This window comes from Lepus europaeus, unplaced genomic scaffold, assembly GCF_033115175.1.
Source record: "Lepus europaeus isolate LE1 unplaced genomic scaffold, mLepTim1.pri SCAFFOLD_29, whole genome shotgun sequence".
Taxonomy (NCBI): Eukaryota; Metazoa; Chordata; class Mammalia; order Lagomorpha; family Leporidae; genus Lepus; species Lepus europaeus.
The window spans coordinates 7095038-7167126 of NW_026909167.1; the positions used below are offsets into that span (position 1 = coordinate 7095038).

Sequence of the window (72089 nt, forward strand, 5' to 3'; positions counted from 1 at the left end):
ACACTGCCTGTCCAAAACAAACAAACAAAAAACAACAGCATGGGTGCAGGTGCTGTGGTGTAGCAGGTTAATGCCCTGGCCTGAAGTGCCAGCATCCCATATGGGCAGTGGTTCCATTCCCAGCTGCTCCACTTCCGATCCGATCCAGCTCTCTGCTGTGGCCTGGGAAAGCAGTAAGAAGATGGCCCAAGTCCTTGGGCCCCTGCACCTGCGTGGGAGACCTGGATGAAGCTCCTGGCTCCTGGCTTTGCATAGGCTCAGCTCCAGCCATTGCAGCCAATTGGGGAGTGAACCATCAGATGGAAGACCTCTCTCTCTCCCTCTCTCTCTCTCTGCCTCTCTCTGTGTAGCTCTGACTTTCAAATAAATAAATAAATCTTTAAAAAAAAAACAGCATGGTACTGCCATAAAAACTGACACATAGATCACTGGAACAAAAGAGAATCCAGAAATTAATCCATCTACAGACAACTGATTTTTCACAAAAGTGCCCAGACTATACAGTGGAATAAGGATAATCTCTTCCATAAGTGGTGCTGACATAACTGGATGTATGCATGAGAAGCATGAAATTAGATACATACTTCTCACCATATACCAAAAAATCAACTCAGGATGTATTAGAGATCCAAGTTTAATGAAGTTGCTAGAAGAAAGAGAAGGGGAAACACTCCAAGATATTGGTATAGACCATGACTTCTTTTGTATAAGACCCCCAAAACAAGCAACAAAAAAATAAACTAAATAAATAGGATTATATTAAAAGCAGAAGTTTCCACAGAGCAAAGTAAATAATAGAGTGAAAAGACATACAACAGAGTGGGAAAATATTTGTGAACTACCTATTTGACAAAAGATATCCAGAATATACTAGCAACTCAATAAACCAAACAACAACAAAATCCAATCCAGCTAAGAAATGGACAACAGACCTCAAAAGTCCTCAAAAGCACAAATAAAAATGTCAACAAATACATGAAAAAATGCTCAGCATCACTAGCCTTCAAGGAAATGCAAATCAAAACCACAATGAAATATTCCCCCACCCCTGTCAGAATGGTTATTATCCAAAAGACAGAGTAACAAATGCTGCCCAGGATATGTTGTAAAGGGAGCACTTCTACACTGTTCATTGAATGCAAGCTATTGCAGCCACTATAAAAACAGTATTGAGATTTTTTTTTAAAAAACTAAAAATAGACTTGCAAAAATAATCTATCATTCCTATTACTGGATATATATAAAAAGACATGAAGATGTTGTATCAAAGAGTTACCTGAACCACCATGTTTATGACAGCACTGTCCATAATAACCAAAATATGGAATCAACAAGCATGTTCATTATCAGATGGATGAGATACTGCTGCTCTGGGGCACAACTATCTGGACAGGTTTTGTGTCTGCCTTAGCCCTCCAGTTACTGAGGCCAACTTGGTTCTGGGCAGAAATGGGAAAAATACTGCTCATGTCTTTGATGGGGATGTCACAGCAGGCCTAGAACCTGTCCTCACAGCTGCTGTGCACTTTGTGACTTGATTTGAATCAGACCATGACTGGCGAAAACTACCAACACAGGCACAACTCATGGCTTACCGTGGAAGCAACTTCTCTTCCAAAGCTGAGGCTGCCTTACTGGATAAGCATGGACAGATCCTCTTCCTCTAGAATGACTTCAATTCCAGGGCAGTCCTCATTTCATGCAAATAGACTCAGAACCAGGCTGTCCCCACAAGTCTCCAAACTCCCAGACTGCTTGAGGATGTCTCCAGGCTGAAATTAGGACCACATTTGGCACCGGAAAATTCCTTCCAAAACCTTAGATTAACATTACAAGCAGTAGCTCCACTTTGCAGAAGATTCCTAAGATTGCTCTAACAATGACCTCTGCTAGAGCATTTATGGTATGGGGCATCTCTGTATTCTGACCTTGTGCATAGAATTAGGACTCAACTGTTGGGGAAAGTGAGGCCATGCATTCTCTCACTGTTTCTCAAGCAGAAATTGAAGTCCTCTGGGGCACAGGGGGCTTTTAATTTGACATTGTAAATGGCAGTTGACTGATGGTTTTACTTTTATTGACCTTGGGTGTTGAGCAGCATAGATCCTCTAGGTGGAGCTCTCTGTCCTGAACTTAATGAACCCTCTCCCACACATCCCCGGGATAAGCCTCTGTAATGTGGGGTTGCTTTTGCTTTCTGGAAACTGGCTTCAAAAATTTTTAATACTTGAACTTGGTGACTCAATACATCATACAGCTTTATCTTTTCAGTGGAAAGTGTGTACCTGCTCCCCACTATTCTCAATGGCACCTTTGTTAGAGCCTAGGAGTTTTCTTGGCAACCCTGGTTCCCAGCTCTGTTGAGTGTATGTGCACAAACATTCACACACACACATCCACACACACTGTGGTTTGTGCCACCTCAGCAGTAGTCCACTGGAAGGCTTACAGGAGAACACAGGCTGTAATGGCTGGTGAACCTGCTACAAATGGGAGAGGCAGATGAATGGCAGTGTATGCAGAGGAGCAAGACAAACTGGCAGCTTTGCTTCTTGTCCTACCTGTGTAGGCCTGATTGTGTCCTCAGAGTAACTACTCTGCCCTGTCAGCATCCCCCAGAATTCATGCCTAGGCATGTCTTCCTACATGTCAGGGCAGTCAGTTTATTTTTTAAAAAAGGATTTATTTATTTGAAAGGCAGAGTTACAGAGTGGGAGAGGATTCTAGCATCACAAGTAGTGCCTTAACTTGCTGCAGCACCACACTGGTCCCCACCCAATTCTTTTTTTTTTTTTAAGATTTATTTATTTATTTGAAAGTCAGAGTTACACAGAGAGAGGATATATATATGTGTGTGTGTGTGTGTGTGTATGTGAGAGAGAGAGAGAGAGATTTTCCATCTGATGGTTCACTCCCCAGTTGGCTGCAATGGCTGGAGCTGTGTTGATCCAAAGCCAGGAGTCAGGAGCTTCTTCCAGGTCTCCCTCATGGATGCAGGGGGCCAAGGACTTGGGACATCTTCTTACAGCTTTCCCAGGCCATAGCAGAGAGCTGGATCAGAAGTAGAGCATCCAGGTCTCTAACCAGTGCCTATATGGGATGCTGGCACTTCAGGCCAGGGCATTAACCCGCTGAGCCACAGCATTAGTCCCCCCCGTCTCCAATTCTTATCCAGCTCTCTGCACCTGGGAGAGCAGCAGAAGATGACCCAACTACTTGGGACCCTGTTACATATGTGTGAGGCTCAAATGGAGTTCCTTTCTACTGGCTTTGGCTTCATGCAGCCCCAATCATTGTGGTCATTTGAAAAGTGAATCAGTGGATGAAAGATCTCTGTATCTCTCTTTCTCTCCCTCTCCCTGTCATTCTGCTCTTCAAATAAAAAAAAATTAAACTGTAGGTTGATAATCTGTTCTCTGTCCTTGTTTTTCTACATGCTGCATTACTTCCCCCAACTGCAGTGGGCAACCTCAGACATTTTAGGAGGGGCAACAATGCCTTGGACAACTCTGTATCACTTCCTCCTGATCTCTAGGCCTAGAAGAGCGTGTTCTGATTGCAAATGTTGGGAAGTCAGCTGTTCAGAATCTGGGTGGATGATGAAAAATGGCTTTATTTATCTTGAAGGGGCCTCACTTTCCTTGCTCCCCAGGCCCGGGGAGGTCATTCAAGCTGAGTGTCAATGCAGTCTCTTCTCCATCTGTGGGAAGGCCTTCTAAACTTGAGCTGTAGGATTCTCATCACAATTTGGAGACAGTTAATTTATTGTAATCAGTTATTTAAGTCATCTTTAATTCCTCCAAATATCTCGCTTCTGAGTTCAGTGTCATGGGCAGGAGCTAAGCACACAAAGCACTCTCTGGTCCCCTCTGCTCTTCCCTCAAAATTAAGGTTCTAAGAACCCACTGGAGAACATCACATGTGACGGCAAGATATACTTGCTTGGTGATGATGTTTTTCATCTCCATTCCTTGTTTCTTATCAGATTATTTCCTAGAAATAGAATGTCTTAGTCTCTCTAAGCTAAGTCTCATGTTTAGTTTTAGCAATATGAATATATTTAGCACATTTAGTCTTCATAGTGACATAATTTTTATGAAACTCTTTTTTTAGCTTTTTAAAATATAATTTAAAACTATTTTGTACCAGTACAATATATTAATTCTACAAATGTAAAATTTTATCAGCTGTTAAAACATTTGTAAAACTATACATTCTACTTCAGCTTTATTGCACAATATCTATAAGAAAATATTAATTTTAAATTAGAAAAGATAAAAATGTTTTCAGTATAGAAAAGAATCTCATTTTAAAGACAATACTCTATAAGAATGTCTACCAAGAAAATAACAAACTTTCACAGGATACCAAGCTGGACAGATGCATTGGCAGATCTGATACAAAGCACTATTAAAACCAGTCCAAAATAACTTAATCCAAACTGTATCATCATTTTTCATAGAAATCTAGACACAACTGAAGGTAGTTTTTTATATTAAAAAAGATGAGGGGCCGGGGCTGTGGCACAGTGGGATTAACACCCTGGCCTGAAGCACCGGCATCCCATATGGGTGCCAGTTCTAGTCCCGACTGCTCCTCTTCCAAACCAGTTCTCTGCTATGGCCTGGGAAAGCAGTAGAAGATGGCCCAAGCCCTTGGGCCCCTGCACCCACATGGGAAACCCAGAAGAATCTCCTGGCTCCTGACTCCTGGCTTCAGATGGACACAGCTCCGGCCATTGCAGCCTTCTGGGGAGTGAACTAACAGACAGAAGACCTCTCTCTCTCTCTGCTTCTCCTCTCTGTGTAACTCTGACTTTCAAATAAATAAATAAATCTTTAAAAAAATTGAGGCATTTTTCCATGTGAGCATTCTGAATATCTCATTTGTATCAAAAACAACACTTTTTTTTTTTTTACGTCTAGACTTCATTTTTCTCTACATGGTATTTGATAGTACACGTGACTTTTATAATCAGAATTTTTTTAAAGCAAATATTATTTCATTTTGAAGGCATTTAGATTCCCATTTTTCAGTTAGATCTGTTTCCTGAATGTGTTCCTATTTGCTCATTAGCTATGAAGCAGGAAGTCTTTCAGCCTCTGTTTAATTTTCATCAAAGATGGCTTGTGAAAAGACGCATTGGTGATCTGGAAGGCATTCTTACACCGAAGCCTACATCAACAAAGACTCCTGTTTAAAAAAACAACACTTTTAATTTAACTTAATAGCCATTTGTAGGGTTTTTTTTCTTCACAGACTATCACTGGCAATGGTTTTTAATGACTATTGCTGATCATTTAAATTTATTTATGCTGATAGAAAAATTAAGATAAATACACTTTTTAAGCTCCATCCTTTACATAAACCAGTTAATAAATTTGCATCATAACAATTAGTGTAGAGACTATCAGGATGGCCTTTATTTCTATGATTGTATATTAGTTGATTTTCCCAGATTTGGGATAGCAGAAGTCCCACTTTTCTTTGTAGCATAATTAGAAAATAAATTGATGATAGGTTAATAAGATTGGCTGTATAGTGTAGTTTAGTGAGATGTTACCTTAGACCTATATAGCAATATAGGTATTAAAATACTGACAGAAAATCTTGGTTGGAATTTAGTTCACCACTGACAACAAACAAAATTGAGAGATAAAAAATAAAAAATCCTCATGTATACTTTATAAATGGTGTTCTGTATACCAAAGAAATAAATCTTTATTTTAGAAAAGGATTCACCATATTGATATATGTGTAAACTATAAATCTTTTCCTATTAAAATGCGTGGATTAAATCTTAAGTGTTTTCAAGTTTATGCCTTTGTGGCCTGGGAAATTACCTTTTGGTACTTATGGCTTGCATAAGCAAAGTCAAATATATATCAAACTTTTATGTAGAGAAAAGAATTATTAAAATAATGGTTATGAACTCACAAGTTTGTTGTAGGTAGACAGAATTATCAAAACTCCAGACATAGAACATTTGACATAGAACATTTTTATTTTATGGAATAGATTTTAATCCATTTAGTGCTATTAATGTAAATTTTCTATGGGATGTCCATTAGACAACCATAACAAGATGAATGGCCAAGGGTTTTCTCAAAACCTGTGTATGAGGAAATTGAACATATGAGGAAATTGCTTATAAAATGTTACATTATTTAAATTTTTTCTTAGAAATCAAAGCAGTTGCTTTTGCAAAGCTGCATTTTTCAGAACTGTTCAAAATATCTCATTTAAATGAGTGTTTTAAAAAATATATATAAGGTCTACAATGAGACTTCAAATGTATTTCACCTTTTATGGGTTTTTAAAAATCAGGTATCCTTTCTTTAAAGTTCTTCAGAATAAAAAATAAAAATAAATTCTCACATTCCATTAGAAAAATGTGGAAACATTCATGGTCTGAAATTTTCTAGACTCCCCAAATCTCCAGAAGATGTGCAATTTCCTCATATACAGGAATTATTTATATATATATATATGTATATATATATGTTCTATGTCAATTTATATATATATATAAAGTTAAAATGAGGTTTTTTGTTTCTTTTTCAAAAGTGCTAATTATTACATGTCTCTTCAACACATTTTGTCCAATTCTTTGTCCAACTTAACCACCTTGCATTAGGCACACTGCTTGAATTTCTAAGAAGCAGAGGGGGAAACATCACTTGTCAATTAATCCAGCTTCCTTAATTTTACTGAAGAAGAATTTCTCTACAATATTGGCACATTTGCAGTGTTCACTCTCAGGGGGGTTGTACTCTTTAGAATTGGAAAAGACTCACTCTAAGTCTGCAATGAATAATTTCTTAGATATGTGGTACCAATTCTTGAGGCATTCACTCATGGTTTTCAGATCCATGGGAAACCTTATAACTTCATAATATCCCAGAGCTTCTGTTCTCTTCACCAGTTCCATGAAGGGCCAAGTGCTTTGATGGCTCTTCACCTGCTGAAGGATGTTCTTCAGCATGCTGTAAAGCTGGTCAGGGTTTTTGGGTTCCTTACTTTTATCCTTTCCACTTGGTTTCCAGCCTGTCTCTCTAATTCCAGGAATGCTTTCTATAGGAATTTGCCAAACTCTATCTTTAAAACATGAAAGTCCAGGGTAAACTTTCTGAACCTGGGCCTGCTTTCTATCAGCTTTTTTTAAAAAAATATTTTTATTTATTTATTTGAGAGGTAGAGTTACAGACAGTGAGAGGGAGAAACAGAGAGAAAGGTCTTCCGTCCATTGGTTCACTCTGCAATGGCTGCGACAGTCAGAGCTGTGCCAATCCAAAGCCAGGAGCCAGGTGTTTCTTCCCAGTGTCTCATGTGGGTGCAGGGGCCCAAGCACTTGGGCCATCTTTTACTGCTTTCCCAGGCCACAACAGAGAGCTGTATTGGAAGAGGACTAGAACCAGCACCCATATGGAATGCCGGTGCTGCAGGTAGAGAATTAACCTACTGCACCATAGTGCCAGCCCCATCTATCGGTTCTTAAATGATCTCTTTCTGCTTTTTAATTATGACAGAAAATTCTGCATATGGTATCTGAGAATTTAGCTCACATTCCATTAAAGTGGCTCCTTCCTAATCCTTAATATAGCCAACATGTTTGGCTTTAGGTATTTTAATTTCTTTGGAGAAACCGTATTTCTTAAAGTACCCAACTGCATATTCATTCGCATATGTGAAGAAGTTCAGGATGTAATGTTTTATATGATATTTTTTCAAATGATTCATCACATGTATTCCATAATCCTTGACTTGTTCATTTGAAGTTACAGCACAGAAAACAATCTCTGTGAATCCTTTGGGTTGGGAACATATGGAAACATATACCACCAATAACATGGCCATCTTTAATTCAAGTGAGGGTTTTGTGTTTCGGATCACAGACATGATATACTCTTTTGGCATTCGGGGCAGCTGATGGAAGAACACATTCTGCAGGCCTATCAGCCACATCAGGATCCTCTTGTTTGATTTTTGGTTCAGGGAATTGCCAACCAGGTGAAATTCAATCCTGTCCCTGTGCTCTTCCAGCCTTGCTGCCTCATCCCTGGCTGAATGGGCTGACAGAAAATTGGTCTCTGGTCCAAGCATTGCTACAGGGTCCATGATGGTGGACATCACCTCATGGATTAACTCCATCAGAATATCCCCCATTACTCAGGGTTTCTTGGCCTCCTCCAGAACATAAGAGTCATTCATTTTCCTCTTTTCTCCTGGGTTTGCCTCTAGCCCAGAAGAAGCTTTGCAGGCAGGACTGCTACTCCTGATCCCAGGGAAATGAGTGAGGATCAGAGTTTGTTTCGCAAGAAGCAGTTTGTCTTTTTCCTGTCTTGCTTGTTCCAGGAGTTGTTTCCTCATAACAGTGAAGACTGAGCAAAGCAATATTCTCCCAAACACGTGGGTGGTTTCATACTGAGGTAGACTGTCATAGAACTGTGGGACATTGTGGTAACACAGCCACCTTGTGTAGTTCTCTTCATATCCAGAAATATCAACATTGGGAAATCACAGTCTTCATTGAGATGGTGCCTCAAATGCCAATTGTTGATGTGGTTTAGGAACATTTTTGCCAACTCAACTATTGTTTGTCTTTCTTTTGATGGCAGGTGACTAACTTTATATTGTACAAAGGTATTCATAGCCTGTTCAATACTAGGCTTTTCAAATGAGGGTTTCTTCTCCAAGGAGCCTTCAACCACAGGCTTTCCTCTTTGTAAAATAAACTGTCTCAGGAGCTTAAATAGGTAGAAATAACCTTGCATGGTATCCGCATCTTTCTCCTTCTGGACACAAGTAAAGAGATGCTCCATATCCAACACTATTCTCAGGAATCTGTTCATTTCTTCCTCTGACACATTCTCCAGGTGAGAAAAATGAGCAGCTAGGGCATGGCTACCACCCTGACAGGATTCCATTAGACTGACGATTATTTGCTGCAGATGGGCTCTGAGGGGAGTGGGAGAGGGGTTGGGGTTTTTCCAGCCTGCTGTGGTCCAGCCTCGGAAGGTCCAGGAGATCCTGAAGGAGGGGAGGCATTAGCAAAGAAAGGAAATGAAGGGATGAGGTTTAGGTGGCAAGGGAAGGCATCATTTTGCCGTTCCTTCTTCTAGCTTTATCTTATACTCTTTTTACATGTACTTTTGATTAAGCCTTCTTTGTCCCAAGTCTCTCTTCTTTCTGGGAAAGAACACATCACAAGTGATCATCTATGCGTAACTTTCTCTATTAATCTTGTTTTGTTTCGTTTTCCTTTCATGGCCTCATCATAAGCTTTCCACTAATTTTTTCTCTATTCATAGTGGGTATGTTAGCTATATGAAACTTGCTTAACTTATCTAAAGGTGTTAGACAAAATGTCTAAGATTTTATATGTTAATAGATTTATTTTAAAGGGTTAAAACTGTATAGAGAAAGTTCTAATGATTATATCCTATTTTTCTAAAGGTAAACCACACCTCCAACAACTGTGTTTTTTATAAAACCTACTTCATTGCTTAATGTAAGTGTTCTTTGTTCCTTTGTTCTACATTTCCAAGCAGGGGCATAAGGTCTTAACCTTTGTAAGAATAAGGTCTTAACCTTTGTAAGAATAGTAGTGCTTGTTCATCCTTCCATTTGCTGTAATATTAACTACGTACCTCCCAATCTCATCATATACTCCTGTGTAAGGCAAAGGGGAGGTCTGTGGGAACAAGCACCTGCATGCTCTTTCTGTTCTATTTTCTCATAAAACTCATTACTCATGTTTCTAATAATATTTTACTCTATACAAATTTTAGGGGATTCTCCTCATTTCTCCAGTCACCTCCTGTAACTCATTTTTTTTTACAAGAAACAACAATTTTGCCTAGATTGATATCCATTATTCTCACACTCAAACCCAATGATTACATCATTATTAAGCCTAATAAAAACAACAGAGAAGATGGCTTCAATTCAGTCAGGGGCTTCCTGCTTTGCTGAGTTCTGCCTCCCGCAGCTGTGACTTGGTCATACAGCATGGGTGACATCGCCTCCGCCACCAGCCATTACATTTACAGGACTCCTCAGCCTTGCAGGAGGAGTACACTCCAAGCTTCTCCAGTTTCTTCGCCCGCGGAGCGGAATGCAGCTGTGCCTTTTTCTGGGCGATCTGAGCCGAGCCACGGCCTTCCGGTTCTTGGGCCGTGCCCGCCGCAGCCACAGCTGTAGCCGGACCTCAGGAGCCCGAGCCAGCGGCGGGGGCACCCGAGGAGCCCTACGGCGGCGCGGGCGGCGGCGCAGGGGCCTGCGGGAACAGCGGCCCGGGTCTGGCCCCGCCAGCCTCGGACAAGCCGCCCTCCTGCACGACAGAAGGTGCCGAGTGTCAGGCGCCGCCGCCAGGGTCTCCCGCTCGGGTTCTGGTCGTCAGGAGAGCGAGACCCTCCCCGCACGCCCGGCCGCCCCTTCGCCCACCCTTCTCCCTTCCTCCGTCCTCCGGAGCGCTGCCCGCCCGGCTCGCCCTGGCCTTGGCCCGCGCGCTGGTGGCGGTGCTGTTCCCCCAGGAGGGAGGGAACTAGCGGCTCCAATGCCAAGGCCGCTGTCGCCGCACATGCCCTCCCTCGGCTCTCCTTCCCCAGGCTCGAAATTCTTTTAACATGTTGAGCGCTCTATAATTCTGAGACATTGAGAGTTTTTATTCCTGAAGAAGACTCCACCTGGTCTGATATGAAATGCTATGAAAAAATCGAGATGGATGTAGGTTGTCAAAGAACAAAGGTTGTTTCTTCAAAATAGTGAAGCCATGTGTAACTATTTATGTGTGTGTTTGTGTGTGGCACATTACAGAGTCCTTGACTCATAGCCCTTTCATGAACAGTTCCCAAAAGGTGATTCTCTCTTAGTGTAAGGGTGACCTTAAGGGTCTTGATCGACCAGGAAGCCTGGACTGGCCATGTTGTCACTTTTCTGCCAAGCCTCTAGTTCCTCCTTCGCTGCTAGGTCTCCACAGTGCTCCATGTCTAAGCTGTAGTATTGTGATCCCAGGGACCATGGAATGAGGCCTCTGATCACTCACTAGGGTGTGATCACTCACTAGGATCATGATTCTTGAGTGCTACTTTCCTGTGGGCGAGATGGGGGAGCATGAAAGGTGGAGACAGGCGGGAAGACATGGCTAGCTTCACTAGTTGCAGCTTGGCAAGAGATCAAGATGAATGGAAATGGTTTCTTATCCCCAAAGGGTTTCTCAGAGACTTGGTGCCTGAACAGTTGCTGCAATCTGTCCCAGATTCTTCCAACAAAGAAGCCATCATAGAAATTCCTTCTCCATGTTAAGTTTCCTCATAGTGTGTCCAAGGAGACTAGTGAAAATGCCAGCTGTGTAGTCTGGGGCAGCTCAGTTGTCATGAAGACATTTGGATCCAGGGCTGTTTCTGTCTGGTATTGCATTACCACTCAGTCAGTCAATTTTCAGGTCCCACTGATCTTATTGAAAGGTTAAGAAAGGGCTTGAAGGACTGGTACTGTGGCACAGTGGGTTAAACTGATGCCTGCAATGTTGGCATCCCATATGGGTGCCAGTTTGAATGTTGGTTGCCCCACTGCTGGTCCAGCTCCCTGCTAACACACCTGGGAAAGCAGCAGAAGATGGCCCAAATCTTGGGCCCCTGCCACCCATGTGGAAGTTCTGGATGAAGCTGGTGCAGCCATTTGGGAAGTGAACCAGTAGAAGGAAGATCCCTTTCTGTCTCTCTGTCACCGCCTCCCCCCCCCATAATTCTGCCTTCCAAATAAATAATCTTTAAAAAAGAGGAAGAGGCTTGGGTTTTATGACATCTAACAAAATCATTGGCTGGATGTAGGGTTTCTCTGAATGTGGTGGAATGAGAAGGCCATGCCAAGATGGCCACTGGCAAGTGAGTGTCAGTTACTCAAGAATGATTTCAAAACCCACATGACAACAGAGCCTGCCTCACAACAGGCTGTGGTCGGTTAGGGCATAAACTGCCCCTTGACCAGATTGTCTGCCTTGGCTATATAAGCTACTTTACCAACTGAAATAAATGAGTCTGCAGGATGATCGCCTCTGGTCCACTTTCACCCAGCTCTCAGGGTCTGTGTGGTGACTCTGCCTCTTGCCCCCACTGTGCTTCTCCTCTCAGAACAAATCCACAGCAACATATGGCCCCCAATGTGACTGAGAGAGACAGCGTGTTGGACTTGGCGAGGTCCCCTCTTGATTTCGACAAGTAGGCCCTTCTGTGTTTTGTGTGCTGTTTGGTTCTGTGAGGGTGAGCACAGAACCCCCTCCTGTACCCCTTTCTTTGTCCTTGTCCTCGGTCTAAGTGACCCCAGGTTAGGCACACACTGCCCAGAAGCATAATGCCACTTCTCCGCTCCTCCTTTTACTTTTGGTTCATCTGGCAAATTTACATAATGGACTGATCATCCTAGAATTCAAAACCAAGTCATCTTCCCTCGCTTGAGAGAGGTGATGCTCTGGAGACACTGTGTGGGCATATGGCCTTGACCTAATGAATCAAGGAAGTCTCCCACTTAGCACAGGCCATACTTACGATCTGATACACCACTGTCTGTTCGTCTAACATAGGGAACCCCTTGCATAATGCCATCAGCAACTGAGGTGCTAGGATTTGTTTTGTTATGGCAGCAGTGTTGTGGGTGTCTTTCTTTTGGCTAGAATCAGTGTGGTGTGCCACTATTAAGCACTCAAACATGGGAAACATATCACCCTCTCAGAAACCCACACAGATTACCAAACATAATGAATCTGTGAGTGATAAGAGCCTGTCACTCCAGGCCTCATCCTCACAGGCAAGAGTTGACGACTTAAGGAGAGAACTCCCACAGTGAAAATGACATGACAGCAGACAATGCAATAATGCCTAGTCAGCAACCCCCCAAACATCCATGGGATGAACTTAGATGACCTCAAGGCAATAACCCATGCAAGGTCATCCCATCTGCACCTAGTGAGGATCCCCACATTTGTGGCAGTCCCCGGGCACCCCAGGCTCTCAGGGGAGCTGCTAGATCCCATCCCACCCACATGTTTTCCGTTAATGTAGGAGTGGACGCAGAATTCAGGCCTTGGATTGCAATACCCATAGATGACCTTATTATGCCAAAAAAGGCTTCTCAAGAGTAAGATTCTGACTCCCTGCTTTGAACAGGTGCTCATACAATGGGCAGCGAATCTTCAAACTCATTTTGACTGGGTTACACTGCTCAAAGCATATCTGTCAAGACCACAGTTCTTACAGTCAAAAGCCTCCTATGAGGAAGCGGCTGTAACCGTGGTGAGGAATAATGCTGCCTATGAAATAGCAGTAACCTTTGATATGCTTACAGGCAATGGTACCTACATATATTCTCATGAACAGGCCTGCATTGGAGTAGTTACCTATTTTGATCAGGTCAGAGATTTGGCACTTAGAGCCTTAAAAAATATAAATCCTCCTAATTATAGTCAGCTCTTTAGAAACCTAGTTCAAGGCCCAGGTGGATGGTTTCCCAATTTCCTTACCAGAGTCTTGGAAGCAGTAGAGAAAAGATTATTGCTTGGCCCCAATCAAGAAAATCTGGTCAAACAATTAGCTTGGGAAGGCGCTACCAGAGGCAAAAGCTGCAATTGCCCCAGTCCATAATGAAGACCTTTCTAAATGGATAGTAGCTATAAAGGAGGTAAACTCTGCTGATACACCCATACAAGCTATACAATCCCTAACTGCAGCCATTAACAGACTGAACACAAGGAAGTCTAATGACCCTCCAGTTTATTGGGGATGTCAGGAAACAGGACACCTACAGCAAAACTGCCCAAACACTGACAGACGGGGCAAGCCCAAAATGGTGTGGCCGAGATGTAAAAAAGGCTTTCATTGGACAAAAGATTGCAAGACCAAGCCTTTAAACACTCTCAGCGGGGCAGCCCTCAGCCCAGCAAATAAGAGGGAGTCCCACCATCATTAACTGGTTGATATCTTTAATCTGAGGCCAAAATGGACCCTATACTTAGATGACTTTGCCTTTGTGGGTTTAATTGATACAGGGGCAGATGCCACTGTCTTAAAAGCTAGGGACACAAGAAAAATGCAACTTTGGAAGATAGCGCCCAGGCCCGACCTCCAAGGTGTTGGAGGATTAAAATTGGCTGATCATGTCATCATGCCTATAATGTGGCAAGATAACAGCAGAGATACAGGAACCATCTTTGCACTAATTGCTGAGGTTACCATGACCTCATGGGGGAGAGATGTGCTGTCACAAATGCAAATGGTCCTTACTACAGATCACAAATCTCCACAAGCCAACCGCTTTAATGGAGAGCCTACAAGTAAGATTCACCCCCAATTCTAGCAGCCACTGCTCACCTCATACAAAAGCCAGGCCCAATCCCCATTAAATGGGAAAAAAACAGGAAACATCTGGGTAGAGAGAGCAGTGGCCAATATCACAACCCAAACTTGGCATCCTTACAGAATTGGTACAGGAACAATTGGAAAAGGGACACATAGTGCCTTCCACTAGCCCTCACAACACACCCATTTTTGTGATAGCAAAGAAACAGGGAAAATATAGGCTACTACAGGATTTGAGAGCCATCAACAAAATCATAAAAAAGATGGGAACATTCCAGGCTGGCATTCCCTATCCAGGGGCCATTCCTAACAGATTCCACATAGTTACCATTGATATCAAAGATTGCTTCTTTTCCATTCCCATCACAGAGCAGGATAAGCCCTACTTTGCCTTTACAGTATGGGAGCCCAATTTCTAGCTCCTCACAAAAAGATTTCAGTGGACAGTAATCCCACAAGGCATGAAAAGTTGCCCTGCCATTTGTCAAAGACACATTTCTCATGCAACCAGCACACCTAAAGATCAGTGGTTGGTCATACATTATGTGGATGATATGTTACTTGCTTATGAAAATGCAGCAACTCTGAAGGCCTGTCTAATTGAGACAATAAAAAATTTACAATTCCTGGGTTTGTCTATTGCCACAGAATAGGCACAACATTTTCCTCCTTTTCAATTCCTGGGTTATCAAATCTCCTCCCATATATCTCCAATGGGCCCAAATCTAAGTCAAGCATAAGTATTCTCTTAATGAACTTCAGCAACTATGTGGCCAACTCAATTGGTTGAAGCCCTTCCTTCCCTTAACACCTACAGAGCCTAGATCACTATTTGACTTACTAAGGGGGACAGCCCTTCCTCAAAAATCACATTGACATCAGCAGCCAAATCCACTATAGAAAAGATCAACACCCAGTTGTCAATTTAAAAACCCTTAGATATGACCCTTGGGTGTCTCTATTTGTCATAATCATATCTACCCTCAAGGCCCCCTTAGATACTGGGTTACCTGGCTTTATTTTCCAAGGCAATGAAAAGGTTGATCATCTTATCTCTGCAATATGGCTTCCATCAGACACCTACAACAAGCGCATATTCTACACCAAAAATTTCATATGTCAGCAAGCAACATAAAATTGCTTTGCCCAGAGCTAACAATGATTCAATGCAAACACCTAGTGTGCTCTTGCAAGAATGGTGTCCCACTCGCCCCATTAGGCCCATTGCAACAAGCAGGAGTGAAATCTCGAGGCCTTGCTCCTAATAAGCTCTGGCAAGTGGACGTCACCCACATTAACTCCTTTGTTAAACTTAAGTTTGCCCATGTGGTGGTAGATACTTATTCAGAGGCTGTATTTGCAACAGCCCCCAGGGAAAAGGCTAGTAATGTGATAAAGGTGGTTAAGTCAGCCATGCTGGTCCTCTTTATCCCCTGGACCATAAAGACATAATGGGTCACCATATACATCACAGGAAATTAATTCATTCCTGAGGTCCTGGAACATACAATCTGCTACAGGTATCCCATACAACCCACAGGGACAGGCAATCATTGAAACAGCTCATAGGACTATTAAATATCTCTTACAAAGACAGAAAAACAATCTCATGCCCCCAGATGCACTGTTTGCTTTGACTGAGGTTCTTTTCACTATCAATTTTCTTACTTTTGGTTCCCAAAGGGTCAGCCCAGCTTATAAACACTGGAGATCCTTTCCATCCCAGACCTCAACCCCTATGGTTAGGTGGAAAGACCCCCTGACAGGAGAATGGATGAGATCACACCCTCTGCTAACCAAGGGCCAAGGATATGCTTCTTTCCAGAGAAAGTGGGGCAGCCCATTTCGGTACCAGCCAGAAATATTGTGCCTACAACTGACAGTCAACTAGAACCAGCTGAATAAGATTGAGAGTCTGCCTTGTTAGTGGATGCACCTGCTATCAATTGTCAAGCTGCTGCTTTATCATCCTACCCTGAGGAATTGCCCACAGCCACATCTGTGATTGCTTTATACTCCACTAGCTCTGGTCAGCCACTCAAACGACCCACAGCCTGTATGCAGTCACTCTGTTCCTGACTACCATTGTTCCTCATTCCTACCTCCATCTGAGCAAGAACTCCTGTGTTCTCCCATTTTGAGGGCTGGTTAGTCAATTATGGGTAAGATCCCCTGGGGGACAACCTAAGACTGGCACAGCCATGTATAGAGACCACATGGAAACATGGTCAACAATGATATGACTAAGGATCATGCCTCTCATTGCTCAAATATAAATGAAAAGGGGCAAATGTGGTGGAATGATAAAGCCATGCTAAGATGGCCACAGGCAAGTGAGCGTCAGTTACTTAAGAATGATTTCAAAACCCACCTGGCAATGGAGCCTGCCTCTCAACAGGCTGTGATTGGTTAGGGCATAAACCACCCCTTGACTGGATTGTCTGACTCATCTATATAAGCTGCTGTACCAACTGAAATAAATGAGTCTGTGGGCTGCTCACCTCTGGCCAGCCTTCACCTGACTCCTGGTGTCTGTGTGGTGACTCCACCCCTCTTACCCCCACTGCACTCCTCCTCTCAGAAATAGTCCACAGCAACATCTGAAGTAGACTTTTAATTTTAGTAGCATCTTTGGTTTCTCATATTGTGTGAGTGTTGACAGATATGAGTTATGTGAAAAAGAAAAACTGGAAGATTTGGGGCAAGATAATCTCCCATCTCAGAATTCTATTACAGTGATGCTCTCCAAATTCCCTCCAAGCCTGACTGCTCAGTGGGTCTTGGACTTGCTACACACAATGATCCTGAGCTTATTCATTGTTTTAACTGAAAGGCAGAGTTACACACACACACACACACACACAGAGGGAGAAGAAATCTTTCCTGCTGGTTTACTCTCCATATGGTCTCAATGGCTGGAGCTGGGTCAGTCAAAAGCCAGAAGTCAGGAGCTTCTTCTGGGTCTCCCTCATGGGTGCAGTACTTGGGCCATCCTCCATTGCTTTCTCAGGTACACTAGCAGGGACCTGGATCAGAAGTGGAGCATCTGGGACTTGAACTGGCACCTATATGGGATGCTGGTGTCACTGGCAGAAGCTTTACTGACACAGCCTACCCTTTTTAAAAAATATTTTTTATTTTATTTTAAAGGCAGAGACAGAAATTTTTATCTGCTGGGATATCCACAAATACCCACAAAATCCAGGGCTGGACCAGGCTAAATCCAGAAGCATGGAACTCCATCTGGGTATGCTATGTGGGTGGTAGGAATGGAGTCATCATTTGCTGCTTCCCAACATGCACATTAGCAGGATGTTGAAGTGGAGTCAGATTAGCCAGGACTTGAACCATAAATGCAAGTGGAGATCATTATACTTAGTAAAGTAAGCAAGTCCTCAAAAGACAAATATCATAGATTTTTCCTGATTTCTGGTAATTAATATACAGAGTACAAAACAATATAATGTATATGAATAGTGTTGACATTTTAGGATTTGATTTTTAAAAAAGATTTATTTGAAAGGCAGAGATATAGAAAGAGGGGAGAGAGGGAGAGGGGGAGAGAAAGAGAGGGAGAGAGTGAGTGAGAGAGAGAAGGAGAGAGAACCTTCCATCCACTGGTTCACTCCCCAAATGGTTGCAATAGCAGGGGTTGGAACAGGCCGAAGCTAGGAGTCTGGAGCTTCTTCTGGGTCTCCCACATGGGTGGCAGGGGCCCAAGAACTTGGCCATCTACTGCCCTCCCAAGCACATCAGCAAGGAGCTGGATCAGTAGTAGAGCAGCCAGCATCCCATATGGGGTGCACTGTGAGCAGCAGCTTAGCCTTCTATGCCACAATCCTAGCCCTCATAGATTTGATTGTTTATAGTCCTATATTCCTTGTCTCTACTCCTGAGGAACAGTGGTTATTCTACTTACTACTTGTTGAGCCTTTTATTTAGTGGATGATTAAGCTTGTGATTATAAAGTAAATTAAAAGTTTGTCCATAGCAAACCTTAAAATATGAAAGGAATATGAAGGAGGAGTGTGGATGGAAGTATCATTATACTCTTAAAACTATATATATGGGTCGGCGCCGTGGCTCAACAGGCTAATCCTCTGCCTTGTGGTGCTGGCACACCGGGTTCTAGTCCCGGTCGGGGCACCGATCCTGTCCCGGTTGCCCCTCTTCCAGGCCAGCTCTCTGCTGTGGCCAGGGAGTGCAGTGGAGGATGGCCCAAGTGCTTGGGCCCTGCACCCCATGGGAGACCAGGATAAACACCTGGCTCCTGCCATCGGATTAGCGTGGTGCGCCAGCCACAGTGCGCCTACCGCGGCGGCCATTGGAGGGTGAACCAACAGCAAAGGAAGACCTTTCTCTCAGTCTCTCTCTCTCACTGTCCAATCTGCCTGTCAAAAAAAAAAAAAACTATATATATGAAAAACATGAAATTTGTTGCCTGTCCTTCAAGTTAATTTTTCAAAAGAGTTATCTATTCATACACCACTGATTCTCTTCAATTGCTGTTGCCATACATTTTCCATATGGCACCAGTTGTTTAACCATTCTTCCACTTGAGTTGCACCATCAATGTGGAGTTTTCTCTGTGTTTTCAGAATTTATGTTGCATTATGAGCTCTTTTGAAATTGTTGCCTTATATATCCTAGCACTTCAAACTACAACCTGTTCAGATATGTTATAATAAGTTAATATGAGTTTATTTTAAGGCAAAAATATCAAAATTTATGCACTGTTTTTGTAGTATGCATTTCCCACCAATGTTCTGAAGACCCCTTTTATTATCATGGTTTCTCTCTGCATAGTGGACTTAGAGTGTCTTGAGAACTTTGCCTTTTTCATGCCAAGATATAGCATATTTCAAGCACTTGGTTGGAACTCAGCATTGATGTATGAGTGACAGATGGGAACTCCTTGCAATTGATATCTCAGAAATAATCATCAAAGTTAAAAAAAAAAGCTTAATTCATACAATTTGTGTGTGTGTGTGATTTTCAAAACTGTTTTTGAGAAACAGAGAGAGAGTGCTCCCATAAACCGGTTCATTCCTCAAATGTTTGCAGTGGCTGCAGCTGGGTCAAACATTTGAGAATTGCTTTTATTTCACTTTCCCGATATGAAGATATTCTTGATAGACTTGAAAATGCAAACTTATGTTTTTCACAGGAATTTCTAATCTACCATAGATTCTTTTTTTTCTTTTTGACAGGCAGAGTGAGAGAGAGAGACAGAGAGAAAGGTCTTCCTTTTTGCCATTGGTTCACCCTCCAATGGCCGCTGCAGCCAGCGCATCTCACTGATCCGAAGCCAGGAGCCAGGTGCTTCTCTTGGTCACCCCTGCGGGTGCAGGGCCCAAGCACTTGGGCCATCCTCCACTGCCTTCCTGGGCCATAGCAGAGAGCTGGCCTGGAAGAGGGGCAGCCGGGATAGAATCCAGCACCCCAACCAGGACTAGAACCCGGTGTGCCGGTGCTGCAAGGCAGAGGATTAGCCTGTTAAGCCACGGCACCGGCCGCCATAGATTCTTAATGTTTAGTTTATGGTGTTTTTGCCTTGAAGAAAGTTTTGATTTATGTGACTCAGATTTTATTTTATTTCTTTTGTGTCTTCTAGATTTTATGACTTTCTTTGTAAAGGTTTATTTAGGGGCCATATTGTGGCATAGCAGGCCAAGATGCTACCCACAAAGCCAGCATCTAGTATGTTCCCAGTTACAGAGGGGAGAGTAGTTACTGGATTGAATTCAGTGGTTTCCTTTCCTTAGCCCAGTAAAGAGAAAAAGCCTGGAAACAATGGCAAGTGAATAGAAACTTTATTGCTTCTTTGTTTTGCAAGTGAAAGTGAAGCAGCTCATCTGAGAGGTGAGATGGGGTGCCAGAGTGGGACACTGGTTTTCCAAAAGTGCACTGGGTTTTTAAGGATTTACTATTTTCTTATTGGGACATCTTACAGGCTTTCCCATTGGATGGGGGTTTCACATACTGTATGCTCATTGGCTTGGAGCCCATAATAATAGTGGTATTTTTGTTGGTGACAGCCTGAATGTGAATTTCTAAATACTAACTTCCTCTTTTGGTGGCCTCAGCCCTCTCTCTGCTAGTTCTGAGTGAAAAATTGTAACTAGCTTGAAGACGTGGTCCAAACCACAGGCTGTAGCACAGGATGCTACAATGGGGAGATGTATGAGCAAGTCTCAGAGCAAACCACACTGTCACAGCCTACAGCCTGCATGCTAAAGACATTCTGCTAAAGCCCGAGAGGCCCACAGATGCCCAGCCCAACTGAACAGGCTCACCATATGGGCACTGGTTCATGTCTGACTGCTTCAATTTTCTTTCCTTCATTTTGTTTTTATTAAAACATGTTTGCTTAACTTACAGCAAGTAGAAAATAGGCTGGGTCTTCTTTTGATCCCAACATTGATGTTTTAAAGGTTGTACACAATATTTTTTTTAAAAAGGACATATAAAAATACAATATTAGAAGATCCCATAAGAAAGAAAATACAACTTTTAACCCCACAACTTTTACTTTTTCTAGAACTGAAAAACTACTGCTAGTAGTTTTATTTTTAAAACTACAGTTTTAAGAAGTAGAGAGAGAGAGAGACAGAGAGACAGAGAGGTCTTCCATCTGATGGTTCACTCTCCAGTTGGCTGCACTGGCTGGAGCTGCACTGATTTGAAGCCAGGAGCTTCCTCCAGGTCTCCCACATGGGTGCAGGGGCCCAAGCATTTTGGGCCATCTTCTACTGCTTTCCCAGGCCATAGCAGAGAGCTGGATTGGAAGTGGATCAGCTGGGTCTCAAAGCAGCACCCATGTGGGATGCCAGTGCTTCAGGCCAGGGTGTTACCCCACTGTGCCACAGCGCCAGCCCCTAAAACTACAGTGTTAAGTAGACTCCTTCCCCCTGAGCTGAATCATCTTGTGGGAAGAACTGAAGCAGGAGCTCTTAACTCAAGGCGACCCATAGCAGTCTGTGGAGAAAAGCACCGCTGAGCCACAATCAGGGCTGGGCACCCACAGGAAGGCTTCTCTGCATGGTTACCAACCAATTCAATCAGTTATTTGACATCGAATCTGATCCATTCCAGATGCTAAAGGAGCAGAGACCAAGAGAAAAAGAAGCCGGCCGAGGCCGGGCTGGGGGTGGGGAGTGTTGGAGTCCCTGGGGCAGATAACGCAGCTCAGGCAGAGGCCCAGACCAACTCCAAAGCAGCAGGCAAACAGCCATAGAAAGAGTCCCAGAAAGACCAATAAACTCACTGCCAGATTGGCCTGGTTGACAAGAAAGAGAAGGTGCAGCCACCTGTGGCGTTCAAGAAAGAAGGAATAAGACATGTTGGAAAAAGACTGATCAACAGCTTCAGGGTGAAGGAAAAATAATTGAGAGAGGACCAAAAGGTGACCACTTCTTGAATGAATATTTGCAAAACCGCTTGAAGAAAAGGGTGAAGAAGCAGGTTTTCTTTTCTTTCAAACACTGAAAAACTGCTATTTATTTAAAAGAAAACTTTTCAATACAATAAAGAAATGTCAATAGCTGGTACATACATTAAATCAAAATATTTTCTTTAAGCACCAAGTAGCATCGTTCTCATTCTTTTCATTAACAGCACCTTTATTATTAAAAGACTAATACTATTAAGTTTTTAATCAAGAAATTTAAAGCTGCCAATCAGAGCTTCTAATTAGTTTGAGATGACTGGGTAAACCTTCTTATAGTGTGAGCAAAAATGACTTATAAAAACTTTGTTTAACTATAACTGAAGGGATTCACTGGCTTCAGGCTGAGAATCAGTGCCAGGGGCTAAACACTACCCACAACAGAAAAATGAGTAATGAGTACCACGTGTCAATGATAAATGATACATGGTTTCTGCCTAGTGAAAGGACTAATACCTAACTCTAATAGGTCTTAAAGGATTGACCCATAGGGACTGATTCAAATTCTTAACCTTCCAGGGTGAACAAGTCAAGAACAAGGAAAGAGTTCTTGTTGAAAGTCCTACACCCTGGGTGGCAGGGGAAATTGCAGCAAAGACAGGTGGGGAACATCAAGGAGTGTTTAAAGGCCAGGGAGAACAAAACAGCCAAGACTCAAACCCACTAAAGCACCAACTGCTCAGAAGGCACGTTTTGGGAGGAAGGACGTAATCCACTAGGAGATTATATGCATCTTGGAAAGGAAAATGTCATTCAACAAGAGAGGGAAGATGTCTCTCCTAGCACAGAGGCTCCACAGCTGTTTGGGGGAGCTCTGAGGCTGAGGGTCACCCTGGGACCCAGTCTACATTCCAAAGCCATACCCCCTTGTAATTAAGTCCACAAACCAAAACCTTTATTAATGGAAACTGCTCCAAAAAAATGAAACACAAACACAAGCAAAGAAAACAAACTAAAGGGCCATTAGGGTAAGCTTTAATCCCTGCTACTATCTTTGCCCTGCAAGAACAGGATCTGCCCTGTTATTTCCATTGATTCATTTCTGCACAGATTGTCAAATCCAGCATCTTACTATTCCTGCTACATCCTCTCCTAATGAAAGCAAATACTATGCAAAAACACAAACACACCACAAATAGAAGCCAGTATCAACTTAATGACCCCTTGAATATTTTAATCATCTCTGACTTATTCACAGAATATCTGCTTCTGTAATGTTTTGTGAGCATTGCAGACTTGGTTGCATTAGATTCCTCTTCTTGAAGTAGTTCGAAGTTTGAATGCAATTTAGATATTTTTCTAAATTACCTGAGGGGAAATTATCCTAAAAGGCCCAAGAAAAATCCCCTTTCCTCTATTCTCAGACTCCAGTAATTCTTTTTTCTCAGATCATAAAACCTAACCTAACAACTGGAAAGAGGACAAAAAGTCATACAAAAAATAAAAAAAAAAAAAGAAAAGAAAAGGGAACCAACATCATCATAAGGGATAAGGGTTTGTCAGTGTCATCACACTATCTCAACATTGCACAGGACAAAAAAAAATGGTACTTTGTTTAGCAAAGTTATAGTCATTTTGTAAAGTATGCAAGAAATCAACAATTTATAAAAATAGGGGAAAGTTTTAATTGGGAACATAAAACTAAAATGTCATTCTCTGGCAAAGAGTGCTTCCCAACACCAGGTCTACCAGTGGAAGTTGAGGCAGAACTGTTGGCCCAAGGCTGCCTCAGGTCTGCTTCAGAGGGGCAGGGATATTAGCAGATGAGAGGTGAGTTTTCTGTTGATACATTTATAATTGACTGACCTGAGGTAGTGGTGGTCTTAGAAGAGGTCAGGAGGCCATGGATGTGGAATGGGCCTAGGAGATGGATTTGGTTCTCATGGCAAATGTGAATTTGATAGACACAGTAAAAGCAATAGATCTGTATCACATTACAGTGGTCTAAAGCAGGTAGACAAATGTGGAGGTTGTGGGTCTCACAAATGGGAAATTTTCAAAGATGAATTAACTGACTGATTCATCAAATGTGACTGAGGAAACACTTGAAGGTGAAGAACATCCAGTGGCCAACATGGAAAATAGGGAAATGTGAATGGAAAAGGTAAAAGAAGAGAGTACAAATGAGATTACTTTGGATGAGTGGAAGACAATTCATAAAGACAGGACAAAACTAGAATTTAATATTTGAAAATCAAATCAAGGTGCTGACTGGCAATGAAAGGATTTGTTTTTCATAAACAAGGTGTGAAGAGGCTCATGCTGAAGATTCTATTTTGGCCTATCATTTCTGGAAACCAGCAAATGATATAACATCTTAGCTAGAGATCAACTTTGGAGACCTAGGCCACCTAGGACATGGTGGCAGAAGAGGGCAGAGGTAGATGTGGACATGATGGATGTCATGATGGATGACTTAGTCCAGCAGGACCAAGTCAAGTGTTTCTGCATCTGATATGAATGATCCAGAGGCATTTCTAGCTATGGCTTAATGGGATGTCCTAACAACCTTAGTTCCTTTGTGGACTCTCCTGTGCAATGTTTTTGCATGCTTAATGATCCCAAAGGACTAAGAAATTGAAAAAAAAAAACAACAGCCTGACATTGATGCCACCCACACCTAAAGATTGAATTTTATCTGTTTTGAAAATGAGCTTCTCATTTGATTATGACAGAGTCATAGTCAAAGTGGAAGTTCTCTCCTCCCTTCAGAGAAAGGTACCTCCTACCTTGATGGCCCCGTTCTTTCCACTGGGATCACACTCACTGAAATCCTCATTTAGGTCTTCTTCTTCATACAAATATGGTAGTCACTTTTGTATTTAGGAATGTATTAGTAGCAAGGATGTTTTCATAATTTTCATAGATTGTGAATTATTCATGTACACTTTTGCATGGCTGCTTGCAAACTTGAAATACAGGTGTTAATAGTGTGTAACAGTTTAATAAAAAAATGACTTTGTTGTTTATACATCCAAAAAAATCTTAAAAAGTTAAAGAAATGTGCATAACATGATTGTATAGAAAAACATGAACATTAACTGCAAATAGTAAATAAATGAAAGCTAGAAATACTATCCAATAAATAACAGTCCTAGAATCAATCCCTCAAACACAATCCACAAGCAGTATCTAAAAGCCATTGTCTTGTTCTTCACAGGCAAAACCTAGGTTTCCAAAACAAAATTGGAAAGAGTACTCCTCTGAAAGAAATTTTTTCCCCACAATATTACCTAGATCTACAAGTAAACAATCTGAGATTTTAAAAAGATGTTAGCTTCTTACTCTGAAATGAGTTTGGATATGTCAAGTCACTTTTAGTTCTGCAAAGAAATCTTTCAGAGAAATTACAGAAATTATAAATGGTTAAGGATTTTATTTCCTCATTTTTAGCCAGCTACATTGATAACTAAAGCTGAGAGATGACTCTTGCTTAGAACGGATCCTTTTCCTGAAATATTTTAAACTTCACAACACAACCTCACCTAAAATGGGAGTGTTGTCTCTCAGCTTGCCACACATTAAATAAAACTGAAGTGTGAAAAGCAAGCCTCCCTCATAAATAGGTAGGCACATTTTGATACAAATACACACTCTAAGTGCTATAAACATCACAATTTAGTTTACACAATGCACACTCACACAAACAAAACTTACTTTGAAACAACTTACTTCTAATGGCACTAAGATAATTAGTCAGCAATGCTCATTAAACTTCAGAGTAATTATGTGAGAACATTCTTTCCCACTTCAAATTATTTCTGCCATCAATGATCTGCTCAACTTCTAAGGTGAGATTTTTGTATATTCCAAATCTGTACAGAAGCCAGAATAAAAGCAGTGAAGGCTCTGTGTTTCAGCTAAAATCTCAATCACCCTGAAAATGCTGTTTAATCCAGCCAGGGTTGGGGAGCATTCCCCCAAGTACTGGGGTTAACAAAAACTATTCTAAACTGTGTCATAAATAAACTTTTTTAAAGATTTATTTATTTATTTGAAAGTCAGAGTTACACAGAGAGAGAAGGAGAGGCAGAGAGAGAGATGTCTTCCATCCAATGGTTCACTACCCAGTTGGCTGCTATGGCTGGAGCTGCACCCATCTGAAGCCAGGAGCTTCTTCTGGGTCTCCCAAGCAGGTGCAGGGGCCCAAGGACTTGGGCTATCTTCTACTGCTTTCCCAGGCCATAGCAGAGAGCTGGCTTGGAAGTGGAGCAGCCGGGTCTGGAACTGACACTCATAATGGGATGCCAGCACTACAGGCAGTAGCTTAACCCATTACACCACAGTGCCAGCCCCATAAATAAAATATTAACATGGGACTAGACATCTTAACAAGACATAAAAGTTCACCATGAACCTACTGTGTTTGAGCAGTCAGTGTTATACTGTGGCTACTTCATTTTGTATTAATCTATCTTATTAGCAAGCTACAGCTCTAGGTTTCCAGTTCTACCAAATATGGATATGAAATTTCATTTTTAGTAAGACAATGTTGCAAATTCAAGCCAATCAACATCTTTTCAATGAATACTTCAAGCATAATGAGAATCTTTGAGAAAATTGCAGACCCCACAAATTTGTACCTGTCCATGACATTAAGTAAATTGGACTCCTCAGAGTGGCTTCTTAATAACATGTCATTTTAATTATAACCTGATACATGGAAAGCTAACAAGTATTTCTAAAGCATCATTACAACATTGTACTTCTGATAATTTAAGTAAACCAAACTATGATAAATTAATGATATATGCCTAAAGATTATCATGGTTTATGTTATCAGTGGCCACTGGACTTAGGACTAGTCTAAGATCTTGATCTAAATTTTGACCTAGACCTAGACTGTGATCTTGACTGAGCTTTGGATTTAGGTAGTCCTTTTCTCCCTGATTCCTTTTCATTACTTGAGCCAGACTTATAATGTGTTTTGGAACCTGTTTTAGAGGTACCTCTAATTTTTTTGTGAGTTGCAGACCTAGAATGTGATTTAGTCTCCAATTATTTATTGGGCTGGGATATCACAATCTTTGGTGTTTGAATCTAACAATGTTAGAACGGCTTCTGCTACCATGAAGTCTTCTAATTAGTCTGCTCTTTCTAGGGCTATAAGACTTAGACATGTAATTAAAAGACTGACTTCTTGCTCTCCCTTCATAACACTAGATTCTAGAACATCTATATTTGTCAAATCATGATGACATGAAGAACTCTACACATTCCTCCCTCCCTTGGCTTTCTTCTGATTTGGTGTCTTCTGATTGCCCTGTGCAAATTGTATTTTTGATGCCCACAAATCTATTTTCTGTCCAAGTTATGTAAAGCATTTTTGGAATCATGAGCATCCTCAAATTGAATGTAAGCAAATCCTCTTGGATGGAGAATGTAGAAATCAAGTGGAACATACACATGAACTTTAGGATCATAACAACAAAATTTTCACCATAAGTCTTCAGACCTGGTGTTGCCCACTACGTTCCTGACAGAGATGTGTTTGCAGGGCACAGGTAGTGGCGTGAATCTTGCTCAGGGTACTAATAGGCTCAGCAAACCACTTGCAGCCAAGTCTGACACAGACACACAACTTCTTTTTTTAAGATTTATTCATTTATTTGAGCCGGTGCCATGGCTCACTTGGCTAATCCTCCACCTGTGGTGCTGGCACCCCGGGTTCTAGTCTCAGATGGGATGCCAGATTCTGTCCCGATTGCTCCTCTTCCAGTCCAGCTCTCTGCTTTTGCCTGGGAAGGCAGTAGAGGGTGGCCCAAGTGCTTGGGTCCTGCACCCACATGGGAGACCAGGAGGAAGCATCTGGCTCCCGGCTTTGGATCAGTGCAGCACACAGGCCGTAGTGGCTATTTGCAGGGTGAACCAATGGAAGGAAGACCTTTCTCTCTGTCTCTCTTTGTCTCACTGTCTAACTCTGCCTGTAAAAAAAGTGATAATCAGGTGGATATACCTTCTTCAAAAAAAAAGGGAATTATTTATTTATTTGAAACTCAAAGTTACAGAGAGGGAGAAATGGGGAGACAGAGTGAGAGCAAAGGAGAGGGAGAGGGAGAGAGAGAGGGAGAGAAAAAGCAAGAGATAGATAGAGGGAGATGGAGGGTGGGAGGGAGGGAGAGAGAGAGAGAGATCTTTCATCCACTGGTTCACTCTCCAGATTTCTTCAAAGGCCAGTGCTGGGCCATGCCAAAACCAAAGCCAGGAGCTTCATCCAAGTGAAGCAGCCAGAACAAGAGGTAATGTCCATGTGGGGTGCTGCCAATAACAGTGGGTGACTTTACCCACTATGCCACAATATTGGCCCTGAGTCTGCTCTATTTCTGATCCAGCTCCCTGCTAATGCACCTGGAATAGAAGCAGAAGGTTGTCAAAGTACTTGGGCCCCACCACCCATGCAAATGATCTAGATGACACTCATGTCTCCTGACTTCTGCTGGGCCTAGTTCTGGTCATTATAGCCATTTGGAGTGTGAATCAGCATATGGAAGACTTCTCCTCTATGTCTTTTCCTCTCACTCTGTACTCTTTCAAATAAACAAAAATAAATCTTAAAAAAGTGAAAGGGGCTTATTTAGCCTACACATACATGTTAAGGATTTTTTGAGTAGGAAACAATAGGTTTTAAAATATTGGCAAACACAGACTATGATTCATGTGACACAATGAATTACTTTTGCCCTACCCTGATATAAACACACATACTGGCTCCTGGTTTTGGCCTGGCCAAGTCCCAGCTGTTACAGCCATTTGGTGAGTGAACCAGTGGGTGAGACAAATATCTCCCTCTCATTCTGCCACTGTGTCTTTCAAATAAACTTTTTAAAAAAGATTTGAACTCAGGGACTTTGAGATATTAATCAAAATGCTGAATCAGATACTCCTCTCAATATGTCTTCTGTGGGCCATCTCCCCATGTGTGACTTTTTTAACTCTCTAAGATGACTTACAAATTTATGTCTGTAGCCTCTGAATTAGAAACAATCTAGTGGACATTTCCACTTGGATGGAATTTAGCATGCTTATATCATATACTGGAAAGATCAGACTGCTGTTTCTCATAATGATTGGTAGGAAAGGTTGGAAATTGAAAGCATGGGACACTTAAATTCAGATACTCTATACCTAAGGTTGATGCCTTTCTTCAGTGACTCAGGTTTAATTCACCAGCACCTACTACAGACCCTGGTACCTGACCTGAAAGAATTTTCATTGATTCAGCTTTATTTGCATGTCATTTTTGGAAGGTGATTACCTTTATCCCACAAGTTCAAAGTACTATAATTTATATTCATGATGAGAATATTTTCTAAGAGTGAGCAGGGATTCTACTCAGAGACTAATCATCTCTGAAAGCCTGAACCTATGTAAATTCCCTTAGAGTCTTGCTTTAATCCATTGGAATTAATAATCACAAAGAACTCAAGGTAGCACATTAAATTTAAAGCAGTTCAATTCAAGCAAGTAAAGGAAACTTGGACTGAAAAGAGAAATCTTTACACCAACAGATTGGGTTTTAAGATTGAAATTGACAACAGTCTCTATAGGACGTGCATTGCCATTTTCAGTTCTTTAGAATGATAATTTTCTTTTAAGGTTTCCATTAAATAAAATATATAAAAGTAACATATGCTTATTGGAACTATGACAATACTACAAACCCCTAGAGGTGACTGCTATTAATAACCCACAGTGCATTTCTTATGCTGCTACAGGCTCAAAAACTGGATACCAATAGGTTTCATACATGAATAGTGTTGAATTATCTATTTTCTTTTTTTTGATTTTATATCATGTTTATTCAGAAATGTACAGTGTTTGAAATGCTATTTTTTATCTTTTATTTAATAAATATAAATTTCCAAAGTGCAACTTATGGATTACAATGGCTTCCCCCCCACCCATAACTTCCCTCCCACCCACAACCCTCCCCTTTCCCGCTCTCTCTCCCCTTCCTTTCACATCAAGATTCATTTTCAATTCTCTTTATATACAGAAAATCAGTTTATTATATATGAAGATTTCAACAGTTTGCCCTCACATAGCTACTCAAAGTGAGTAAGTACTTTTGGAGTACTAGTTATAGCATTAAATAAGTGTACAGCACATTAATAACAGAGATCCTGCATGATATTTTTTTTTAAAAAAATTGATTAATTTTCTATGTAATTTCCAATTTAACACCAAGGGCTTTTTTTTTCATTTTCAATTATCTTTATATACAGGAGATCGATTCAGTATATACTAAGTAAAGATTTCATCAGCTTGCACCCACACAGAAACACAAAATGTAAAAATACTGTTTCAGTACTAGCTATATCATTAATTCACATTGGACAACCCATTAAGGACAGATCCCACATGAGACGTAGGTACACAGTGACTCTTGATGTTGATTTAACAATTTAACACTCTTGTTTATGGCATCAGTAATCTCCCTAGGCTCTAGTCATGAGTTGCCGAGGCTATGGAAGCCTTTAGGGTTTGCCAACTTCGATCTTATTCCAACAGGGTCATAGTCAAAGTGGAAGTTCTCTCCTCCCTTCAGAGAAAGGTACCTCCTACCTTGATGGCCCCATTCTTTCCACTGGGATCACACTCGCTGAGATCCTCATTTAGGTCTTCTTCTTCTTCTTTTTTTTTTCCCAGAGTGTCTTGGCTTTCCATGCTTAAAATACTCTCATAGGCTCTTCAGCCTGATCCGAATGCCTTAAGGGCTGATTCTGAGGCCAGAGTGCTATTTAGGACATCTGCCATTCTATGAGTCTGCTGTGTCTCCCCCTTCCCATGTTGGATCCTTCTCACCCTTTTTGGTTTTATCAGTTAGGATTAGCAGACATTAGTCTTGTTTGTGTGATCCCTTTGACTCTTAGAACTGTCAGTGTGATCAATTGTAAACTGAAATTGATCACCTGGACTAGTGAGATGGCATTGGTACATGCCACCTTGATGTGATTGTATTGGAATCCCCTGGCACCTTTCTAACTCCATCATTTGGGGCCAGTCCGATTGAGCATGTCCCCAATTGTACATCTCCTCCCTCTCTTTTTCTCATTCTTATATTTAACCGGGATCACTTTTCAGTTAAAATTTAAACACCTAAGAATAATTGTGTGTTAATTACAGAGTTCAACAACTAGTACTAGAACAAAAAATATACTAAAATTGATAAAGTATTACATTGTACATCAACAGTCAGCACAAGAGCTGATCAAGTCACTGTTTCTCATAGTGTCCATTTCACTTCCACGGGTTTCCCCTTTGGTGCTCAGTTAGTTGTCACTGATCAGGGAAAACAAATGATATTTGTCTTTTTGGGACTGGCTTAATTCACTCAGCATGATGTTTTCCAGATTCCTCCATCTTGTTGCAAATGACCGGGTTTCATTGTTTTTGACTGCTGTATAGTATTCTATAGAGTACATGTCCCATAATTTCTTTATACAGTCTACTGTTGATGGGCATTTGGGTTGGTTCCAGGTCTTAGCTATTGTGAATTGAGGTGAAATAAACATTAATGTGCAGATGGCTTTTTTATTAGCCAAATTAAGTTCCTTTGGGTAAATTCCAAGGAGTGGAATGGCTGGGTTGAATGGTAGGGTTATGTTCAGGTTTCTGAGGAATCTCCAGACTGACTTCCATGGTGGCTTAACCAGTTTGCATTCCCACCAACAGTGGGTTAGTGTCCCTTTTTTCCCCACATCCTCTCCAGCATCTATTGTTGGTAGATTTCTGAATGTGAGCCATTCTCACCGAGGTGAGGTGAAACCTCATAGTGGTTTTGATTTGCATTTCTCTGATTGCTAGTGATCTTGAACATTTTTTCATGTGTCTGTTGGCCATTTGGATTTCCTCTTTGGAAAGATGTCTGTTGAGGTCTTTGGCCCATCACTTAAGTGGGTTGTTTGTTTTGATGTTGCGGAGTTTCTTGATTTCTTTGTAGATTCTGGTTATCAACCCTTTCTCTGTAATATAGTTTTCAAATATTTTTCCCATTCTGTCGGTTTCCTATTCACTTTCCTGTTTCTTTTGCAGTACAGAAACTTCTCAATTTGATGCAATCCCAATAGTTAATTTTAGTTTTGACTGCCTGTGCTCCTGGGTTATTTTCCAAGAAGTCTTTGCCTATTCCTATATCTTGCAGGGTTTCTCCAATGCTCTCTAATAATTTGATGGTTTTGGGTCATAGATTTAAGTCTTTAATCCATGTTCAGTGAATTTTTGTGTCAGGTGAAAGGTAGGGATCTTACTTCATGATTCTGCACGTGGAAATCCAATTTTCCCAGCACCATTTGTTGAATAGACTGTCTTTACTCCAGGGATTGGTTTTGGATCCTTGATCAAATATGAGTTGGCTGTAGATGTTTGGGTTGATTTCTGGTGTTTCTATTCTGTTCCATTCATCTATCCATCTGTTTCTGTACCAGTGCCATGCTGTTTTGATAACTACTGCCCTGTAGTATGTCCTGAAATCTGGTATTGTGATGCCTCCAGCTTTGTTTTTGTTGTACAAGATTGCTTTATCTATTTGAGGTCTCCTGTGTCTCCATATGAATTTCAGATCATTTTTTCCAGATCTCAGAAGAATGCCTTTGGTATTTTGATTGGTATTGTATTAAATCTGTAAATTGCTTTTGGGAGAATGGACATTTTGATGATGTTGATTCTTCCAATCCATGAGCATGGAAGATTTTTCCATTTTTTGGTATCCTATTCTATTTCTTCCTTTAAGGTTTTGTAATTTTCATCGTAGAGATCTTTAATGTCCTTGGTTAAGTTTATTCCAAGGTATTTGATTGTTTTTGTAGCTATTGAGAATGGGATTGAACTTAGAAGTTCTTCCTCAGCCACGGCATTGTCTGTGTATACAAAGGCTGTTGATTTTTGTGCATTGATTTTATATCCTGCTACTTTGCCAAACTCTTCTATGAGTTCCAATAGTCTCTTAGTAGAGTTCTTTGGGTCCCCTAAATAAAGAATCATCATCTGCAAAGAGGGATAGTTTGAGTTCTTCCTTCCAAATTTGTATCCCTTTAATTTCTTTTTCTGGCCTAATAGCTCTGGCTAAGACTCCCAGAACGATATTGAAGAGCAGTGGTGAGAGTGGGCATCCCTGTCTGGTACCAGATCTCAGTGGAAATGCTTCCAACTTTTCCCCATTCAATAGGATACTGGCCATGGGTTTTTCATGAATTGCTTTGATTGTATTGAGGAATGTTCCTTCTATACCCAGTTTGTTTAGGGTTTTCATCATGAAAGGGTGTTGTATTTTATCAAATGCTTTCTCTGTGTCTATTGAGAGAATCATATAGTTTTTCTTCTGCAGTCTGTTGATGTGGTGTATCACGTTGATTGTTTTGTGAACATTGAACCATCCCTGCATACCAGGGATAAATCCCACTTGGTCTGGGTGGATGATTTTTCTAATGTGATGTTGCATTCTATTGGCCAGAATTTTATTTAGGATTTTTGCATCTATGTTCATCAGGGATATTGGTCTGTAGTTCTGTTTCAATGCTGCATCTTTTTCTGGCTTAGGAATTAAGGTGATGCTGGCTTCATAGAAAGAATTTGGGAGGATTCCCTCTTTTTTGATTGTTCTGAATAGTTTTAGGAGAATTGGAGTTAATTATTCTTTAAATGTCTGGTAGAATTCAGCAGTGAATCCATCTGGTCCTGGGCTTTTCTTTGTTGGGAGGGCCTTTATTACTGTTTCAATTTCTGTGTCAGTTATGGGTCTGTTTAGGTTTTCTATGTCTTCCTGGTTTAATTTAGGTAGGTTGTATGTGTCCAGGAATCTATCCATTTCTGATAGATTTCCCTGTTTGCTGCCATATAAGTCCTTGTAGTAATTTCTGATGATTCTTTTTATTTCTGTGGTGTCTGTTGTTACGTTTCCTTTTTCATCTCTGATTGTATTGATTTGGGTCTTTTCTCTTCTTTTTTTAGTTAGTTGGGCCAATAGGGTGTCAATTTTGTTTATTTTTTCAAAAAACCAGCTCCTCGTTTGGCTGATTTTTTGTAATGTTTTTTAGGATTCAATCCTGTTGATTTCTTCTCTGATTTTAATTATTTCTCTTCTCCTACTAGCTTTGGGTTTGGTTTGCTGCAGATTTTCTAGATCCTTGAGATGACTTGAAAGCCCATCTATTTGGTGCCTTTCCAATTTCTTGATGTAAGCACCTATTGATATAAACTTTCCTCTTAACACTGATTTTGCTGTATCCCATAGGTTTTGGAATGATGTGCTGTTATCCTCATTTACTTCCAGAAAATTTTTGATTTCTCTTTTGATTTCTTCTATGACCCATTGTTCATTCAGGAGCATGTTGTTCAATCTCCATGTGTTTGCACGTGCTCTAGGGATTCCCGAGTTGCTAATTTCCAACTTCATTCCTGTATGGTCTGCGAAGCTGCATGGTATGATTTTAATTCTTTTGAATTTGCTGAGACTTGCTTTATGGCTAGTATGTGGTCAGTCCTACAGAAGGTTCCATGTACTGCTGAGAAGAATGTAAAATCTTTAGATGTAGGATGAAATGTTCTGTAGATATCTGTTAGGTCCATTTGAGCTATAGTGTCGTTTAAATCTACTGTCTCCTTGTTGACCTTCTGTCCTGTTGATCTGTCTATCTCTGAGAGTGGAGTATTGAAGTCCCCCAGTACTATTTTATTGGGGTCTAAGTCTCCCTTTAAGTTCCTTAACAAGTCTTTTAAATAAACCGGTGCCCTGTAATTAGGCACATATACATTGATAATCGTTGTATCTTCCTGTGGAATGTATCCCTTAATCATTATATAGTGCCCCTCTTTGTCTCTCCTAATAGTTTTTGTGGTAAAATTTATGTTATCTGATATTAAGATGGCTACGCCAGCTCTTTTTTCATTTCTGTTGGCATGGTATATCTTTTTCCAACCTTTCACTTTCAGTCTGTGTGCATCTTTGTTAGAAAGATGTGTTTCTTGTAAGCAGTGAATAGATGGGTTTTGTTCCTTAACCCAATGAGCCACTCGGTGTCTTTTAACTGGATTGTTCAGGCCTTTAACGTTTAATGTGACTATCGATAAGTAGCAATTTTGCCCTACCATTTTTGGGTTTCCTGTGATCTTTTGCTGTGAGGTTTCCTTCCTTTACCTTCTTTCATATTGATGACCGTGTTTCTGTGTTTCTACGTGTATCACATCTTTAAGCATCTTTTGCAGGGCTGGACAAGTGGCGATGAATTCTTTCAATTTCTGTTAGCTGTGAAAGGTCTTTATTTCACCTTCATTCACAAATGAGAGCTTTGCAGGATATAATATTCTGGGCTGGCAGTTTTTCTCTCTTAGTACCTGGGCTATATCTTGCCATTCCCTCCTCCCTTGTAGGGTTTCTGATGAGAAGTCAGCTGTGAGTCTAATTGGGGATCATCTGAGGGTGGTCTGATGTTTCTCTCTTGTACATTTTAAGATCTTTTCTTTATGTTTCACTGTGGTGAGTTTAATTACAATGTGTCGTGGTGAAGATCTCTTTTGATCATGTTTATTAGGGGTTCTATGAGCTCCCTGTACTAAGATGTCTCTGTCCTTCTCCAAACCTGGGAAATTTTCTGCTAGTATCTCACTAAAAAGGCCTTCTAATTCTTTCTCCCTTTCCATGCCTTCAGGAACTCCTAGGACCCGAATGTTGGGTTTTTTTTTAATACTATATTGTAGATTCCCGACAATATTTTTTAGATTTCTAATTTCCTCTTCTTTTCTTTGATTTGCCTGTTTCCTCTCCTGTTCTCTGTCTTCTAAGTCCGATATTCTCTCTTCTGCTTCACCCATTCTGTTTTTAAGGCTCTCTAATGTGTTTGTCATTTGATCTATTGAATTCTTCATTTCATTATGGTTTCTCGTCACTATCACAGTTTCTTGTTCTACTAGTTGTTTCATTTCATTTTGATTCCTCCTTAATATTTCATTTTCACGAGAAAGATTTTCTATCTTGTCCATTAAGGATTTCTGTAATTCAAGAATTTGTTTTTGAGAGCTTCTTAATGATCTTACCAATTTTTTGAGATCCGCTTCTTGCATTTCTTCTATCTCATCATCTTCATAATCTTGAATTGGGGTGTCTTTTTCATTTGGGGGCATCATAGTGTCTTCCTTGCTCTTGTTACCTTGGTTTTTATGTTTGTTTGGCATCTTGGAGGTGTGGCCAAAGAGGTCTGTTTGGTTCTTCAGGGTTAAGGGTGTGCCCAAGGTGACTCACACAGATTGTTATCTGGCTTGCTCTCTTGCTCTCTCTCTCTCTCTCACTTTTTTTTAGACTCAGTTGGGAAGAAATTCCACACAGCTCACCGTGTTGCCTAGGTTATGGAGTTTGTTTTACATATGTAAAATGGTGCCTGCTCTTTGTCTTGCTCATCTTTGTAAGCTGAGTGGAGAGAGAGGCTAGTGACCCTGTCGGTTTCCCTTATTTATTCACTTTTTTTTCTCTCCTCCAGTCAGCCTGGTGCAGTTTCCCCCCGTGGGGTCTCAGACCACGCTCTAACCTTCCCATCCAATGTCTCAGGTTACCTTTCCTTCCAGCGCTGGGGCTCAAATTCTGTGGCTGGGCTTCTGTCGCTGGGCTCGCTGGGTTCCCCGCTCTTGTGGCTCCGATCTCGCGGCTCCGATCTCGTGGCTTTGCTCCCGCGGTACGGCTTGGCGGGGCAGTGGGACACCTTGCTCTCCCTGTAGGTCTTCTGTGTCACATCTACTAGATCCAGAAGAGTTTCCTCTGCAGTTTTTTTTCTGAGTCTCTTCCTGATGGTACAGTAACTCCACTTTTGTTAAACTATCTTTTCCCGGACTGTTGGTGCACGCCCTCACTCTTCCGCCATCTTGGCTCTGCCCTGAATTATCTATTTTCTTATTTATTTTATGTCTTCAGTAATAGAACTATAACAGCTTGAACTATATGTTTGCTTATTTATTTATGTCTTCAGTAATGGAACTATGCAATGTATATTACTCTGCAACTTGCGTTTCTCACTTAATGCTATAATACGGACAGCTCCTCAGTCAGTTAACATAGCCTTCCATTTTGTAAATAACTTATAATATGGGCTGCTCCTCAGGAAGTTCATTTAAATGCTCACTATAAAAAAAGTATGTGTGGATTTAAAAAATCTGCATCAAAATAAACTCATAGTAATTTGTAACAATCTGTTTGCCCAAGATCTAGTTTGGGGCACTAAGAAGGTAAAGACATCAATTTGAAAAAGCCCTTATCAGAGCAATATAAATTCTGCAGGAAAAGAAGAATGAACACTATCTTGATGGTGCAGCATGGATGGGAAAATTGTAACCCCATGGATGCTTTGTGGCAATTTTATGCGGACAAGGCCTCAAGGAAATCAGCAATTTATGAGTGGTAAATTTATTTAAGAAGGGATGAGGTGATGTTAAAGATAATTTCCACAGTGGCAGACCATCCACATCAATCTGCAAGGATAACATTAGGCTTGTTCATACCCTAATTGAAGAGGACTGATGAATAGCAACAGAAACAATAGCCAACAGTACAGACATCTCCACTGTTCAGCTCACATAATTCTGACTAGAAAAACTAAAGACTAACATTTTTGCTCAGTGGGTGTGCAAAAACTGTTGTTCCCAGAACAGCTATAGAAATATTCAGTTTTCAATAGAAAGATTTTTAACTAAAAGCACTTCTTGCAAACACTGCAATAATATGAGGAGTTACACTAGGTAACTCATTAGGTCATATCCCTATCAGAGTGAGAAAGAGACAAAAGCCCTTGAAGAGTGGACAAAGTGCGTGCTTCTCCCTGGAAGCTGTCTTAACCACACTTAGTTTTATGCCAAGAGAAGACTATACAGCATTGTAAGCCTTGCTCCTGATTGGTTGGTTATTCTAGTCTTCTAATTGTTACCCTCCCCCTCTGGTTGCTATTCTACCCTTCCGATTGCTTTTTATCCCTGCTTTGTGATTGGCTGTTAGTCTACTCCTCCCTGATTTGCTAAATCTAGGAATGGTTTTCAGAAAGGAACCAGAGAGAGCAACTATATGTATAAAATGGCTAGCCCTCACAGGCTTAACTGGGAGATGCTCTCTTGGAACCACACTCCTCACTGCTGCAACAAGGGGTTTCTCACTTGCAATAAATTTTGCTTTGCTCACTGTCCCTGTCTGCATGGAAATTCTTCTTTAATGTGAGATAAGAACTGAGATGGCTTTCATCATCCTGCAACAATGCGAGATGAAACATGAATTTACCAGTATGATTCCTAAGTCAAAGCACATCAAGACAATGGCTACCAAGAGATGGAAGTGGTCCAGTCAAAGCAGAAACAGAGAATGATCACATCTGAAAGCTCCAGCAGAAAAACCCCTGAAAAAGCTTCACCAAGGAGTATTTCTGCACTACAACAATGCATTGGTCATTTAGCTCATCAAAAAGGGGTAAGTTTGTGAGAATTTCCATGGGATATAGCTAGGCATCTATACCATAATTCTGTTTGGGCTCCCTATGACTTCTTTATGTTTTATAATCTTAAAACTTTTTTTAAAGACATGCAGTTTTCTTTAGTTACTAATGTAAAAATCCAGCAATACCATGTTTAAATTCCCAGAAACCTCAGTTCTTAGGGATGAATTAAATGGCAAAGTATCGTGATTCACAAAAGTGTCTTGATCTTCATTGAAATGTGAAGAAGTAAACTTTTTAAATTTAAATTTAATTTTTCAATTCCATTTTTAATGAACATTTTGTGTATATCTTTTTATATAATAAAGCGTTTATTTTTGAAGAAGCATTTCTTTCCATCACTAAGATTTCTGAGTTACAGAGAGGACAAGTTTTTCCAATTACCTTAATAAATGAGCAGAAGAAGGGAAAAGGGAAGCCACATATTTCTGTCTGCCAGATACTATAGGAGGTACTTTCCATAAGTGGTATACTTTGATCTTGTTTGCTTATTTCTAGCCCATCCTCAATCCATTCTCTAAACACAGAGGAGCATGTCAGCCTTTGCTCAAAGTCTCCTCCTCCCCAGCCCCATTGTTCCCATGTTCTCCATGATACAGTACTAACTGATTAGTAATACAAGCTACTAACCTGGCCCACAGGCCTTCCAGTTTGCTCTGACTTCCCTCTTCTGTCTTCCCATGTCCCCACCCTTTCTCTTTGTATCCTAGCTCACCTGAACGACCTACAGTTTCCCCAATTTCCAGGCCCTCTCAATCCTCAGGGCCCTTGTACTGCCTCCTTCTGTTCTCATGGTCATTCTTCACCTCTTCTCCTGGCTGTCATTCCACTCACCAGTGAGTACTCACTGCTCTTTGGCTTTTTCAGAATGTCTTTTGCAGGGCGTTTGTGAATTAGTGAAGCAAGAGCATGCTGTAGTCATTTACAACCAATAACTCTTGGTAAATTAACAGAAGTTTGTCACTTAGCCAGTCAAATTTGGCTGCAGGTCTGGGTTATTCTCTTGGGCAGCTCCTCTAAAAGCTCTGCAGAAGCAATGGGTGGCAGGCCTATTAATGGCTGATCTGTACAGTGATCTGCCCTCAAGGAGACCCAACAGGCCAGTCCACTGCAGTGGCTTTCAATGTGGTAAGCCTGGGCTTCAGCAGAAGTCAGCTTGTGAAGAGCCCTGGCAGCTCTGCCAGGCAAGAGTTGGATCACTGGAAATGGACCTGCCCTGGAGTCGAAGGATGCCCAGGTCAGAGCCACAGATCTTCTTGGCTCTAAGCTGAAAAGCCCTTCACTCAGCCCAACTTCCAAAGTGACCACTGCAGCTGAGGGGATGGTCAAGTAGGGTCAGCAACATTGCAGGCAGAACTGTAAATTTCTTGTTAGAGATGCCCCCTGCCTTTACCTGGCCAGCTCTCCTCCCAGGCCAGCCAAGTAATGAAAGTCAACAGAGTGCCTTCCCCTAGGAGGTTCACACCTCCCTTAGGATATACCCCATGTGAAGAGATAGATAGGTCTGGGCCTCTGAATTTACAAGGCCTAAAGCCCACCAGATTATTATCAAGCCCCTTCTATCAGGTTCTATTTGCCTCTCAATCAGAAAACTTAATTGTAGCTTAGACAGCACCTTTCTTAGCTCCTCTAATAATGACTCTGTCCTTTGTTCTAGGCCCTGTCTAGTGCACTTGGGCCTCATTCCTTTGTAATCATAACCTCTACTCTACCACCAATGGCTCTACTCCCAACATGTGTGTACTGATGGTCCTCTTCCCCACTTAATGCTGTATAATTGTTCAAACCTGGTAAATGCCACTCTTAGGATCATTGGTTACTATCCTCACTCTGTCTTTTATGACCTTGTCTAAATATGATCAGAGTCGGCAAACTTGGAAGGCTTCCATAGCCTTGGCAACTCATGATGACAGCCTAGGATGGTTACTGGCGCCATAAACTAGAGTGTCAATTTGTTGGGTCAACAACAGGAGCCACTGTGCACTTGCTCCTCATGTGGGATCTCTGTCCTTAATGTGCTGTACATTGTGATTTAATGCTATAACTAGTACTCCAACAGTATGTTTCACTTTGTGTTTCTATGTGGGTGCAAACTGTTGAAACCTTTATACTAAATTGATATTCTGTATATAAAGAGAATTGAAAATGAATCTTGATGCAAATGGAAGGGGAGAGGGAGCGGGAGAGGGGAGGGTTGTGGGTGGGAGGGAAGTTATGGGGGGGGAAGCCATTGTAATCCATAAGCTGTACACTGGAAATTTATATTCATTAAATAAAAGTTAAAAAAAAAAGCTCTGCTGATGGAGTTCGTGGAGTCTCTTCCATCCTGTAATTGCACTATCCACAGCATTTGACTTCCTTGGCTATTGTGGCAGTAGAAGAGAATATAAATGGTGACATTCTGGCCATGAGATGTATTGGTTTCAAAGTGCCCCTGATCCCCCTACTCTCAAACTTCTACTAGCACTGCTACATGGCTCTGATTTCAGAGGCCTAAGGTCTGATGCAAGTACAAAGCCAGAAGGAAAGGAGAAGTGGACATAAAAGAGCCTGCAATCTCTGCCACAGGTGTGATGACAGCAACCACTTCTGTCCAGAGGGATTACTGTGCAGTATTAGAAGGATGGTGTAGATGGCTCTCACCCACTAGAGTGTGCATTTTGTGAGGGTGAAGGCTTTTATATTATTCATTTTTATGTCTCTGGAATCTGGCAGTGTCACCCACACAAATCTATTCATCCATATTTCTAAGTGATCCAAGTTTCTTTTTTCTTATTTGACAGATAGAGTTAGACAGTGTGAGAGAGAAAGAGACAGAAAGAAAGGTCTTCCTTCTGTTGGTTCATCCCCCAAATGGCCACTACAGCCAGAGCTATACTGATCTGAAGCCAGGAGCCAAGTGCCTCCCTCTGGTCTCCCATGTGGGTGCAGGGGCCCAAGCACTTGGGCCATCTTCCACTGCCTTCTCGGGCCACAGCAGAGAGCTGGACTGGAAGAGGAGCAACTGGGACTAGAACCTGGTGCCCATATGGGATGCTGGTGCCACAGCAGAGGATTAACCAAGTGAGCCATGGCACCGGCCCTGATCCAAGTTTCTAAAAGGTTTATTATTTATCAAAAGGCAGAGTTACAAAGAGAGAGAGAGAGAGATCTTTCATCCACTGATTCACTCCCCCATATGGCGGCAAATGCTAGGTCAAAGCCAGGTTCCTGAAATTTCACCCTGATCTCCAATGTGAGTAGCAGGGACTCAGTGCTTGAGCCATTTTCCACTGCCTTCTCAGGTGTATGTAGGAAGTTGGATCAGAAGCAGAGCACCTGGACTTGAACCAGCACTCTGATATGGGATGCCAGCATAGCAAGTGACAACTTAACCTGATCTGCCACAATGCTGGCCCCTAATCTATGTTTTATGTATGGGGAAACTAAAGGCTAGAGGGGTCAATTAATTCACATGGCTAGAAGGTAAGCAAAGCACGATTCAGATCCACATTTTTCAGATATCCTAATCCACAATTTTAGGAGGGGTTTTATAAGTTATGATTCTTAGATCTTGGGGCCAATACTGTAGCAAAGCTGGTAAACCTACAGTTTACCTGCCACCTACAGTGCCAGCAACCCTTTATGGCACTGGCTTGAGTCCTGGCTGCTCCATTTCCAATGCAGCTCTCTGCTATGGCTTGGGAAAGCAGTGGAAGGTGGCCCAAGTCCTTAGGCCCCTGTACCTGCATGGGAGACCCTGAAGAATCTCCTGGCTCTTGGCTTTGGATCAGCACAGCTCTGGCCATTGTGATCATATGGGGAGTGAACCAGTGGATGGAAGACTTCTCTCTTTCTGGTAAGGATGGGAGCTCTTTCTTTCTCTTTATTCCTCTCTGTGTGTCTCTGCTCTCAGATAAGTAAATAAAAAGTTAAAATAGATAAATACATAAAACCTCTACTTTCACACATATGCATGCTAATTTCATGCCCTATAATGTTCCAAATGCAAGAAACTTCAGATAAATGCTCTACCTTCCTCATACTCCCATAATTTGTGCTATCTTATCATGTTTTGTGTCAGACTTGCAGTAGCATTCCTTCTATAGTGCTGTTTTATGTTGTTAAAATGTTATTAAAAGGGGCTGGCATTGTGTCACAACAGGTTAAGCCACAGCCTGAAATGCCAGCAACCCATATGATACCAGTTTGAGTCCTGGCTGCTCTGCTACTGATCCAGCTCCCTGTTAATGTGCCCAGGAATGCAGTGGATGATGACCCAAATGCTAGGGCCTCTGCCACCTGTATGGAGTCCTTGGCTCCTTGGCTTCAGCAAGGACCAGCCCTGGCAGCTGTAGTCATTTTGGGAGTGAACCAGTAGCTAAAAGCATTTCTCCCTCTCCCTCTTCCTCTCTCTCTCCCTTTCTCACTCTTCCCCATCTCCACTGTAAGTTTTCCTTTTAAATAAATAAGTCTTTAAAGAATCAAAGACCGACATTGGAGTTATTTTTCCTTCAAAGTATGTTATTAAAGGACAACTACTTCCTTGAAGTCCAGTAAGAATACTATTCAATATAATCCCTGCACCTACTAACTTTCTTTACTTTACTGATTGATTTTTTGACAGGCAGAGTTAGACAGTGAGAGAGAGAGACAGAGATAAAGGTCTTCCTTCCATTGGTTCACCCCCAAAATGGCTGCCAAGGGCCGGCGTGCTGTGCTGATCCAAAGCTAGGAACCAGGTGCTTCCTCCTGGTCTCCCATGTGGGTGCAGGGCCCAAACACCTGGGCAATCCTCCACTGCCCTCCTGGGCCACAGCAGAGAGCTGGACAGGAAGAGGAGCAACCAGGACAGAATCTGGCACCCCAACCAGGACTAGAACCTGGGGTGCCAGTGCCACAGGTAGAGGATCAGCCAAGTGAGCCATGGTGCCAGCCTACTGATTGATTTTTTAAAGATTTATTTATTTATTTGAAAGTCAGAGTTACACAGAGAGAGGAGAGGCGGAGGGGGGGGTCTTCCATCCAATGGTTCACCCCTAGATGGCCACACCAGCTGGAAACTGCACTGATCTAAAGCCAGGAGCCAGGAGCTTCTTCTGGATCTCCCACGCAGGTGCAGGGGCTCAAGGACTTGGGCCATTTTCTACTGCTATCCCAGGCCATAGCAGAGAGCTATGTTGGAAGTGGAGCAGCTGGATCTCGAACCAGTGCCCATATGGGATGCTGGCACTTCCAGCCAGGACATTAACCCACTGTGCCACAGTGCCAGCCCCTAATGATTGATTTTTTTAAGGGAAAGAGTTTATTGGGGGAATCCCAACATACCAGTGGGAAGGAGCAAAGAAGGAAAGGAGGGAGAAGAAGAGTATAAGAGAGAGACAGAGATCAGGACACGGAGAGAAAGAGAGAGGTCCTTTTAAAACTTTGCCAGGGGGCAGGCAGGGAAGTAGGAGCAGCAAATCCCATTAGGATGGGGGTGGAGCTTGACACCAGTGGTTGAGCCATGTGGCTACCTGGCTTCCAGCAATGGCAGTGGGGGCTAGAGCCTAGGATGGTGTCAGGGTGTAGTTCACACCATAGATAAGATTGCACCATTTTACTAACATCCTCCACTTTTAGTTTTTTATGAAGCAGGAGTTGTATGGGATTACATTAGTCCCAAAAGTCCAGGAGGGTTAGAGGGACAATGATCTGTCTTTAGAGCTACTTCCTGCTGGAATGGGGCAAGGAGATACTCTTCACTGTCATGGGGCATTGTCTCAAGCCACTATCTCCTGGGTGGGGAGTCAAGTATATCCCTGTAGCAGCAACAGCATTTGGTTGACTGCCTGGTTGCTGAATGCCTTGGTTCATTCCATTATTAACTCCTGTAAACACTTAAACAGACACTGTAGTATAAAAGACAGGGTAAGAATAGAAACCAATGATCCTAAGAGTGGCATTAACCAGGTAATGAGAAGATTTTATAGAGGAGAGGAAATGATGGTGGTGGTGTCTCTGGACCCTTGTGAGGACTGTTTGATAAATGTGGTTTAAAGCTGATCCCAACCAAGATCAGGAGAAAGGCCACTCAACTTTTTCAGGTAGAGGTGTTTGTCTGTAGAGAAATTCTGGACAACCATACAACATTAAGTAGGGGAAAGGACCATCAATACACAGAGGTGGGGAGTAGAACCCTTGATGTTAGAGTAGAGGCTATGATTACAAAGGAATGAGGCCCTAAGTGGGCTAGATACAAAGGACAGAGTCATCATTAGAGGACCTAAGAAAGGTGCTGTGTAAGCCAAATAGAAATTGACAGTCTGGCTGTTGTGGCCAACTGGGGAGTGAACCATCATATGGGGGACCTCTCTATCTCTCTCCCTCTGCCTCTTGTCTCTCTGTGTAACTCTGACTTTCAAGTAAATAAAATAAATATTTTAAAAAAAGGAAAGAACTGACAGAAGGGGCCTGATAATAATCTGGTGAGCTTTAAGGCCTTGTAAGTTATGAGGCCCAGACCTATCTATCTCTTCACATGGGGTACAGCCTAAGGGAGGTGTGAACCTCCTTGGGGAAGGCACCCTGTTGACTTCCATTACCTAGCTGGCCTGGCAGGAGAGGTGGTAAGGTTAAGGCTAGTGGCATCTTCTGCCTGCAATGTTACTGACCCTGCTTGGCTGTACCCTCAGCAGTGGTGGTCACTTTGGAAACTTGGCCAAGTGAAGGGCTTTTCAGCTTGTAGCCTGCAAGATCTGTGGCTCTGACCTGGGCATCCTTCGACTCCAGGGCAGGTCCATTTCCAGTGATCCAACTCTTGCCTGGCAGAGCTGCCAGGGCTCTTCATAAGCTGATTTCTGCTGAATCCCAGGCTTCCCACATTAAAAGCCACTGTAGTGGACTGGCCTGCTGGGTCTCTTTGAGGGCAGATCACTGTACAGAGCAACCTTTAATAGGCCTGCCACCTATCTTTACATTGCTTCTGATGCCTAGCTTTCTTTTCTCCTGATTTTTCTTAAAGCAGACCACAGGATGCAAGTCAAGGAGGTGCTCAAGTCCCACCTCTAATTTACTGATTGATTTTTATCATCACATGTTCCACTCTCTGAGATTACGGTAGTTCCAATTTGCCTGTGTGTTCATTTTCTCTCCCACTAGGATGGAAATTCCTGGAAATGTGGATTTTGTTTATTCAGCACTATATATCAGTTTCTATAAAAGTGCCCACTACATAATAAATTTCAAAAATACTTATGGAATAAATGAAGACATGGATATTTAATAAGGCTAATCAATTCACATTGGGAATTCTTTCTGAGATGTGCAATGCAAGAGTTAATCTGACACTACTGATTCAGTGAGCTGTAAATGAGATGAACTCACAAATTTGAATCCCTTTTCATTTGAAAATGACTCTGAAGTTCATCAATGATCAAGCAAATATAAGAAGTCACTGGTTTATAGCAAAGATCTATTTTAATTTTTTATGCAGAAATAGAGCATAAAGTGGAAGTGGAACTTGCCACATTTTCTGGTGTTTGTTTATCTTCTTTTCTTTTTTTAAATTTATTTTTTAAGGAATACAGTTTCATGAGTACAACTTTAGGGATGTTTTATTATTTAAAATGCTTTAAAAATTCTCTGCTGGAGCCAGCATTGTAAAGTAGTGGGTAGAACGGTCACCTGTGATGCTGGTATTCTGTATGGGAGCTGGTTCCAGTACTGGCTATTCTACTTCCTATCAAGGCCCCTGCTAATGCACCTGAGAAACCAGCAGATGTTCCAAGTACTTGGGCCCCTACATGCATGTGGGAAACCTGGCTCCTGGCTTTGGACAGGCCCAGCTGCAGCCATTATGACTATTTGGAGTGTGAACCCTGGCTGGTAGATATATCTCCCTCTCTGTAACTTTGCTTTTCAAATAAATAAACAAATTTCTTTTTAAAAAATTCTCTGCTAATGTACTAAAATTTCCCTCCTTTCATATCCTTTGACCTCCAGTTCCACTTCCTAGAAGTGACCTAAGTATTCTTGAAATTTTGTTCAAGGTACTTGTGGGTAGTGGGCCACAGACTGACTCATTCCCTACATATGGATATACAAACTGCAGCTTCTCCATTTACTCTGATAGGCTATCTTTTTTCTTGTTAGTGCTCCCTCACTATGCACTTTGACTTAATGCCTTTCCAGAGACTGCTCCATCCTTTAGCACTCCTTCTCAATACAGCCCCATGAGGCACTTAACCTGGCTCTTACTTGTGCCTGTGGGATGGGTATGGCCATATTTTGTGCCCTTGGTCATCCTGCTGGTGTCTGCTTTTAAAGCCTGATGCCAGTATACCTGAGGCTGTACTCCCCTGGCTGGGTCTAGCCTGGCTCAGCTGCAGTTCCCTGTGACAGGGCTGGATAATCCTTTGCCTCATCTTTCCCCACACCCCATCTTTGGAAGATGCCCTGGGAAACTAAGCACTCAAGAGACATAGGGACCTAAACACCCCCTTACCATCCTGCGGCTAGGGAGAACTTGCCCACCAATCTGGGCTGTTTGTCTCAGCACACCTCATGTGCAGTGTACCACAGGCCATGAGAGACAGTGTCTTCAAGTCAGTCAGAAAAGGAGCAAGAGCCTCCAGGGAGGCAGAGTTTTCATCATATACATCCAACCCTCTGCCAACTCAACAGCTCTCTCTTCCTCCCACAGTCCCTCAACCCTGAGGTGAGGCTTTCATTTCCTTCCTGTCTGCTAAGGACTTCTACTATGGCTAATCTTTCCCCTGTCTCAACTTTGCTGTTAGCTCTTAATCTAAGTGCTGAGTACAAGTTCAGAGACAGAAGCATTTTTATTGGTAAAGGAAGATAAATTGGGAAATACATTCAAAATGACTTACTGTTACAGATTTTATGTATAAAATTTACTGTATAGATTTTATGTAGCTTAACTAATCAATAGTGATGTTGTGTTCCATATAACATTCTTTTCTTTTTGATGCAATATTTGTTATAGTTGTTACCACAGCCATACACACATCTCTATCTTATTACTTTCTAGGACCACATAGTTTTGCATTGAAAAAATATTTTGCCAGTCTCTTAGTCATGGGCATTTAGGTAATTTCCAGTCATTTTCTTTGCAAGCAATGCTATAGTAGGCATTACTAAACACAGTTTGAGCATTATTTTTTATTTTTGTGTGAATATATACTTTAGCTACATCTCTAGAAGTGGGGCTGCTGGAAAACTGGTATGAAAACAAGATTGACTATAAAAGTGTTTATCTATTTCATATTGACATGAAGTCACAGGATGCCCTTTCAGCATTAGTTTGGATAAATATGTCAGTGATGACCAGAACACAAGAATCCATTTTGAAGATAGAGAGGAGGAAATTGGAAGGAGGTGAGTCACTTACTGGACACCAGTGCAATATGGGCATGGGCTCAAGGGCTTGGGAATCACATAAACTGTGTGGGAATTCTAGCTCTGCCATTTTCTGGCTGTATGACCGGTTTCCTCATTCATGTGAACAGCTGTGAAGGTAAATAAAACACTTGCACAGTATTTAGTAATGAAAAATGTACATTTTAGCACCATTATTATGTATCTAGTACTGTGCTAGATGCTTAACAAATAGTGGAACTGGTGAGCACATAAGAGGGGGTATTAAACTTTATTTCTGTCTAGTTGGGAAAATACAACATGCCCATCAGAAATCATCAAGTAACATCCATCATTCACAAACTGTAAATGTTCTGTAAGTCCAGACACACTATACATGTGAATTTAGATGTTTGATGCTTTGAAGAGCTCTCTTTAATTTCACATGGCTTTATTGAAAGCAACAATATGTTCTATGATGGGTTGAGATGTCAACCTTATGTTTTAAAAGTTTAATTGCATGTCTTAAGGTTTCTCGAGTCAACATACTAAAATATTTTAAGTAAAGGTTACTGCTATTTACGTTAAAATAGTGTCATTGTAGAGTTGAGGGAGATTTGATTCTTCTGATGGATTTCAAAAATAAATTTTAGACTTGGTTTTAGAACTTTTCTATTTCATAAACTGTCAGGGTCCTGTGAGTGCCTCTGTTTGAAGATGTTTTGGTGTCCACCCTACCTTGTTATGATATGTCTTAAAAGTATATAGTTTGAAGCACTAACAAGAATAGACATCAATTTGGAAAAAGCCCCTATCAGAGCAACACAAATTCTGCTAAGCTTGAGCAAAAATAAATATCAAATTGGTGGTAAATCTTGGATTTAAGAATGGTGAAATCACTGATCATTTGTTAAAAAAAAGTGTATGGGGACAATACCTCAAAGGAATCAACAATTTACAAAAGAATAACTTGTTTTAAGAAGGAAAAAGACAATGTTGAATGTGAACCCTACAATGTCAGATCACCTATATCAATTTATGGAAAAACCTCACCTTGATCATGACTTAAAAGGGACTGATGATCAACATTAGAAACAATGACCAGCCAGGGCCATGGCTCTCTTGGCTAATCCTCCATCTGTGGTGCCAGCACCCTAGGTTTTAGTCCCAGTTGGGGCACCAGGTACTAGTCTCAGTTGCTCCTCTTCCAGTCCAGCTCTCAGCTATGGCCAAGGAGGGCAGTGAAGGATGGTCCAAGTGCTTGGGTCCCTGCACCCACATGGGAGACCAGGAGGAAGTACCCAGCTCCTGGCTTCAGATTGGTGCAGCTCCAGCCATAGTGGCCATTAGGGGAGTGAACCAATGGAAGGAAGACCTCTCTCACTGTCTAACTCTGCCTGGCAAAAAGTTAAAAAAAAATTAAAAAAAGAAACAATGGCCAACACTGCAGATATCTCATCTGATTCATGTTTCACAATTCTGGCTCAAAAGCTCAAATAGAAGATTCCTCAGAAACCTGAATATAGCCTTACCACATGACCCAGCCATCCCACTCCTTGGAATTTACCCAAAGGAAATTAAATTGGCAAATAAAAGAGCTGTCTGCACCTCAATGTTTATTGCAGCTCAATTCACAATAGACATGGAATCAATCTAAATGCTCATCAACAGAAGACTGGATAAAGAAATTATGGGATATGTACTCTATAGAATAATATACAACAGTAAAAAAAAAAAAGAAATCTGGTCATTTGCAACAAAATGGAGGAATCTGAAAAATATCATGCTGAGTGAAATAAACCAGTCCTAAAGGGACAAATATGTGTTCTCCCTGATCGGTGACAACTGAGCACCTAAAAGGAAACCTGTTGAAGTGAAATGGACACTATGAGAAACAATGACTTGATCAGTCCTTGTCCTGTCAAGGAACAACTTACTATTTTTATTTCTTTTAGTATTTTTTTGTTCTACTTAATATCATTGGTTGAACTCCTTAATTAATACACAATTATTCTTAGGTATTTAAATTTAACTGAAAAGTGATCCCTGTTAAATATAAGAGTGGAAATAAGAGAGGGAAGAGTGTACAGTTCAGCACATGCTCACTCGGACTTGACCCTAATGATAGAGCTAGAAATGTGCCAGGAGATTCCAAATCAATCTCATCAAGGTGGCATGTACCAATGCCATCATACTTGTCAAAGTGATCAGCTTAAGTTCATAATTGATCATAAAGATAGGATTAAGTGTCAAAGGGATCATGTAAACAAGACTAGTGTCTACTAATAATAACTGATAGAATTAAAAAGCAGAAAATGATCCAACATGGGAAATGAGATACACAGCAGACTCATAGAATTGCAGATGCCCTAAACAACACTCTGGCCTCTGAATCAGCCCTTAAGGCATTCGAATCTGGCTGAAGAGCCCATGAGAGTTTCTCAGGCCAAGACAATGGAAAGCCAAGACACTGTGGGAAAAAATGACCTAAATGAAAGATCTCTGTGAGTGAGATTCCTGTGGAAAGAACAGACCATCAAAGAAAGAGGTGCCTTTCTCTGAAGGGAGGAGGGAACTTCCACTTTGATTATGGCCTTGTCTACATAAAGTTGGAGTTTGTGAACTCAAGAGGCTTCCATAGCCTTGGCAGCTCGTGACAAGAGCTTCAAGTAATTACTGATGTCATAAATAATAGTGTCAATTGTTAAACCAACAACAGGAGTCACTGTACACTTACCTTGTAGGATCTCTGTCCTTAATGTATTGTACTATATGAGTTAATGGTAAAACTAGTACTCAAACAGTACTTTATACTTTATGTATCTATGTGGATGCAAACTGTTGAAATCTTTACCTAGTATATACTAAGTTGATCTTCTGTATATAAAGATAATTGAAAATGAATCTTGATGAAGGATGGGATGGCAGAGGGAGTGGGAGATGGGATGGTTGTGGGTGAGAGGGAGGTTATGGTGGGGGGGAAAGCCACTATAATCCAAAAGTTGTACTTTGGAAATTTATATTTATTAAAAGTTGAAAAAAACCAAAAAGACAAAAGTTGTACTTTTGAAATTTATACTTATTAAATAAAAGTTTAAAAAAAAGCTCAAATGGAGCAAACACTCTTTGATGTGTTCTAAACTTGATGCACTTAGATCAACTTCAGATAACAGTAGAATTTTCTACAGAAATTTTCAGTAGTCCCTGAAGTATTTCTTGGAAGAATTTTTAAGAAGAGATGAAATATAGACTTAGCAAAATGATCCTGAAGACAAAACCCAATGAAGAAATGGCTAACCAGAGTGGGAGATGGTCGAGACAAAACAGATTTATCAAGAGTAAATGTTATGCAAATGGTTTTTCAGATGCTCAAGGAGTCTTGCTTGTTGTATTTCTGGAGTATGATCATTGAGCATGATAACATCACTTACTTGGAAAGAGCTTCAAGAAAGTCAGCCAAAGCTTTAGCAGGAAAACATGTGGGCAATCTTCACTAGGCAGTCCTTCATCATGACAATGTTTCTTCATTTCTTTCATCAAACAAGAACAATTTTTTGACTATTTCTACAGGAAGTAGTTATGAATCTATATCACACACCTCATTTGGCCTATTCTGAGTTATTTTTGTTCTATAATCTTTTTTGTGAAGATTCACTTTATTTATTTGAATGATTTACAGAGAAAGGCAGACACATACACACACACACATAGAGAAACAGAGAGAGAGAGAGAGGGAGGTCTTCCATCCATTGGTTCACTCCTCAAATAATTGCAATGACAAGGGATGAGTAGGTCAAAGCCAGGAGCCAGGAGCTTCTTCTGTGTCTCCAAATTGGGGTCAAAGTCTTTTTTTTAATTTTTTTTTTGACAGTGGACAGTGAGAGAGAGAGACAGAGAGAAAGGTCTTCCTTTTTGCCATTGGTTCACCCTCCAATGGCCGCTGCAGACAGCACATCGCGCTGGTCCGAAGCCAGGAGCCAGGTGCTTCTCCTGCTCTCCCTTGCGGGTGCAGGGCCCAAGCACTTGGGCCATCCTCCACTGCCTTCCCGGGCCATAGCAGAGAGCTGGCCTGGAAGAGGGGCAACTGGGATAGAATCCGGCGCCCCAACCGGGACTAGAACCCGGTGTGCCGGCACCGCAAGGCGGAGGATTAGCCTATTAAGCCACGGTGCCGGCCGGGTCAAAGTCTTAATCACTCTGGTACTTTCTGAGGCACATTAGCAGGGAGCTGGATCAGAAGCAGAGCAAGCAGCTAGGACTTGAAATGGCACCCATATGGGATACTGGCACTGCAGGCCAGGGCTTTAACCCACTACACCACAGCACCAGCCCCTGTTCTAGAATCTTAAAAATCTTTAAAGAACATTCAGTTTTCTTTAGTTAATAATGTAAAACCCTGCATTGACATGGTCAAATTACTAGGAGCCACAATTGTTTGCAAATGAACTAAATGCCAAGTATCACTGTTTTAAAAATGTCTGGAACTTCATGGAGCTTATGTAAACAAATAACATTTATATTTGTACTTGATTTTTGAAGTTGCCTCATATGTTTTCTTACTTTTTTATCATAAGGTATCTTCTCTATTACATCTTGGCCACCTTCCTTTGATATTTTCTTTTTTTCAAAATTTATTTGACAGAGTTATAGACAGTGAGACAGAGACAGAGAGAGACAAAGAGAAAGGTCTTCCTTCCATTGGTTCACTCCCCAAATGGCTGCCATGGCTGGCAGTGTGCCAATCTGTAGCCAGGAGCCAGGTGCTTCTTCCTGTTCTCCCATGTGGTTGCAGGGGCCCAAGGACTTGGGCCATCCTCCATGGTCCTCCTGGGCAACAACAGAGAGCTGGACTGGAAGATGAGCAACCAGGACTGGAACCCGGTGCCCATATGGGATGCTGGCACTGCAGGTGGAGGATTAACCAAGTGAGCCATGGCGCCAACCCCCCTTGATATTTTCTAATGTGACTGCATCATATAGCAAATAGCAAGGGCATTATGACTTTAAGAATGAGAAGTGGCCAGTGCCATGGCTCACTAGCCTAATCCTTCACCTGTGGTGCTGGCACTCTGGGTTCTAGTCCCAGTTGGGGCACCGGTTCTGTCCCAGTTGCTCCTCTTCTGGTCCAGCTCTCTGCTGTGGCCTGGGAAGGCAGTGGAGGATGGCCCAAGTGCTTGGGTCCTGCACCCGCATGGGAGACCAGGAGGAAGCACCTGGCTCCTGGCTTCAGATCAGCACAGCGCATCAACCATAGCGACCATCTGGGGGGTGAACCAACAGAAGGAAGACCTTTCTCTCTGTCTCTCTCTCACTGTCTAACTGCCTGTAAAAATAAAAAAAAAGAAAAAAAGAATGAGAAGTGCTTAATAAATTAACCATCTTTTCTCCTTTGCAGAACTTCTGGGGAACTCCCTCTGATCAAGAATGCCAGAGAGATAGATTTAGACTAGAAGTATAGACTGTTTCATGGTTTTCACAGAGGGTTGACTCTGAATAACTTAGAAAAATAAAATTATAATCTACAGTTATTTATAGTCCATTGAATTCTTTTATTTACCCACAATAATTTTAGCATCAAGGTGTTCCCCAAGATGTTTGGGCTGATCATTTCACAGATTTCATAAATCATAACAGTAAATTGCTTCAAACTATAACCTATAATTAGTAAAAGTCTAAAATTGGTAGATTTTAAAGAAGATTTGTTTCATTTGTTTGAAAGGCAGAGATAATGGCCAGGGCTGGTCATGCTGAAGCCAGGAGACAGGAGCTACTTCTGGGTCTCCCACATGGGTCCAAGTACTTGGGTCATCTTCCATTGCTTTCCTGGGAGCATTAGCAAGGAGCTGGGTCAGAAATGGCACAGTCAAGACTTGAACCAGCACCCATATGGGATGCTAGTGTCACTGGCAGTGACTTTACCTGATACAGCACAATGTCATCCCCTAATCAGTAGATGTTGAATTCCATGGTATAGGGCATTTAATATGTTCATGTTGAATAGGCCGAGAAAGATATTGGCCTGAGATAAAAGTGAGTGGGAAGGTTTTGAGATCTTTCTAGGGATAGCTGGGAGCATCCACAAGAACCAGAAAGTTTTAACTGGGGACTAGTCAAGATATGGCATGCAGTGAGTGAATATTTAATGCTTAGTAAATATAAGACATCCTTACTGTGGAGATGATATACATATTTGTGGTTTAATAAGGGGAAAGAAGCAATCTGCCAAGTTCTCTTTTTCTCTGATTAATGTACACATTGGATTCTGTCTACCTATTAATTAGGATAATCCAATGGTCTGTCACACCTTTGAAAAAAGAAGCATTCAGGGCTGGAATTGTGGTATAATGGATTAGGATGCCACCTGAAATACCAGCATCCCAAATGGATACCTATGTGGGTCCCAGCAGCTCCATTTCTGATCCAACTCCTTGTTAATATGCCTGGGAAGCAGCAGGAGATGGCCTAAGTCCTTAGGCCTCTACACTTATGTGGGAGATCAAGAAGTTCCTTGCATCTAGCCCAGCCCTGGCCATTAAAGCTATTCAGGGAGTGAGCCAGTGGATGAAAGATCTCTGTCTCTTCCTCTCCTGCGTAACTCTGACTTTCCAATAAATAAATAAATAAATCTTTAAAAAGAAGTTCATCTACATATTATAGTAATTGAGTCTCTGTGGAAGGTTGGAACTCCTCCAGAACTTTCCTATCACCTGGCCAAATAGATTTGAGGCTTCAGTAATGCTTCATGGTAAATATTGGAATCTGGAATCCCTCCCTCTGTTACTCCTGGTTCTGTAACATCCATTTACAGTTTTAGGAATTCCCTTCTGTATTTCACTCCTAGTTATTTGTTGAAATTTGGGATTTCCCCACCTTTTGCAAGAAATATTCTGATCTAATCTCTCTTTTTAACTGTCTCTTCTACAGTGCAAATCATAAATTTTACTTTTTGTTTTTACTCTTTTGAAAAATTTCTGTGCTTCTCTTTATCTTTTGCATTTCTTTGGTCTATCAAGCCAGCTCTTAATTACAAAATTAAGAAAACTAGAGCTTGGTATATTTAATCTTCTTTTTAGAAGATTTATTTTATTTATTTGAAAGACAGAGTTACAGAGAGAGGTAGAGACAGAGAGAGAGGTCTTCCATCTGCTGGTTCACTCCCCATATGGCTGCAATGGCTGGAGTTGTGCCAATCTGAAGCCAGTAGCCAGGAGCTAGGAGCTTCTTCCGGGTGTCCCACGTGGGTGCAGGGGCCCAAGGACCTGGGCCATCTTCCACTGCTTTCCTAGGCCATAGCAGAGAGCTGGATCAGAAGTGAAACAGCCGGGACTAGAACCGGCGCCCATATGGGATGCTGGCACTTTGGGCCAGAGCTTTAACCCACTGCACTACAATGCCAGCCCCAAGGTATATTTAATCTTCATCTGAGCCAAACTTGGACCAAAAGACTGAGGGTTCATAAATTGGATCTTTAAGTCAAATAAAACATCAACACTTAATCATTGTTTTGCTTTTCTTTGTTCCTGGTTTGAGAGGTGTTCCCCCAGGACTCCAAAATTCTCCCCAGTGGACTATCCAGGGAAATGTCAGAGGGAGCCTCCTCAGTTCTCCTTTCCCTAGACCTAGAATTTTTATTTCCCAGTTTGACCGATCTCTGTGTATGAGTTTTCCTGTGTGCTCAATGTCCCATAATGGAGATTTCTTGGACATGTGTATTCAGTCTCCCATAGGGGAGCTTTCTTGCACACCACCTCAAATTTTTCTTGAGCTCAAACCTCTGTAGTGGAGGTTTCCTTCACATCTTGGGATCCAACTGCTCCATGTCCAGTTGTTTCCCTTGAAGGAGAATGGAACTAAAATGGGACTCCATACTTGCCTCATACTTGGGATATGTGTCAGTGACAAATGCTTGACCTCCAAAAATACCCAAATACCAATGCAATACTTATACTCTAATTTTTCCTACTTGGCTCACATGTGAGGTTGTTTGGTTGCTGCAGTACCTGCTTTTTCTTTTCTGTGGCACCTCTGCTGTCCTCCAAATAACAAGTCTCAGGCTTCTGGAGTGAGATAGGGCACCCAGATAGAGCAGGCCACATGCAATTGGATGGGATGTGTCTCCCCCTCTATTAGAGCCCCCACTCCATGCAGGTACAGAGATCCCCGATGAGCCCCCAAGTTGTGAGAAACAGCCTCACCTTTCCACTCAATGGATGTACTCAAGACACAGGAAGTGCATCGAGAAGGGAAACTATGAATGGTCTTGCAAGATGGGGTGCCTGGTGGGACTGCACACTCAGCGTGTTTTACAGCAAGCTATTTGTTTCCTAGCATGCAGGTCCTTACTCTGGTTCCTCCTTGGCTGAGTAACTACAAGATTGCAATCTTCCCAGCATTTGCTTCAGCTGTTTTGGCTACTGACTTCCTGTTTGCCTAAGAACGTTCAGGTGCATACCTTAGTTTGAAAATGAACCAAATATTTGCTTGTCACACTGAACCAAGTGTGCAATTATTTGTTATTTCTTACCCTTTGTTGGTTGACATTTCTTTTCAGAAAACTGAATTGTGTCTTTCTCACTAAACCTCAAACTCCATGTCAGAAGGCATCCTGACTTTGATGACTTTCTGTTTCTATCAGACCTACAATCGCGATATAGCATAGATGCTCAGCAGACACTTACATATATCACTTCCCCAGTCCTCTCGGAATGCTAGAAAGAATTTACCATTCTCAACCCACTTTGTAAATCAGGAAACTGAGGTACATCATTCAAGTAATTTCCTAGTCATTAGTGGGTCAGAATTGGAGCCTAATTACTTGAATGATTGGATTCTTCTGCCACATACAAATGTTTGGTCAAGGAAATGATGCTCCCCAGGACCAGGATCAGAGCAGTTTTGGTTATATGACACATGAGTCAGCCAAACAGACATGTTCAAGGCTTCAGTGAGCCAGAATGTCTCATAATGGTGTGTCTAAACTAGGAGAAATGAGGAGAGGTGAGAAGGCAGACAGGGGAGGCTATGCTAAGTGGAAGGAGGTTGTCTGGTCAGTGGCAATTTAAGAACAAATGAGGCTTTATTAGGCTGTCCAGTGGGGCTGGGGGTCTGTGAGTCTCTCAGATGTGGGTAGAATTCCTTCACAAGCAGACTGCCATCTGTCAGTGGAAAGCTTGTTTCCAGACCAGCTGGCATCTCCCCCACTAATAGCTTCTCAAGATGCATGTGTGATCTTGCAGCTTTAAATCACACTTTCAGTGTGGTTGCAATCTTTCACCCTGAGCTAGCAGAAGAGGGGTTTGAGCTTCTAAGGAGGACACAGACTGTCTCCAGGAGACCCACACAATCTCTGTGAGCCCCAAGCTAATAAACATTCATATGTGAAACCCCTGCCCAATGGACACCCCCCCCCAGAATGATCCAATTGGAAAAAAAAGTAATGCCTTAAAAACCCTGGGCACTTCCTGAAAGCCGGTGTCCTGCTCTGGCACTCTGCCTCATCTCCTCTTGGACCAGATGCTTTTGTCAAATAAGTGTTTCTGCCTCTTAGCAAATTGTTGCCTAGCTTTTTATTTCAATACTAAGCTTTGGAAAACAATTCTCAAAATTCGCTCCTGCAACCACCATCCCCTCTGTGACTGCTACCACTTATCTGCTTCTTTTTCTCTGGATGAGCAATTAAGATCTAGGTGGGATCTCTCCGCAGCAGTAGACGGCCTATGGCCTAGGTGTGTGGAGGACTTCTAAGGGCTCTGAAGCCACATATGCAGCTGTGAACTTGCAAATTGTAGTAGTGGGGCCTCTGGTGCCATTGAGAGGAACTAGAGAGGGTAACAGATTCCAAGAGGTTCATTTCAGCTGTACCATGCTCTTTTCAAGTATTTTTAAACTGGATATTTTAAAAGATATATGTGTATATATTTGAAAGGTAGATTTGCAGAGAGACAGAGTTTTTCCATCTGCTGGTTCACTTCTCAAGTGACTACAATGACTGAATCTGGACCAGGAAAAAGCCAGGAGCATGGAATTTCATCTGTATCTCCCCTATAAGTCACAAGGGCCTAATCACTTGGGCCATCCTTTGCTGCTTTTCCATGTGCATTAGTAGGGGACTGGGTTGGAAGTGGAGCATCTGGGACTTGAACTGGTGCTCATATGAAGTGTCAGCATCACAGGCAAAGGCTTAACCTGCTACACTACAATGCTAATCTCTAAACTGGATCTTTAAAAGATTTCATTTAAGACAAGGTCTTTACAAATTATTCACAGCTATGACTTTTAAATTAAAAACCAATTAGTATGAAAGTATAAAAAATGAAAAGTAAAAGCAGCCTTGTTTCTATGTCTCCATCTCTGTATGGATTCATCTTTTTCTCACATAAATGGAAACAGACATATATCCTGAATATTTATTTTTTTAAAAGATGCATTGAGGTTGGCTCAGATTTGCTAAGCCCTGCATGTGGGCAATAAAGTGTTCCCTGCTATCCTTAGCTTCGTCCCATGCTTGCAACGGCCTTGTTGGCGGACTGATACAAAGCGGTGAAGAGGCACCTGTGTTTGGCAGAGCCGATGTGAGACCAAGAGACAATCCTTCCCTGCCCCCTGGATAATCAAAAGTTTTGGCCAGACTTCTGAGCACACACTGAGAGAGGAACCAGACTGAAAGCACAGACTATAGTGCTGAAATGGATTAATAAGGAATTTAGTGATTTGGCCCGTGACCTTCTGGCATGATATTCTGCAGGTCCAGTTTGGGATGATATGCTTCACTAGCAAGTCACAATTACGGGACAGCTCATATCATGGAAGTGTATTCTTTTTGGCAATTCATTTTCCTACAGACTACCCCCTTCAAATCACTTAATGTTGCATTTACAACAAGAATTTATTATCCAAATGTCAACAGTAATGACAGCATTTGTCTCGATATTCTAAGATCACAGTGGTCTAATGCTTTAACCATTTCTAAAGTTCTTTTATCCATTTGTTCACTGCAATGTGATCCAAATCCAGATGAACCCCTAGTGCTAGAGATTGCACAAATCTATAAAAAAGAGATAAATACAATAGAATACCTTGGGAATGGACTCAGAAGTATGCCATGTGATGCTACCTTAAATTCAGAATAATCTGCATATAGCTGAAATAAACTTTAAATTACTGTTTCTTTTTTGATTTTCTTATCTGGTGGCTTCCCTATTAGATCTAATCTTCTAAAATTTTTTTAACTCCCTTCATTCATTCACATATTCATCTGAAAATACTTAAGTTCTTACAGCTTTGGACAATAACTGCTTTTGAAACTGTAAGGTAGGGGCTGGCACTGTGGCATAGTGGGTAAAGCCATCGCCTGCAGTGCCGGCATCCCATTTAAGTGCTGGTTCAACTCCTGGCCTCTCCACTTCTGATCCAGCTCTCTAGTATAGCCTGGGAAAGCAGTAGAAGATGGCCCAAGTCCTTGGACTTCTGCACCCATGTGGGAGACCCAGAAGAAGCTTTTGGCTCCTGACTTCAGATCAGCACAGCTCCAGCCATTGCAGCCAATTGGGGAGTGAACCAGTGGATGGAAGACCTCTCTCTCTCTGTCTCTCTTTATCTTTGTGTAACTCTGACTTTCAAATAAATAGATAAATCTTAAAAAAAAAACATGCAAGGTAGTTGCAACTGAACAGTTTCCCAAGATTCAGAATTTATTTTAAAAAGTGAAGCATGTGTATTATGTGGCAAATGTCTTCACTCTAACTTGGTTATGAGTCTAAAAATCATTCTTCACTACTCTAACACGCTGAAGAAATCTGAAAGGGTGGGAGATGGATGCTCAGTTGTCACATCAAAGGAAGCACCATTATTATAACAGCATCCATTCTTGTTTAAGCCTTCCACTGTTAGAAATTTGAGGTTAAATGATGTACTTTATGCTCATCACTGATGCAGTTAGAGAATTGATATTGAATTTATAGCATCAGCAGAACAAAAAAATGTGGTGTATTTTATGCATACAAGTAAAGGAATGACCTGTTTTTGCCCTACAGGGAATAGAAATTAGAAGTCAAACACCCATTGTATTCCAAAATAGGGTCTCCAACAATTTGTGATTTTCATTTAAATTGTTAGGAGGCTTGGAACTATTAGTTAATCTATCTTCCAATACATTGTTTAAGATAGCACTGAATGAATGATGCAAGTTGCCAATGGATGAGTGATCAGCTAACAAGTCTGCTAGTAATTAATTTATTTTCTTCAATAATGTTACATAGACCAAAACAAAAACCATGTGTCTATTTGGGGAGAGTGATTTTGGGGATAACATGATAGCTTGATCACATAATTTTGCTGTATGCCACAAACTTCATGAAAAATATGCAAGAATTTTTAAAAGATTAAATTTGAAAAATAGAGTAAGACAGAGGAAGCAAAAGTGTAGAAAACTGTGGAAGCAGAAGATGAATGTATAGTCAGTAGACCCAGAAAAGTTGGACCTACACTGGCCAAGGAGATAACTGAAAATAACATGCTCTGCCTCAAGATGTTCAGAAGCTCAACAGTTCTTCATTGGAGCTATGTGCCTTGGGGAAGGGATACAGGGGAATGGGAGATGAAGGCAACCAAGTCTCCAGCTTAACAATGCAAGGGTTTGTTCTGAGAAGACGTGGATTGATGAACACACACACATGTTGAAGATTTCCCCAAGGAACTCCTGCATTCAGCACTCAGGACTTCACCCTCCATGTAGAGGCTAGAAAAACACACCCTGGGGAATCTGATCTGTATAAGCACAGAGCATAAAGATATAAACACTGTACAGTGGTCTTCACTGTATAGTGAAAGCCAAGTCAGTGAGCCCCATCCTCAATTTTCACTTTCAATCTAGTATATACACTTTAATCATGAGCAACAAGCCAGCTATGATAGGATAGTTTCTACATGAGAAAGATAAAATCAAACAGAAAAGAAACTTGTGGGAAGCATGCAGGTGGAACAAAATCTGACATTTATAGCCTCAGTGAAAATGTTTGCACTATGAAAGAACAACAGTATGCCATAAAAATCTCTGGGAACAAAAAATAGTCCTTGGGTATTAGAAATGTAGAAGAAATGAAAAATTCAAAAGAAGAATTGAATGAAAAAATTTCCCAAAAGTAAAGCAAAACAAGAATAGAAAGTAGGAAGGAAAACAGAGGAAAATTAGAATTTGGGTCCAGGAGGTTTAACAACCCAGCAATTAAATCTTAAAAAGAAAAAGAGAACATGGATGACGGAACACTTTTTAGAACCAAAGGATATGTATTTTGGGATGAAAGGGACTCAATCACAGTCCAATGAAAAGGACAAAACAAAAACTTCCAGCATAATTGTGAAGTTGCATTATATTTGGAATTAGGAAGAGTCCATAAACTCCCAGAAAATAAAACAGTTCACACAGAAAGGATCAGCAACTTCCTAATGGCAGTACTAAAAGCTAGAAGACAATGGAAAAGCCTCTAAAAGTAAAAGAACATTGATTTCTATAGCAACCCAAGCTATGAATCAAGTTTGATGAAAAATAGACAGTCTCAGGCAGGCAAATCTAAATAATATTTCAGAAATTTGCCTTCTTAGACAGTTCCTGGAGGATATACTCCATACAGATGAGTGGAGAAGCCAATGCAGAGGAAGACTGGGATAGAGGACCCTGTAGGAAGGGAGGGGATTTCCTGGAGAGTGATACAAAGAGACCCAAGGATAACAATTTTACCTCCAAAGCAGAAGTCAATCAGTACAGGTGGGAAGTGTGCGATTCAGCACATTGTGATCATATGGGGAGTGTACCAGTGGATGGAAGATCTTTCTCTTTTTTTTTTCCTCTCTGTCTCTCCCTCTCTGTCTGTAACTCTGCCTCTCAAAAACAAAACAAAAAAAGTTATAGCATCAATCTTTTGCATGTGAGTATATTGTTTTCCCACCATCATTTGTTGAAGAGATTATTTTTCTGCACTGAATGGTCTTGGAAATCTCACCAATACAATTTTTTAAATTCTATTTTATTGTTCTGTATATTTGCTTTGATGCCAGGGCCCTAGTGGTTTGAGAATTGTACATGTGTAATTTTCAAAATTATTTTTTAATTTTTTTTTATTTGAGAGGTAAAGTTACAGATAGAGGAAGAGACAAAGAGAAAGGTCACCCATCTGCTGGTCAATTCCACAAATGGCAGCAATGGCCAGAGATGAGCCAATTCAAAGCCAGGAGCCAGGATCTTCTTCAGGGTCTCCCACAGGAGTGCAGGGGCCCAAGCACTTGGGCCATCTTCAATTAATTTCCCAGGCCATTAGCAGAGAACTGGGTCAGAATAGGAGCAGTTGGAACCCAAACTAATGCCCACATGGGATGCTAGTGCTGCAGTCAGAGGTTTAGCCTACCATGCCACAGCATCAGCTCAATAATGTTTCTAAATCAAGAAATGTGAGACTTACAAATCTATTTTTTCAAAATTGTATTGGACATTTGGAGTCCCTTGAGGTTCTGTATGAATTTTGGAAAGGTTTTTCTGTTTCTGCCAAAAAAAAAAAAACACTCATAGAGATTTTGATAGGATATATTGAGTCTGTAATTCATTTTGATAATGTGAACATTATACCAGGCTTTTTTTCCTTACGAGTATAAAATTACCAAATTGTGAATCTGACCAAAATGAACAAATGAAACAGGCAAATGACATATGGGAGACCAATGCAAACTGAAGATTCTATGATGGAGCTGACCAGCAGAGCACTATACTGGAAGGCCATTGGAAGACAAGGAAGAGTTAGATTAAAAGACACCAAGACTCTGAAATTAATAAAAAGAAGACAATTATAACATTCAGGATATATATAAGAAAAATAAGAAAGGAAGCACTGCCATAACAAAATGCATACTTAGCTACATTTTTATGGACACATGCATATAATATAAATGTTGAATATTGAATCACAAGTATGTAAATCTTGTAAAAAATGCAAGAAAGTTCAGTGTTAGGAAAGCTAGATGTTTATTTACCTGTAAGAGTTGTTGTGTCTGAACACATGTTGACAGAGGAGCACCACACACTGATAAACTTTGGAGTCCTTTATTGCCAGTGGCTGAGAATAGGCTCTGCACTAAAAAACTTTGGACCACTAATCTCAAAGCAACAGGGTTTATAAAGGCAAAAACCACAAGGAAGGGAGAGGGAATACATGGTTGTTAGGGTTGGGGAGAATACATAGTTGCTAGGGTCAAGCTGACCTAAGGCCTATGCAAAACTAATATCAATTACAATCATGAGAATACCAATTACAATCTTAACAATACTAAATACAATCTTGATATTAGTCCAGGTATTGACCTAAATCATATTTGGGATATGGACAAATTACAATCCTAACATTAATCCAGGGGCCAGAGCTGTGGCACAGCAAGTTAATGTCCTGGCCTGAAGCCCCAGCATCCCATATGGGTGCCAGTTTGAGATCCAGCAGCTCCATTTCTGATCCAGCTCTCTGCTATGGCCTGGGAAAGCAGTAGAAGATGGCCCAAGTCCTTGGGCCCCTGCACACACATGGGAGACCTAGAAGAAGCTCCTGACTCCTGGCTTCAGATCAGTGCAGCTCCAGCCATTGTGGCCAATTGGGAAGTGGACCATCAGATAAAAGACCTCTCTCAGGCCGGCACTGAAGATGTTTTGATGGTTTTTATTTTCTGCCCCCCTCCTTCTCTTTCACTGCCATGTGCCATGTTCTGCCATGTTATGAGACAGCAAGAAAACCATTGCCAGATGCAGTTCTTACAACTTGGACTTTGTAGCATCAAGAACAATAAGTTAAATAAACTTATATTGTTCATAACTTACTCAGTATGTGATATCCTATAGTAGCAGCAGAAAATAATTGAAAACAGACATTTCACAGTTTTTACTACACCTTCAAAATCCATGGTGTAGTTTACACTAATAATGCATCTCAATTTGAACCAGTTACATTTCAATTTCTCAATAGTCATATGGGACTAGTCACTACCATATTAGATATAATAGCTCTAATTGAAGTATTCTTCTATTTTTTGATTGGTGATTGACTTACTCTGAAGTGATACCTTGACAGCAGGGACTCCATTTTAGAGCAACTGAGACTCTATCTTGAGAAAGCACCCCCCCACACCATGAGACTATGGTCTGAAACTAACTATGGTCTACAACTTAGAGTACAGGCCGGCGCCATGACTCACTAGGCTAATCCTCCGCCTTGCAGCGCCGGCACACCAGATTCTATTCCCGGTTGGGGCGCTGGATTCTATCCCGGTTGCCCCTCTTCCAGGCCAGCTCTCTGCTATGACCTGGGAAGGCAGTGGAGGATGGCCCAAGTCCTTGGGCCCTGCACCCGCATGGGAGATCAGGAGAAGCACCTGGCTCCTGGCTTTGGATCAGCGAGATGCGCCAAGCACTTGGGCCATCCTCCATTGCCTTCCAGGGCCACTATGAGGTGCCACTATGGTGAGAGGTTGGCCTAGAGTCAATTTATCCGAGTCTTTCACCAGAACTGCCATGGCCGCTATCATGCGGAGGCACGGAGGCCAGCCGGCCGCTACATTGTCTAGCTTTTTTGAAAAGTATGCCACCGGCTTTTTCCAGGGTCCAAGCATTTGTGTTAGCACTCCCTTCGCCACTCCCTTGTTCTCATCCACGTATAATGTGAAGGGCTTGGTCATATCAGGGAGGCTCAGGGCTGGGGCTGACAATAGGGCCTTTTTTATGTTGTCAAATGCCCGCTGTTGCTCTTCTCTCCATTGAAAGGGAGCATTGGACTTCGTGAGGGGGTACAATGGGGCTGCCAGCTCCGCAAACCCAGGAATCCAAAGGCGGCAGAATCCCGCACTCCCGAGGAATTCCCGCATCTTTCTGGCATCGGTGGGGGGTGGAATTAGAGCAACCACCCTTTTTCGGCTCTCTGTCAGCCACCGTTGCCCTCCTTCTAGGAGGTAGCCTAGGTAGGCCACCTGTTTCTGACATATTTGGGCCTTTTTCGCGGAGGCTCGATAGCCCAATTCCCCCAGTCTCTGTAGCAGGGCCCCGGTACCTTTTAGGCAGTCCTGCTCAGTTTCAGCGGCAAGGAGGAGGTCGTCCACATATTGCAGGAGGACCAGGTCCGGATGATTGACTCGGAAGTCGGCCAAATCTAGGTGCAGAGCTTCGTCAAACAAGGTAGGCGAGTTTTTAAATCCTTGGGGCAACCTTGTCCAGGTGAGTTGTCCTGAAAACCCGGTCTCTGGGTCTTTCCACTCAAAAGCAAAGATGGATTGGCTCTGAGGGCTCAGTCTTAAACAAAAGAATGCATCTTTTAGATCTAACACAGTGTACCATACGTGGGTCGGAGGCAAGGTACTTAGCAGATTGTAGGGGTTGGGCACTGTGGGATGCATATCCTCCGTTCTCCTGTTAACCTCCCGCAAGTCCTGTACCGGGCGGTAGTCACCCGTACCAGGCTTCTTTACTGGTAGTAGGGGGGTGTTCCAAGGTGAACGACAAGGTTTTAAAATGCCTAGGTGTAACAGTCTCTGGATATGTGGCCGGATACCTTCCTTAGCTTCCTTGCCCATCGGATATTGACGAACTGACATGGGAATGGCCGTGGGCTTCAGATCTATGATCAAGGGAGGCCGGTTGACGGCCAGCCCTATTCCCGCAGTCTCTGCCCAGGCCTGAGGAAAATCTGTGAGCCACTTGGGGTCCAGGGGAGCCATGGTGGACGAGGGCCTCTCGAATAATCGGTGTTCGTCCTCCAAGCGTAGTGTTAATACCTGGAGGGGCCGCCCTCCTGAGTCTGTGATGGTAGCTCCTTTCTCATGGAAGTGAATTTGGGCTCCTACCTTCGAGAGTAGGTCCCTGCCCAGGAGGGGGTAGGGGCAGTCTGGCACTAGTAAGAACGAGTGTGTCACAAGTCCTGTACTTAACTGGACCTCTCGATTGGTTGTCCAGCGATATAACTTCCCTCCAGTTGCCCCCTGAACCCAGGAAGTCTTGGAGCTTAAAGGCCCTTTTTCTGAAGTCAGTACCGAGTGCTGGGCTCCCGTGTCAATCAGGAAGGTTACCGGTCTGCCCCCCACTTCAAGGGTTATCCTGGGCTCAGGGGGGGGCTCCTGGCCCTGACTCACCTAGTCGTCTTCTTCCAGGGACAGGATTGGAACTGGTCTCCTCTTTGGTCCCTGTGTTTTCTTCGGGCAGTCTTTGACCCAGTGTCCTCTTTCTTTACAATAGGCACATTGATCTCTTTCCACCCGAGGCTTTCGTTTGTCTCCCAAGTCCCTATTCTGTCCTGGTCTACTCCTTTCTGTATCCTGCACTACGGTGGCCAAAATTCTACTAAGCTCTCGATTACGTCTTTTGTCTCTTTTGTCTTCCCTTTCCTCCTGCTCCTTGCGGATCCTTTCCTCCTTCTCCTCTCGGGTCTCCCTTTTGTTATAAATCTTTTCTGCCTCCTTCATTAAATCTTGTATAGTATACCCCTGAAGCCCCTCTAGCCGCTGCAATTTATTGCGGATGTCCGGCGCTGACTGTCCTATAAAGGACATGATTACATCTCCCTGCCGGTCCTCTGCCAGGGGGTCAAACGGGGTGTACGTACGGTAGGCTTCCATTAATCTTTCTAGGAAGCCTGCCGGCATTTCCTCAGCCCCCTGTACTACTGCACGTACCTTGGCCAAATTGGTGGGGCGCTTTCCAGCCCCTCTGAGACCCGCAAGGAGAATCTGGCGATAAAGACGAAGTCGCTCCCTACCAGCAACGGTGGTGTAGTCCCAATCAGGACGGGTTGAGGGAAACGCCTCCTCGATTTCGTTTAGCAGTAGGGTCGGTCGGCCATCTGCTCCAGGGACGTTTTTCCGTGCCTCAAGGTAGACACGCTGCTTTTCCTCAGTAGTGAGGAGGGTCTGCAGAAGCTGCTGACAATCATCCCAGGTGGGCTGATCGAGTCAATAAAATTGACTCGATCAGCCCAGTCAGAGCCTGGGGGTCCTGAGAGAAAGAGGGGTTATGGGTTTTCCAATTGTAAAGATCGGAAGCAGAAAATGGCCAGTACTGCATCTGGCCAGTCACCGAGCGAAGAGGAAAAGCCTGCGAATTCCAGACGCTTCCCGAGCCCCCTGCCTGCCCCCGACGGAGGCGCAGGCGGCTGGAGGGCGGGGAAGGCGCTGAGACTTCTTCCCCTGCCCTCGTGGAATCAGGGGATGGTGCAGAAGGTTGCACATCCCGCTCTGGTTGTTGTGGGAGTTCCTGCGGGGGAGCAGGCTGGCCGGGAAGATAGGGTGGGGGAGAGTCAAAGAGCAGAAAGTCCTGATCAGCCGGAAGAACCGGTGGCTTGTCAGGTTTTGGATCTCGAATCTCCTTCAGAGGGTATAGGGAGGAGGTTGGCACAACCGGGATAGGAGGAGGGGGTATCGGGGAGGAAGGTATTAAAGGAGTTGGGGATGGCCGAGGAAGGGGTAACGGGGTCCGTATGGGCTCCGTCGGGAAGGAGAAGGGTTCTATCCAGGGAGGGGGGTTGCGTGAAAGATCCTCCCACGTGGTAATGTAGGGCACCTGATCAGGGTGTCCATTGGATCCTGGCTGAAAGACTCGCGCCTTAATCTGTAAAATAATATCGAGGTTAAAAGTGCCGTTCCTTGGCCAGCCGACCTCGAAGGCCGGCCACTCTGAGGAACAGAATTTTGCCCATTGTTTCCTTTTAACCTCCAATGAGAGGTGGCGCGCGCGTTCTCGAACGTCCTTCCAGTGATCTAGAGTGAGACTTAAAGGGGTGGTTATTTGTTGACCCATGTGTGCAAGGATTTTAGCCCAAACAAAAAGAACAGCCAATGCACAGACATATACAGTAAGCAAGACATACCACATGGCTAAGACAAATCGAACGCTATTGCGCTATTTTTGGGAGCGGCTGCCTGACCAGCCCTCCCCGGGAAGGAGGGAGACTTGGTCTCCGACCCACCTCCAGACCACCCCGGGAGCGTCTTCCGGGGGAACGGACCGAGGGTTTCCCCTACTGGTCTCACAGACCGGAGTGTCCTCCGGGGAACGGACCAGGGGTTGCTGGGCACGCCTGCCTCCCCCACTGGTCTCACAGACCGGAGCGTCCTCCGGGGAACGGACCAGGGGTTGCTGGGCACGCCTGCCTCCCCCACTGGTCTCACAGAGTCAGGTACTGGCCAGTCAGAACACTCAAGACGAAGAACAACAAACAGAAAACACTTAATTATACCTCCAACTGGTCCGCAGAGAATGGGTCTGAGGGCGACCTAAAATCCCCGTACGGGCCACCAAAATGTTGGACCTCTCAGTTGCAGAGATGCCCACTTACTCGGGAGGACGCCCAAAGATCCAGACCAGTTGATGCAAAAAGCACGAGGTTTTTATTGAACGTTTGCGCAAACGGGCCCCCACCTCAGGCAGTGAGGAGCCCTGAGCGGCAGTTTCACACAGGTTATATAGGCAACGAATTAGCATATGGAATGCAGAGGTGGCACGGGATTGGCTGGTTCAGAGGGACAATTAGCATACCGGAGAGTGCTGAGGAGAGTGCTGAGGGAACCAGCTGAGGAGAGTGCTGAGGAGAGTGCTGAGGGAACCAGCTGAGGAGAGTGCTGAGGGAACCAGCTGAGGAGAGTACTGAGGAGAGTGCTGAGATTCTCCGAAGGGGAGTGGCAGCTCTGCTCTGGGCATGCCTAGAGGTTCTCTGAAGGGGATTGACTTTTCCTTCCCAGAGAACGTCCTGCCCGCTGGACTCTGGGGAACATCTAACTTCTTAAGAAGCCCCTGATATCTGCCCAGGCCTAGTTTCTTGTCCCTCTCCCCCATAAGGGTCCTTCAAAATGACTGCAGAACCTGGAAAAGCTGTTGCTGCTATTGATACATAACATACTGCTATTACTGGTCTTTTTATATAAATATATATATATATACATATATATAATTGAATTTTTGGAAACTTTAGCTGTGCTGTCAACTTTGAGAAAAGTATCCCAGTTTACCGTGTTGAGTTGGCATTGTACAGAAATTAACAGCCATATTGGTCTAGAAACGTTAAACTTAATTTTTTTTTCCATTTGTACAGGGGTAACGCACTGTATTAAATATGTAAGGTCTTATCTACGTGGGTTTGATTACAGAACTAATAAAGTATTCTCTAAATAATGAAAAAAAATAAGAAAACAAAAATAAACAAATAAAGCTGCTGGGGATATGTGGTATCACTCTAATTTTTCAATTAAAAATTCAAGATACAGGCTGGCGCCGTGGCTTAACAGGCTAATCCTCCGCCTTGTGGTGCCGGCACACCGGGTTCTAGTCCCGGTCGGGGCACCGATTCTGTCCCAGTTGCCCCTCTTCCAGGCCAGCTCTCTGCTGTGGCCAGGAGTGCAGTGTAGGATGGCCCAAGTGCTTGGGTCCTGCACCCCATGGGAGACCAAGATAAGCACCTGGCTCCTGCCATCGGAACAGCGTGGTGCGCCGGCCGCAGCGCACCTACCGCGGCGGCCATTGGAGGGTGAACCAACGGAAAAAGGAAGACCTTTCTCTCTGTCTCCCTCTACTGTCCACTCTGCCTGTCCAAAAAAAAAAAATTCAAGATACAGAGAAGGAGGTGATTAAAGCAGGATCTGGGTGGCAGCATCCCATATGGGTGCCGGTCTGAGTCCAGCTGTTCCATTTCTGATCCAGCTCCCCATTAATGTTCCTGGGAAAGAAGCAGAGGATGGCCCAAGTCCTGGGCCCCTGCACTCACGTGGGAGATCCAGAATAAGCTCCTGGCTCCTGGCTTGGGATCGGCTAGCTCTGGCTGTTGAAGCCATTTGGGGAGTGAACCAGCAGCTGGAAGACCTCTCTGTCTTTACCTCTCTCTATAACTCTTTCAAATAAATAAAATAAATCTTTAAAAAATTTAAGATCTTAATTTATGTCTCTATCCCACACTTTTCCCAACATATCCCATAACTTTCTAGGAAAAAAGTAGAGAACCACATTTAATGAATTTTTCAAAACTATATGATCTCACAGCATTTTTCGGTATATTCTACTCACATAGAAGGAACTTTCTTTACAGTTCTACTCAACTAAAAAGAATTTGCCTTCATATGCAGTTTTATTGAAAGAGCACAGTTGTTCAGAATTGGGTGTAACAACAGTGTTTCTTCAATAGCCTCACTTATGAACTGTGTGTAATATGGATTAAAAATTGGTTCTTCTTATGCAGGCCACTTTTGAAGAGTTTACTTCCTAAGTACCAAAGCTCCATAGAAATCCAGTACTATTCTTCTGAAAGTATTCTTTTAAAAAATTTGTAAGAACTGCTCATTTTAGAAAATTGTAAAACCCTACTTGATTACTTCTTGACTGAGAGTGGTGTATCATTGCTAGCAGAGAAGACATCCATAGCTAAATCAGGTAGAATGAAAGCAGAACCCTGATCCTCGGTCTCCCTAAAACTGGGTTATTACTTTACAAGCATAAATAAATGTGATTTTGTAGCATACACGCGCTGCAGCATTCAAAAATTCAAGTCCTGATCCAATGGCAAAGGGGTGGGCTGCTCCGGGCAATCCCTACACACGTAATCTGGACACTGCTGATTCACACTGGCATACACGAGTTCAACACAGTTGGGAAGGCCACATTTTTTTTTTTCATGGTTTGTCATCATCTGCCAGGACAGCTTCTTCACTTTCCTTTTCTGCTTCCTCTTCTGAAGCCGTGATGATTTTTCACTATCAGACCCTTCACTTTCATCACTGCTGCCGCATGTTCAAGAACCAATCCATCTAACTTTGTCTTTGGGTTTTACCTTGCTTATTTTAGAATTTGTATCTTTCTCCAGTTTTTTCAAATTTTCTTTTTTGTCTGTATTTTGTGAACTGCTGAATCCTTTTCTACTTTATCTTCTCCCCTCCCCCCTTTTTTATCAGCTTTCTGGTCTCTGATCTCAGCCACTTTTGCTGTGGGCCTAGATATTCTTGGAGACCTCCTTAATATACAACCCATATTTGCTTTCTCTTCTTCTTTTTCTGTCTTCTCTTGTGTCCTAGTTCTAGAATTTTGGGAGGAGAATCTGTCTTCTTCTGACTTGATATCCTAATTGTTAACTTGATGCCCTCGTTTTGCCTTTCAGAGATTATCTCTGTATTTTCAGTGGTGGCAGTTTCTTCTTCAGGAATCAACTTATATTTAAATTTGCTTTTTCACATAGAACGCTTTGTTTCAGAAGGCTCCTCTATGCCAGAGGTCTGAGTATTGTTGGGATTATCCATTTCTACCTTCATGGACTCAGAGTCCTCTTTCAGGATATCTGGATCTGTTTTTTCCAGAGAGTGACCAACGTGAATTTTACTCTTATTTTCAACCACTTCATTTTCTGAGTTCAGTTTTTCACAGTGGGAAGTCAATGTAGGTGATTGAGAAATTTCAGGTGTCCCAAGAAAACCTCTCTTTTCTGATTTGCGAGAACTCCTTGGAACTTCTTCTGCTATTAGACTCGACCTTTGCAGATCCTTATCATAAAGAATCTTTTTGGACTTCTATGACTTTTCAAGACATTCTAGGACTGGTAGACGTTTATCCTTCTTACCTTTGGGAGATCGGTCTTCAACTTTCATGGTGTAGGAGTCAGTGGTAAAAAAAGCAACTTTTAAAGGGAGATCCTTTGCCATCTCAGAAGACTCAGTTTCCATTTCTGCAAGATCAGGTTCTCCTATCTGCCCTTTTTGAGTCTGGGTCTCTGGGGCTGACACTGACCTACCAGTCTCTTTCCCTGCAGGGACCACTTCTTTCTCATGCTCACCTGTTTTCATACTTGTTATGACAGAGTTCAAGGCTTCTGCTCCATTTTCCTCCATGATGACATTTCTTTCCTTACAGGGGCTACCATATGTATCTTCTTTTGCTTCATAAAACTTTGTCTCGATTGGCTCAGTCTTAAAATTTGGAGTTACCTTGTCATCACTAACTTCTCCACTTGCCATTTGCTTCCCTTCATGGATCAGAGTGGTGATTGTACAAACACTTTTAGAAATCTCCTCCTCCTATTTGATTTCATCTTTCAAAAACTCCTTTGTTGGAGTAACAGATTTACACAAAGGTCCTTTCACTGGACTGTTGAAATAATCACTCAGTTTAATTTCTCTCTCTCTCTCTCTTTTTTTTTTTTTTAGTGGTATCTTGGCCAGTTGGTCATTTTTAAGTTTTTCTTTTTCTTCAGTAGATTTCTCCATGATGTCTTGAGAAGACTTAATGCTACCAATGAAGTCCAATCTCTCTGGCCCTTACACCACAAGCCTCTCCACATTACCTTTGGGATCCTAGGATCTGCTCTACATTCCTTTACTCCCACTTTGATGGGTTTGACGTTTTCCTTGAAAGAATCACTTTCTTCCTTGATAATTTTTTCCCTTAACTTCTGGCAAAGATTTTTTCCAGGTTGACTATGGCTAGTGGGTTCACAAGTTCCTTTTCCTCTT

At 42.2% G+C, this 72089-nt stretch overlaps 5 pseudogenes; 2 read left to right on the forward strand and 3 right to left on the reverse strand.

Moving 5' to 3' along the window:
* Nucleotides 1-6676: 6676 nt before the first annotated feature.
* Nucleotides 6677-10989, reverse strand: LOC133754777 (histone acetyltransferase KAT2B-like; annotated as a pseudogene).
* A 116-nt stretch (nucleotides 10990-11105) lies between these two features.
* Nucleotides 11106-24293, forward strand: LOC133754778 (SERPINE1 mRNA-binding protein 1-like; annotated as a pseudogene).
* A 2287-nt stretch (nucleotides 24294-26580) lies between these two features.
* On the reverse strand, nucleotides 26581-38042 carry LOC133754779 (serine/arginine-rich splicing factor 10-like; annotated as a pseudogene).
* A 56-nt stretch (nucleotides 38043-38098) lies between these two features.
* LOC133754780 (ubiquitin-conjugating enzyme E2 D3-like) lies at nucleotides 38099-58704 on the forward strand (annotated as a pseudogene).
* An 11422-nt stretch (nucleotides 58705-70126) lies between these two features.
* The window catches only part of LOC133754781 (remodeling and spacing factor 1-like), a 10866-nt pseudogene continuing 8903 nt past the window's right edge, over nucleotides 70127-72089 (reverse strand).